The sequence below is a fragment of the Phyllostomus discolor genome, chromosome 8, assembly GCF_004126475.2.
Source record: "Phyllostomus discolor isolate MPI-MPIP mPhyDis1 chromosome 8, mPhyDis1.pri.v3, whole genome shotgun sequence".
NCBI classification, from domain to species: Eukaryota; Metazoa; Chordata; class Mammalia; order Chiroptera; family Phyllostomidae; genus Phyllostomus; species Phyllostomus discolor.
In genome coordinates, this window is record NC_040910.2 from 30,026,691 (window position 1) to 30,098,779 (window position 72,089).

General features: G+C 38.8%; 1 protein-coding gene and 1 long non-coding RNA gene across 5 annotated transcripts in view; both read right to left on the bottom strand.

Annotated features, from left to right (window-relative positions):
• Positions 1 to 6,068: 6,068 nt before the first annotated feature.
• On the bottom strand, positions 6,069 to 29,209 carry AADAT (aminoadipate aminotransferase). 3 transcript variants are annotated; one of them, XM_028521950.2, is made up of 13 exons: positions 28,868 to 29,207; positions 28,109 to 28,277; positions 27,028 to 27,160; positions 23,298 to 23,372; positions 18,615 to 18,824; positions 16,517 to 16,582; positions 15,123 to 15,205; positions 14,557 to 14,653; positions 13,249 to 13,310; positions 12,938 to 13,002; positions 11,470 to 11,576; positions 8,209 to 8,310; positions 6,069 to 7,253 (listed from the first exon to the last, which is right to left on the bottom strand). In XM_028521950.2, the coding sequence occupies exons 1-13, from the start codon at positions 28,932 to 28,934 to the stop codon at positions 7,212 to 7,214; spliced, it is 1,278 nt and encodes a 425-aa protein (XP_028377751.1). In that variant the 5' UTR covers positions 28,935 to 29,207; the 3' UTR covers positions 6,069 to 7,211. The 3 variants fall into 3 exon arrangements, 2 of the variants coding, with proteins under 2 accessions (XP_028377751.1, XP_035887893.1); XR_004904615.1 differs by lacking the exon at positions 6,069 to 7,253 and adding an exon at positions 9,112 to 9,247 and having other exon boundaries at positions 28,868 to 29,209; XM_036032000.1 differs by lacking the exons at positions 14,557 to 14,653; positions 15,123 to 15,205 and having other exon boundaries at positions 28,868 to 29,208.
• Positions 29,210 to 66,759: 37,550 nt separating this feature from the next.
• The window catches only part of LOC118501959, a 7,634-nt gene continuing 2,304 nt past the window's right edge, over positions 66,760 to 72,089 (bottom strand). Inside the window, exons 2-3 of one of the 2 annotated variants that reach the window (XR_004904616.1) lie at positions 69,151 to 69,342; positions 66,760 to 67,532 (exon numbers count right to left, since the gene is read on the bottom strand). This is a non-coding gene — a long non-coding RNA (uncharacterized LOC118501959). Of the gene's footprint in view, positions 67,533 to 68,671; positions 68,709 to 69,150; positions 69,343 to 72,089 lie in introns of those variants that run through there. The other variant, XR_004904617.1, reaches the window with a different exon arrangement.

Genomic DNA, 72,089 nt, shown 5'->3' on the forward strand with positions numbered 1-72,089 from the left:
AACTGACTAAGACAGTGTGGTTCCAGAAACCATTTGCCTAGAACATGGTATCATCCTTGCCCTGACTCATGGCTCCCAGTACAAAGGAATCAATTTACATCAGAACAATTGAGTAACAGTTTTTTTTTATTGTTGACACTATCACAGATGTCCTCCATTACCCACCTCCTGTGCACCTCCGCACAGCTCCTGCCCCTCCCTCTGGCCTTCACTGCATTGTGGTCTGTGTCCATGAGCTATGCATATATGCACACACATTCTTGGGCTAATCTCTTCCAATCTGTGCCCCCTGCCTCTCCACACACATACACAGCAACACAATCACTTTGGTGCAGTGTGCTGCTATGAGGAAGGACTGAGAAGTTTTCCTTTTTGTGAGGATGCAATGTAATGCAGCTTTTAGAATAGTATCCCGTGTTGCTATGGAATAGTTGAACTTGGTATAAATGGAATTGTGATTAGAATGCCCCTGCTGTATATATGTCTTTTGAAGAAATGGTTCTGGTTTTCTGTTTGTTTGTTTGTGCGTGCACACTAGGAGAATTCAGACAATCTTTTACAGAAAAGGCCTATGAGCATTTTTGGTCTCACCGAAATTCTTCGACTCTGATTTTTTCTTTTACATTTTTCTGAAAAATTAATCTATCAAAAATTCAAAAAATATTAAGTCACTCCCTTACCCCTATGTTTTTTTTAAATTATATTTCTCTGTATAAAGCCCTCATAAGGAGTTATAAATGGTTATTTATAGTGCTTAAATGGTTATTTCTCTGGAAAAATTATTTATTCAATTACTTAAATTTCTCCTGTCCTTTTACACTCCTGTTTTCCTGTTATTTTTGTGTCTATTATCTCAATTTTTTCTGTCTCATACTTTTTATAAGTTCCATCATCTTTAGAGTTTGTATAAGAACAAATTAGAAACACACAAAAAAGAAAACATTTTCACAAAGTGAGTTTTCCCATGTAGGGGGAGTCATGTTGCGTCACTGAGCCTGTTGAAAGGAAATGCGGTCAGCATATAAGAATAAGGAATGAGAACGTTTTCTCCCTATTTTTCCCTGCCACTTATATTGAGCAATTTGCCTCTGATTGTCTGCTGTATGTAAAGGATAATGTCATGGCAGGTGAAACCTATTATCTCAAAGTTTGAAAGCACATGTCTTCTAATAGCACAGGCAGGTATGCATGTCCACTAGATAGCTGAGAAGACCTTTCAATTCCAAAAAAGCAGACTTTCTAGAATGTGGAACTACCCTGCCAGCTTTAGACCATATGGTTAATAATGTTCATGTTGGCCAGGGTTTTTTTAAATTAAATTTATTGGGGAGACGTTGGTTAATAGCATCATATTGGTTTCAAGCGTACATTTCTATGATACATGGTCTGTATATTGCATTGGTGTTTTTGTTTTAAGTCATCTCAAGTCCTTTTTGGAAATAGGAGAGTCACTGAAATTAGTCGCCAAATAAACGGAATGTGGACGGTGTTTGCAGATAAGCACAGTACTGTCACCCAGGATGGAGGGTCCTAGAGCAGGATCGGGAACAGTCTGGACCATCTCTCAGGTTAGCAGTCAGAGAGGATAGCCCAGTTCTGCACGCTAGGAGCTGCGTACGCCAGCGGAGGCGCTGTTGACCCAGAACAAGAAGAGTGACTCAGGAAGGCCGTGAATACCGAGAGCCCAGCCGCGGTTCCAAACAGCGGGTGGTTAGAGCAGCGGTGCGACCAGCCCTCTGCAGGATTCGAAGCCGCGAGAGCAGCCCCCTCCGGTCCCCTTGGCTATTTCGCTGGGCTCCGTCAGCAGCCACACTTAATTTTAAATTGGTAAAAGAGGATTTAGCCAGTCTTTGAATTTGTTACAGCCTCTGCACTAAACAATTCCCCCCAATCTGCAATTCTGATGTGCTGTCTACATTTGAATACTTAAGCTGGATTTCACTGTGTATGTTTATGAACATACATATAAAATACTTAGATAAAGACAATGAATTTTGTTTGAGGTGTATTATCAGTTTCCTCAGGTTGTTGTAACTAAGGACCACAAACTGAGTGGCTTAAATGCAAGCTTGTCTCATGGTTCTGGAGGCTAAAAATTCAAGATCAAGGTATCAGCAGGGCCAGCCCCCCTCGGAAGGCACAGGGAAGGATGTGCCCCAGGCCTCTCCCCTGGAATCCAGTAGGTCCTTGACTTGTGGCAACGTCACTCCAGCCTTCACGTGGAGTTCTGTGAGCGTGTCTGTCCAGATTTCCCGTCTGTAAGGTCATCAGTCACGCTGGGTTAGCGGCCCACCCCACTCCAGGTGACTCAACTAATTGCATCTACAACAACCTGATTTCTGAATGAGGTCTCCTGAGGTGCTTGGAGTCAGGACTTCAACTCATGAATTAGTGCGCGGTGGGGGGGTGGGCAGTTCAGTGCTAACAATGTGATTGGCATGAAGATAATCAACCATGGAGGGTTAGCACGAGTAGGATCTTGGAAGATCATTAGATACAACCGTCTTATTTTGCACACGAGATCAGTGGGCAGTAAAGGGCATATTACATATTTTAAAAATTAAATTAGGTGAAGGGTGCTCCAAATGTTCCATAATAATTAAAGTTCTGTGTTTTCTCATGCCTCCCTCCCAATGGAAGTGTGGCTCTTCTCCTTTTCCTTCTCTTTCTCTGACTCTTCCCCACCATCTCCACTCCAGCTCACCTTCCTCACCATGGGGAAACCTTCCTTAGCTATTCCTCCCAGCAGACTGCCCGACGCAGCACTTGTAGTCTGCACCACCAGCCTTTAACAACGTGGCCCAGTCTGTCTGCTGATTTTTGTTAACTGACATTTGAGTTGTGTATATTACCTTATGTTTTTATCATGGCATGCATTTATTAGACTCCTGGCACTGATAGAGTGAGAATTTTCTGGTTCTATTATTAAAAGGAACTCTGATAGCTAGGCACAGGAAACTTTTCTGAGATACAAGTTTTAATGATCTGAGTTTTGAAGACTGGATGTGTGAGCGTTTGGGGGTAGGGCTACGGAGTGCGGCGGGGAGAGTGGCTGTGGTAAGGAGTGCCTAGGGGACCATTCCTTACCCAAAACTCACATGCACTGCCGTTTTCTACTCTGATAATGTAAGCCTTTTACTGGGGATGTATGTGTGATCATATTGAGGAAGTTCCCAGTGACATCAGACTGTCTGTTGGTCTTGTCTCTATAACAAGGGTATATGCTCTGGCGGGCGGGAAAGGGCTCTTCTCCTAAGTGCCCAACACACCGCTAGGGTGAGGCAGGCCTGTGAACTTAGTGTGCTGGTTAGTGAAGCCAGAGGCTGTTTTGATGTAAACAAACTCCATAGACAAAAATGTGTTGTCTATTGTACTAGACAAAGTATTAGCAAATATTTTGAGAGCAAACATAAATTTAACATAATTATCCAATGGGATTTGCAATTTTATTTTGAACCATATTAAAATATACTTTAAAATATTGTAAAAGTTGAAAGCACATATTAACCTTTCTAAAAAGTTAAAAATAAATTTTAATATTTTTCTGGAGTGAATAAAAACTTAAACTTTTTTTAAAGAATTAAATACAACAGGATATGAAATATAAAACTCTACAGGTCTCACATAGGAAGACAAAATATACTACTAAGTATATTAATAGGAAAATCAATATTTAAATATATCACCTTTACCCACTATTATTTAGAAAGGTTTAGATACTATACTACATATCTAGTGGGCAGAAATGTCTTGATGATTTCTCTTAATACACAAATGTATTGTATTCCTGCAGTTCAATGAACAGATTTAGTCAACAATAGTAATGAAACTCTAGGCCATTGTATTATTAAATAATATTGTATTCATAGTTCATGCTAGCTAAGATACACTTGGATTTTTGTAATATCACTCAGAATCAAGAATGTAATCCTTTCTGCAAACTTTTAAAGAAATTGTGGGGTAAGCCTGACACCTGCTGGTTGAGATTTGTTACTTCATTTTGCATTTCAAGTAAACTGCATTTTTCATTACAGCATAGAGATGTAATACACTTTGAAGCAATTCTACCTACTTATGAGATTTCCTAGGTTGTTACAAATTATTGAAGCTTAATGTTCTAATAATTGTTATAACCACAAGCCTTTCACATTTATTTTTGCCTCTTGATAGCCATTGATAACAAATCCATGGCTATGTATTTCTGAGTCTTTTCTACAGGGTCAAAGTTTTATTCAGGTGCTTTCATCTTGAGTAACTGAGTGCCTGTAGGCGAGGGGTTGCTAAGTGCTGCTAAACCTCCTGCAGAATTGCATTCCTCTGCTCTCCTTCTTTGGAGCCCTACCGCACAATGTACTGGTGGTGATGCTGCTGTGTACCCCCGCCCTTAGGGCCCCAGCCTGCACTGCCTCCCACTCTTCTGGCTGACCCAAAGCACAGCCCTGGGGTCACCCATTACTCACACCATCCCAGAGCCTCAGTTTCCTCATTTGTAAAATAGGGCTAATAATTCTGCTTCCGGTTGTTTTGAGCATTAAATTAGGTAATGCATCAAAAGCACTTGGCTTCATTATTGTTATTTGTTGGCCTTAGAAGACATTACTATATGTGTCTGTCATCAGTCATTAGAAAGTTTGCCAAGATAGGACTATGACTTTTCACTTCATCCATACTGCCTAATCCATTTTTTTATCCTTGTTTTCTTCCCTTTTTTACTGTGAAGATCCTCTTTATTGCCAGACAGACCTTGCAGTCCCAGGGACTAGAAATTTAGTGCATCGACGTGATAAAAATCATCTGGAGACTGGAGAGAAATGCCCCCATGGGTCCTCTGAACATTTGAAGCTTCTGTAGCTTCACTTACCTGTTAATTAGTGTGTGCTCATTAACCCTAACTTTGTATTTGCTAGAAAGAGGGATAACCACCGTGACTTCAGTAAAGAAGAGCAAGTAAGGTAATTAGTTCAATATATGTTAATTAGGTGCCAACCATACCGTATGCAGTTACTGGGAGAGGTGCTGGGAATACAAGATGAGGAAAGAACCACCCCTCTCCAGAAGCATCTCGTTAGGGAACCATTGAACTTGAGGGTGGTCTTGGAGACTTGTGACACGCCCTGCTCACTTGGCATTCAGTTCCAGAAAATGAAAACTACTTTAGCTGGTTTAAGCAAAAAAGTGTTTATTATCATCTATTCTCTGGCTTCCAAAATGGTTGGAATGGCTGAAAAAGTAGGCAGAGACTCCTGGAACCATTTCTAGCCCCAGAATCTCATTCTTGCAGACGCAGAAAGCACTGAGAAGCTGCTTGCTGTAAAATCATGCTGTCTTAGCTATGCCAGCAAGTGGATGCCTGGCATCCTGCCTTGATCCTCTGTTAGCTCAGGTCTGAATGAAGAAACTTAAATCACTCCTGGAGCTGGACCTGCAAGGGCATCAGATGCAGCATTTCATGTCTGCAGTGCTCAAAGACGTGAGAAAGAAACTGGAATGGATGCCAATGGAGGCAGTCCTCAATAGCTCATACGTTGTTAAAGAATGTACACATTTTAATGTTTCTCGATACTGCCCAACTGCTTTTTTAAAAGGTTGAACAATTTACAATGGCAATGACAGCAAGTGAGACTCTGGTTTTCTGGTGCTTTAAAGTATCAGGGGATGGTAATCTCAATGGACAAAAAGGGATATTGAGTGATAAGGGTCAGCCTGTGTTTTCTGCCTTTCTCTCACTGCTTTTTTTTTTTTTTTTAATAAACAGATTCCTATAGATCTGTGGTTCAAGGCAACCTCCTGCTTGAAAGCTGAGGAATATAAATTAACTACCCTGTTGATGGCTTACCAACAAGGCACTCATTTATATAATATAGGCTAAATAATTTTGGTTAGTGTTGAAAACTACTGAATAAAGTAAGAGGAAGGCTTATTTTACTATTAATCTCTCTAATTTATACTTTCCCCATTCTTCTCAGGTTCCCTCTCTTATCCCTCCTCTAGTTTCTGTGTCTCCTATCTCTTCTAAATAGCTACCACCGCTTGCCTTAGAGAAAGGGATTTGGGCTTCAAGTCAGTAGACCTGACCTACGAGGTGAGATTTTGCTCAAGTTCGAAGATGCAACATCTCATCCAAGAGTCAGGGAGTACAATCACCACGATGCAGATGTTTATATACACAAAGGATGACATAAAAGACCATGACATACATTTCCTTAAAGGACCTTACAATTACTAGATCTTGGAGCAATGTGAATTTTTTACACAGCATTAGAAAACGAATACAGGTTATTTATGATATGCTACCATAATGAGGTCCTATTATTTTACAGTACATGTGACATGCATATGCACAGAAAAATATCTAAAAGGATGAATGATAATTGCTGACAGCAATTATCATGGGGGGATGAGACAATAAGTGGATGTTTTTACTTTATTCCTTGTATTTCCTGGATTGTTCGAAGATTTAAAAATAAGTGATATTACTTTAGTAATCAAATGGGAAAAATAAACCACTTAAAAGGTGAGAAAAAATCATCAAAATAATATATCATAAATACCACAAAGGGACGTGTAGACTCAAATTACATAGCTGATAAGATTGTGTTTTTGTACATTGTATAGTATTATGAAAAAGCACTGTGGTAAATTTTTCTAAGTCCCAATCTCTCCTTCTTACTTAGAATTAATAGGTCTGGTGCCTTTAGGTATGTTTAATTTCAGAATTTTATTTTACATGGATTTTTGTGGCATAACATAATATCTGTGGTACTGTTACTGAAATCACTTATGATGGTCAAATTCTAACAATTTTTGCAACAAGTTTTCATGAAATTTTCTTAAAAAATAGAGAAAGTTTACATTGTATATCATCTTAGACTTATTTTCTTACATTGTCAAAATAATTTCCTATAATTGTTAGTTTCAAAGAAAATTTATGGGAAATTACAGAACAGCTGTAGGGTTCTTTACAATAAAATTGACAAAAAATATTTTTTTGCAGGTTGAAAGTTTATCAAAAGGTATGTGGATTATAAATATGTTTTGGCAATCTGGTGGATTTAAGGGCACTTTAAAAGTTGTCCAGTTAAATTACTACAGATATGACATGTTTGATGCAACCCAATCTGTAAGTCTAACACTAATGACCATCTTTTGCTGTTAAAACACAGAATAATTTATCCAAAAAATCCGTGAGAACTACAAAGAGTCTGATGTCTTCATAAAGATTCTTTTATAAGTTGTGCTAATCTCTGGAAGGCCTGGAATTGAAAATAGATAAGAATTAATAAAATTAGGATGTTATTTAGGAAAAGTTTGTCAGAACTTTAAAAATTCAAACAAAGACTATCCAGCTAAGGTTGAGATAAGTCAATGAAAACCAAGTTTAACATCAATTTTATCGTGGTAGGAAGCTCTCAATGTCACAGTGTATGTAGAGACAAGCATTTTAGATGCCTAGGATTTTTCTCTTATTGTTCTTGTAGCCCTCAAGATCATAATTTTCTTTTTTTTCCACATCACATTTTATTTTTTCATGTAATCTCTCACCTGCATATATACATCCTATAGAGTTTCTGTTGTCCAACTCTATTATATAAAAAACAAAAAAACCTTATGCAAAGCATATTTAATGACAGAAGAAAGCAAGTAAATAAAGAACACACAAAGAACCAATCCATCTGCAAATATAAGTATAAACTCATCTTAAAGTTAATGGCACCATTCAATTTCTGGGTCTTCTTTTTGGATTCCCAGACACACAGTTCTTAGGAACTCATATCTTTGCTTCTTGTTATTTTGGTTAAAGCTAGACTTTGATTAATTTGAGAATATTATTCTCTTTGACTTGCTGATTTTTTTCCTTAATGAAAGAGACTGCTGGCTTCAATTTTGTGCCTTTGGCTTATGTTAATTCTACAAAGGAAAGAGAATTTCTTCATACCTTATTGGTAATCAATAAACACTGTTCAGTTGGTCTGAAAACTATTCATGAAAACAATAAAATTAAATTCCAACTCATTCTTTTCATTTGTTTATAGAAGTCTAGCAACAAAGTAAAGTGTCTTTTAATAGTAGTTCATGACTTCTCAACTAATACCTGTTTTTGAGAAACCCAAGAAGACATTAAAGCATATTGGAATTCATAAAATAAACTTATGTACCAAGAAATAGAATTGATAGCTAATGTTACTCTGAAGAAAATACTGTACTTACTGTATCCATTTGTTCTGGAGAAGCCAAAGAGAAGGATGCTCTGAAGTAAGGGCTAGGAGCTGAGTTATCAATGTAGAAAGCATTTCCAGGAACCATTAGTATCTAAGAGAGTTTATGGAAAATAAGTAACATCCCATTAAAGAAAAACTGAAAGAAAATATAGGTAAATCAAAGCTCAGAATAGGGAAGGACTTTTAAAAATTAAAAGCAATTGATCAAATCACAAGAAAAAAATTATATAAAAATTCAGTATATCATACAATAAATAAAACTAAAAGCAGAGAAACTGGAAAAATGGTTACAATGAATATGGCAAATGCAACATCTTCTCCACATTAAAAAACATCCTGAGAAGAAAAACACTAGACTTCTAGTCTTAATGAGCAAAGTGAAGCTTACAAAGGAAATAAAAATAGTAAATGTGTAACCTAACTAGAAAACTAATGTAAGTTCTAACAATGAGATACTATTTTTAAGTTATCAAATTTGGAAATGACTTTTAGGCTGGGATCTGAAAGACAGGTAGGTGTTGGCCAAGCAAAAAGTAGAAGTAGGGGAAGAGTGTTTTAGGGAGAATAAGGAGTGTGAAAGCCCTGAGATGGGAAGAAAATTATCCCCCTTAACTGAAAGAAGGTAAAAAATTTAATACATGAAGTGAAGGATTAACAACGTTAAGTAAGCATGTCCAGATGCAGTGGTGAGAACCACTGTTATTATACATACATATACATATGTATGTATATGACCGCATATGCACTGCATACATGCATTGCACATACATGTCCTCTGCTCCCTGGGCATACACATATATTCCATCCCCAGGCTCTTTCTAACGATATGTGTACACATGACTGTATCCCAGCCAATGGATGTGAAGTCACACGTGCTACTTCAAGGCCTGACCTGTGAAATTCTTCCCCTGTGGGATCCACCATCCTCTTTCCATTCTGTAGCCATGTGGGACCTATATGTTGAAGACTGAAGAACAAGGAGAGGGAAGGAACCAGGGTCTCTGAATCATTGCTTGGAGCAGAGCTGCCTGCAGATCACATATTTGAAAATTTTGTGTCAGTTGGAATATACTTTGATTGTGTTAAGTTTTCGAGATTGTTATGTAGTACAATAAAAAGCATTCATGACATTCAAAAGCATTGAGTAACTGCTTGCCATTACATGGTGTAAATCTGGGCACTGTCTGCTAGTGTAAGATGAGTAGGGAGTGAAAGAATTTGAGGCACTCTGGGGAAAATATTTCAAGGAGGAAGTTAGGTTTTTTTGGTGTCCTTAATAACAATAAAATGAAAACATCATTTTCCCCAACATAGCAGAAAAGTTGTGGCATGTGCTAGAAGCAAGTTTCTGAAAGAGAAGGAGGGAATGGTAAGGAAATGCTTTACAAGATGCCCAAAGTCTGGGCTCAGGCAGTGGTGATAAAGTTGGAGATTATTTAGAAAAAGTAAAGGTACGTGCAACAGGATATGTGGCATCAATGAAGAGGACTGAAAAAAAAACTACAATAAAATATGAAATCTATACCCTTGGCACATAGCTCAGAGATACATACAAATAGCCACTTACCAAATGTTCAAAGAAGGTGGCATTGATAGAAAAGCAAAGAAAATAAAGGATTGATTTGTTATACTATAATGTATTTCTTTGAAACAAATCAGTTAAGTATTTATTAAGTACCTACTGTGCGTTGTTACTAGGATTAGAAAAATTCATAAATCATGCGTCTTGCCCTCCAGTGAGATGGTCAGACAGGAAGAACGAGCTTCCTGACCCAGTGGAACCAGCCCCGGAGCCCAGCCAGTCACCAGGTCTAAGCCTCAGACGACTTCATCTCTTACGCACTAGCGAGCAGGGCACTCCCCCAACACCAACACAGCCTGTCCTCTTGTGGAGTCTATTCCGTTGCTTCGAGACAAAATTAATACTAGAAATAGATTTTAGTTTTTACAAGAGTGACAAACATCATAAAGAAATTAATCAATGGAGAAAGGATGATTTATTTGGTAAGTTGGAAAGCTACACAGAAAAATATTTGGATTTCTAAGCTTAATCAATGCCCCTGAATGAAATCTAAATAGATTTATTATTTAAGTACAAAAGGAGAATTAAAAAAACACAGAATAAATCCTTATGGGCTAATCTGAAGTGAAAAAAGCAGGACAGAAACCCTTCTGTGTAATTTTAACCATGTAAAATAATTGCACAAAATACCAGCTATACACAAGCTCTCCAGGGAAATACACCACTAATAGCCATAAAATCTGGGTGGTGAAATTATGGGCTATGTAAAAATTTTTCATTATCTTTTTGTTCATCTTCTAAGTTTTTTACCATGAGTATACTTTATTTTCATAACAGGGCGGGGAATCCTCTAATTTTAAACACTAAATGGCTAATACCTATTGAGCATGTACTAGTCTAAGTGTTTTGTACATATTAATACAATTATCAGCAACTTCATGAGGGAGGAAGTGTCATTATTACTATTGTACAGGTAAAACTCAGGGAGGGTAACTTACACATCCAGTGAAGGGTGGAGCCGGAATTCAAACCCAAGGGATGTGGCTCCAGAGACTCTGCTCTTAGCCACTAAACCAACCTAGTAGCTGAGATGAATGACTATATTCCCATTAATTTAGACCAGAAGAATAATTATGTAACCCCAAAAATCTATTATGATTTTGATAATGAGATAACATATCTGATATTAAAACATGAATTGGGGTGGTGGACACTGAAACATTTTTCTCCATTTCTTTTTTAATCCTCACTGGAGGACATTTTTTCATTGTTTTTTAGAGAGAAAGGAATGAGGAAGGGAGAGAGAAAATCAGTGTGAGAGAGAGGCATTGATTGGTCGCCTCCCAATCCCCTCGCCGGGGGGGGGGGACCAGGGATCGCCTGCATCTGGACAGAGGATTGCAGGCCCCCGACAGACCAATCTGCAGCCTAGGCATGTGCCTAAATCAGGAATTGAACCTGTAACATTTCAGTTACTGGTTGACGCTCCAATTAACTGAGCCACACTGGCCAGGGCTCCATTTTGTTTCTTAAAGGTTTTTAAAATTTATTTTCTAGAGGGAGGGGAAAGGAAGGAGAAAGGGAGGGAGAGAAACATCAATGTGTGGTTGCCCCTCATGCGCCTCCAATTGGGGATCTGGCCCGCGACCCAGGCACGTGCCGACTGGCACGGGGCTCCATTTTTAAGTAAGAAACTATGTTAAAGAAAAAAAAAAACACCCTTTTTACCTGTTTCTTAATGGCTTTTTCTTCAATCAGTTTTTTGGCATCCTTAATGCCCTTAATTTTAATCCATAGAAACATGCCAGCAGTAGGAGCATGCCACTCTGCCAAACCTGCAAATAAAAGAAGGGAACGAATATCTCCTGAGGCTGTTTGTGCTGTCACACATATCATTTAATGGAGTAACTGCAGGAACTGTAAACTAGTACTTTCCATAAAAGTTCCTTCAGTGATAGCATTTTTAAAAAATATAATTTTATGAGTCCTGAAAATTGGTGTTTGAGTTTTATTTTTAAAAGCGAGTGAGAGAGGGGGTGAAGGGAGGGAGGGAGACTCGTGTGGGTATTTACAATTTTGGTCAGTCTCAGGTTAGTGTGAGAAATCTCGTGCTTGCGTCTACTTCCCGTCGTCAGAACCATGCCTGAGCCAAATATAACTTTCAGTTTTAGAAGAGCATTCTTCAACTCTTTCTGAATTCCTCCTGTGTTTTAATAAATCCTATCACTTATGTAATGGTGTAGAAGTCCAATGAATGAAAGTTTCTATCAGAATGTGATCAATTATGAAAAGAAGTACTTAAGATCAGGAATTCCAGCTACGTTCCGTAGGCTTTATGCTTTGTTGATTATTAGGAGAGAAGAACCAAGAAGGAAGGATAATTATTATTTCGATTTTGATTGTTATCTTCTTTTAAAAATAAAGTTGCTATTAATTAAAACCTTCTCTCAACTTCACTGTACAAAATGGTAGAGTAGAGCAGTATGTACTCTATGGTGGTAGAGTAGTACTCTTTATGAAAAACATAATTCTGTTTTTACCAAGACTTCATGGGAAACAAGGTATGACAGAATTAAGGAACTGATATTTTTTGCTTACTACTTTTAATACCAAAAGCATTTTAATGATATAATTAAAGCCATGTAATTCATTTTACTTTCTTATTTCTAATAGAAAATTAAATGTAAACCATCCCTCAATCAAATCAGCAATAGATAGTATTAGACAGATAAATGAGATTAGTGATTAAAAGGCAAATGATTTGTAATGAAAAATCTCCCATAGATTTGTACTATTTTATCTTTATGTAATCCACTTAGAAGAGGAGCATGTTGTTTTTTCACAATTCCTCTTCTATTTAGAGGAAAAGTTTGGAATAACTCTAAAAGCTTTTGAGTTTAGAGGTTATTTAGCTTGAGATAACTTATTGCTGGTTGATTATTAGACTAATTGATCTTTTTTTTTTTAAACCACAAATTCTTTGCAGCGGACAGGTAAAACAGAGATAGGTAGAAATGTGCCAGAGTTTGCAAACTGTTACTTCTGACATTAGTTATAGGTTAATATTTTCTTACAGAAATACTCCTGGACTCTTGTTTCCTGCCCCCCAGGATTATGGACAATACTATGCAGTGTTTATCACTCATTCATATCAGTGCTACTGTTTAGCATGGGATGGGATGTATGTTCCACTCACCACTTAACCACTTATCTGCAGCGGCCAGGATTGCATCCTTCTGCTTCCTGTAGTAGTTGGTAACCCTAGAAGAAGAAAACAATGAAAAGGCTGTGTGTAGTACATTGACTGCAGAAGCTAAGAGGCTCTATAAGAATGATTTCTATCATGATTAAAATGAATGTTTGATAAGGGAATAGAGTATATTTATTTGACCTGGTGGTAAACTTTTTACCATTATGTTTTTTCCCTTTATTATGGAATAATGAAAAATTGAGAATTACAAAGTGACGTCCATTTCTATGTAAAAAATGGGACGTAAAATATAATACCTGTCTACATGAGCCAGGAAGCCCTCTTGTCCCCATTGGTGAAGAAGCTGAAATATCATAAGCTAAAAGAGATAAGACAATAACAAATGTCAAGGTTCATCCTCTAGAATGTGTTTTTTGCCAATCACTCTTGATTACATATAAACTACCATAAGAAACTATAACAAGCTGAACCAAGCTTTATACAGTCAGTGATTTAGAATAAATGTTAATTAATAGCAGCGACAATAAAAATGGCAAATATTTATATAGTACTTGCTATGTGCCAGGAACTATTGTACTATGTTAATATATTTTAGCTAATTTAATCTCGTAATAACCTTATGAGGCAGGTTATTGTTTCCATTTTACTGAAGAGAAAACTGAGAAATAAGGGTCAAGGTAACTTTCCTGAGGTCACCCAGGTGGTCACAGAGCCTGGGTTCAAGTCAGACTGTCCAGCGCCAGGTCTGTGCCACTGACAGCCATACTGCACTTCCTCTCTAACACAAGAAATATGTAGTACTTATGATATATACAACCATGTAACATATGTGGGTATGTTTCTATTTAAAATGGAAATTCTAAGTGTCATAAATGGATAGTGAATTTTTGTTGATAACAGATACAAAAAATAAAAAAAAGGAAAGGAAAACATCCCCAACTTGATAAGGAACTTTATAGAATGTAAAATATCAAACAAATATCCTATTCCACATAAACTTTAGTAGTTCTCAGCATTTTGAGTTCTTAGGTAGCAATTCTATTCTTAAGATCTAATTCTCAAGATTGCATTAGGGATGGATTCAGTATTTCTCAAAGCTTGCGAGGAAATCTATACATTCTCCAAAATTAACTTCATTGTAATACAAATACACACCAACCAGTGTTTTTAGGAAGGTTAGCATGTGTTCAGTGAAGGTGACGAGTCACTAGGCAGCTCTGCAATTCTTGTTCCCATTATAGGTTTTACGACAAAGAAGCTCAAGTTCCAGTGCTTCATCAGGCTCAGTTCCACTGTGTGCAGTTCAACAATTTGATGGAGTTCTGGGGCTCGATGCTAGGGATGCCAGATGAGTAAGATTGCCTGACTCTCACGGAGTTTAGTCTATGCTACAAAATACCACCAGGTTATAATTCCAGCTCTCAGTTGTCTGATAGAGTAAACATGCGCAGTGCCAGGTTTTTTAATTCTAGTTCCGTATTGGAACTAGAGATTCAATACCAGTGATTTCCCTCTCTGCCACCGTAAATCAGTCTTACTTGCCAACACCTATTTTCTATTCTTATCAAATTAATTTTTTTTTCTATTTCTTAAATTGTCCTTACCTGTGTAAAAGTGCTGGTGTGCAATGTTGAGACTTGTGTGTGTAAAACAACTCTCTCTATCAAGGGTTTTGGACCAGATATAAACCCTATTCTCAACCTACACAAAAAAGAGAAAAGGCACAATAGCACTCCTGTATTAACAATGAGTCCCTGTCATTCTCCCAATCTCTTTTTAGAAGAGAGATGTGACCTGGGGCTAATGGACCTAGATAATTAAAACATTCTAATAAAGCTAACTACTTCTTATTTACCATTCAAATTTAAATTTAAGTGTATGTTTAAAATATAATGCAAGTTCAGCCAAGAATTCTTAAATGTGCTCTTTAATACGTGAAACCAAACATCTGATTTACTCCTCTACAACTTTAATGTCCAGGTTCCTCTGATAACTGGAGACGAACAGAGAGAAAAGGCCTGCCTATATTCAAATTACTAGTTTAACTGGTGTGTTAAGGCAAGTAGAATACAAGCATCTTAAATGAGGAGAATGTCTTGGACTGAAAGATGCTGAAGCGCATTTCTCTCTCTTTTAGATCTAGCCTTGAGTTGGAGACACAGGGCCTTACCCAGCAGACAGGACTTTTGAAAAAGAGTCAGATCTGATGACTCGCCCATCAACGTCCATGGAAAGAAATGACGGTGTCCAGGGCTTGAAATGGAAAAAGTAAACACTATTGGTTTGAGAACTTGGTTAGTGACTGTGTAAGTACTTTCTGTGGAGACTGGAAAGGGCATGGATTTGGATTAACAGCAGCACAACCACCTTTCCCATTACCTTTACCTCAACCCTCTAAAATGGAATACAAACAGAGATGTGTGTTCTTTTATTAGCGTATGCCTGTCTTCATGACTTTTCTGCCAAAAGTACAAACAAGGGTTTACTCATTTTCTTAAGATGCCATTATTATGAATTTAGGTCCTTCGTGCCCCACGGGCTGAAATTCAAGATGAACAGATGTAGAGAAAGGATTCAAGAAAATGGAAGTTGGATAAGATATACTAAGCACAGAGGACCAGCAGCATTCAGGATTGTTTACAGAGAGAATGCTGCCTCTTAGAACTGGAAAGATAAACAAGGTAAGACTAAAGGTTGGAAATTCTGTCAACATGAAATACTGACTTAAGTATTTACTCAAGAAATAGATGCATACAAGGAAGGGGGTTGTGGTCATGATGAGAGTGAGGTGTCATTCATTCAGGCAATGCATCCAGAAAAATCAAGAATTTTTCTTTTCTGTAGATTTAAAGAAGGAATCAAATCCACATATTTGTTCTCTGCAGACCTGACAGCAAATAAAGTGTTTAATTTTGAAAAATCAGGCATAGGGAACATGCATCGCTCCTAGTGCCCACTAGGAAAAAGTGGTTGTGAGAAGCGGTGCGCTACAGAGGGAGCCTAAAACCCAGTGTTCTGCAGCTATGATCCAGGACCTTCGCCACAGGGAGGGCAAATAGTGTCCTGCTGCCAGGAATGAATGCCTCATCGGATGTCCGTGAGGGACATCACTAATTGAGCACAGCCCCTCTTTTCTTTCAGCTTGAATGCAGCTTCCAAATCCTTTTCAGACACCATTCCCGTCAGCTGCTACCAAGAGACTGTAGGTGACACGCAGGAGGAAACCCCTTCAGACCCCTGGTACCATGGTTGAGGAGCTATGCCCTAGGAAATGGAGTTCACCACCATTAGCCCTGACTTTCTCTTTTGTTCAATGTACGGTACAGAGAGCCAGCTGCACGTTTTAAGGTAACTAATTCCTAGAAAGAGCTGTAATATCAGCAGTGAAAAGTACTAATTCATAATAAAACTAAAAGACTGAAAATTGAAGTGGAAGCAAATAAACAATCATTTATTTAATTCCAATGTAAAAGTGGATTAGCAGCCAGGCTAAAATCAAATGCAGGGCAAGAACTTACAACAATTTATCTTCTAATTGTGAAATAAGTTCACATCGTCACTTACCTTGTTGAACTGGAGAAAATAGTACGGATCATCTTCTATTATGAGGAAATCGTATTTTCTTGCGAGCTAAAAAAGGTTAAAGTAGTGTGTTTATTTCTTTAAAAAAAGATTTTATTTATTTACTTTTAGAGAGGGAAGGGAGGGAGATAGAGAGAGAGAGAGAAACATCAATGTGTGGTTGCTGGGGGTCATGGCCTGCAACCCAGGCATGTGCCCTGACTGGGAATCGAACCTGCGACACTTTGGTTCGCAGCCTGTGCTCAATCCAGTGTTTATTTCTTAGGAGCTATCTAAAGTTAAAAGCATTTGGAATCACAATTCTTTGTGCTCATTCATTGGAAAAGCTATTGAGGGCCTACTGTCTAGACAACGAAGATAAAGAAATGAGGCTGTGAAGACTCTTGCTCTCATGGAACTTCCATTCTAGTGGGAAAGGCAGAATACACATAAGCCAGTGGATAATGAGCAGAAGAAATGTTAGATAGGGGACTTAAGGGCTGGGCAAAACATTAAACAGGGTGAAGTATGAGAAAAAGAAACTGAGTAGCTATTTTGGGTTGAATTGCTGGGAAGCCTTTCCCGACAAGATAACACAGGTCTCAGAATGACAGGAAAGAGACCGTTGTGCAAATATCAGGGAAGAAGCTTCTAGACTAAGGGATGAGCAAAGAGCAGAAGCCCTTGGGTGAGACAGAAGCATGGCACATGTAAGGGTTAGAGAGATGGCCAGTGCCAGTGCTGCAAGGGGGCTGCAATGACAGTAAGAGCCTCTGCAAGGCAGATACAAAATTCTGGGATTTTAACTGCAAGCAGAGGCCACCGGAGGGCTGGAAACGGGAGCACCTGAGGCCAGCTTTACATTTCTGTTTCAGCAGGGGAAGGACATGGGTGGCCGTGTGAAGAGTGGTTAGACATCCAGAGTGGAGAGCAACGGAACATCCCTGCAGACCGGGGAGGGAAGGCGGTAGTGTCCGAGAAGATGGTGATAGCAGTGGCTGGAGGGAAATGGATGGGTTTGGATGAATTTGCTGGTAGAGCCCACAGAATGGATTGGATATAGCAGCGGGGGTGGTTGGGGAGGAGAGGGGAAGAGGAATAAAAGGCAATAGATCATGCTGGCACAGTGTATGGAGATGAAAAATGTTAATTGTTTCTGGATGAGATGTCTGGGGTGTGACTGGACAAAATCAATGGTTCTGTGTGGCCATGTGAGGTGTGAAATGCCTATTAGGTGTTTATGTTGGAAGTTGGAAACAGAAGTTGGGTAGAGAAGTGTGGAGTTCAGGCATTTCCGTTACAGACTGCAATTTACAACCACAGAGCTGGGTGAGGGTGTCTACGGAGAGTATGTAAATAAGAGAAACTGAGGACAGGGCCAGGAGTGTGTGAAAAATGAGAATCAGACAGTATTTTGATTACATACATATTGAATATAAGGAACCGTTTGAAATTTTTCTTATGATTCCACTGCAATGATTAAACTCCATATTATTTTAATAAGGGTTTGGTACTTATTTTGAAAAACTATTGGTAGTGAAAGGCTAGAGATCACAGTCAGGTACATAAAAAAGACTTCACAAAAGGCACATTTTTCTTACTTTTCAAAGATTTCTGAATAGCTCCATATTTATTTGATACTTGTAACAAATGTCTATGGTGAAAAGCTTAAGGATCGTTGTCAGGTAGCTAAAATAGACTTTACAAAAGGAACATGACTCTTATTTTCAAAGAGTTTCTTTGTAAATTGAAATGACAGAAGGAAAAGAGACAAATTGAAAATATAAATATAAAATAGAGAAAATCAAACTTGGGGTTCAAATGTTAAATAACATCATACAATTTAACATCAGGCCAAGAATTCTGTTTCTTTCTATGAAAATATCAATTAAAGGGAAAGAAAAATCTCATAGTTAACAAAGGATGTAGTAATTTCTTGTGTTTAAAATTATTAGGACCCTTGACATAGATGACTTCCTCTTATTAAAACTTACCTACCTTGAAAGCAAGAAGCAAATAAAGGGCACTTGCATAGTACTCCTCTAAAAAGTCAGCAACAACCAAAAACCAAGAACTAGCCTCATAACACCCTTTAAAGTACCTCATAGATTTCCTTTTTGCGGTTACTTGTTAGTGAATTTCCAGTAGGGTTGTTGCCATTTGGGACAGTATAAAGAAATTTGGGGGTGTTTTTCTTGGGGTTCTTTGAATCATCTGGTCTCCATCTGGAAAGTATTTCTTTGAGGGACTCTGGAATAATCCCATATTCATCACTGGGAACATTAATAAGGTTGCAGCCGAGTGGTTGTAGCTGTGGAGCACGAAGGAAAAAAAAAGCCCAAGATTCAGAACTGATGACAAAATGATTCTTATACTGAGAATGTTACCCTTGACACCCTTAAACATACACCCTGAACTCCGCTCTACCTCCAGAGGGTTTAGGTAGTATATTCTAATCCTGTTGTTGCCCTGGGGCAGATCCCATTATCATGCAAAGACATCCCATCAATTTCCAGTGGAAGGATCACACTTCCCTGCTCCTGTAAACCAGGGTTGGCTGTGTGTCTTGCTCTGGCCAGTATATCGTTAGCAGAAGTGGTATGTATTCCTTCCAAGCAGAAGCTTTAAAATCTGGCTTTGCACTGCTCTGTTCCTCTTTCCCCTCTCTGCTCTAAGACTCGCAGTGTTCCAGAGAGAGACTGCTTCTGTCACCTTAGGGCTTGGGATGAAGATGACAGGAAACTCAGCTACAGTCGCCTTGCGGTAGACATGTAGTGTGGGAGAGAAAGAAGTCTTTGTAGCTGTAAGCCACGGAGACACTGGGGGCATTTTTTGTACAGCACAACCCAGCCTCTTCTGACTGAATTATCATCATAAGTACAGTTAGAACTGGGTCGTAAAGCAGGTGTTTATTAATACATATTTTGACAGAGTAATTCTATAAAGCATCTGTTATGCTAATATATAAAATAGTTACAAGCAGAGGTGACATTCAAAATATTTAGCAGGTCCTGTAGCAATGGATCCATTAGATACACCTGCAGGCTGGAAGGGGTTCCTGGAGGCTCCCTGTCTGCATCGACTCCGTATCATGGGCTGTTCAGGGTGGTCTAGGGAGAGTGGCCAGGAAAGCCAGGGTGTGATGGGGCACTGGGCAGCAGCTTACTGAGGGGTGTGGAAGCATTTCAATGTTTTACCACCTGCTAAGGCTGAGTTGGCAAGTAGTGGTCTTGCTTACAGACATAATTTTATAAAGGCACTGTGGAATCTTATTCTTGGATGAAAACAGACATTTAAAAAATCAGATATTAAGAAATAGCAATAATTGAATGAGGTTCTCAAAAATTTTTTTCAAAGGATAAGCAAACACTCTTTTTAACAGTCCAACGTAGAATTATGCGCTACCCTGCTTATGACAACTTTAAATGGCCCTTGATGGAGGGAGACGAGAGTTCGGGTGGTGAGCACGCAGTGCAATATGCTAATGGTGTATTGTAGAGTTGTACACCCGAAACTTGTATAATGTTATTAACCAATGCCACCCAAATAAATTTAATAAAAAACAAAAGGTCTTACCATGAATAAAAGAAATTTATATTGGGCCATGAAATGAACAATATTGCTCATTAGCATACTTCCTCATGGCTCAGCACACGGTTTCTGTTTGGGTATGTGAAAATGTTCTGTGTGTTTGCACGCATGCTGTTTATGTAGACACAAGTTTTATATTTATAGGCATATGTAATCATAAATCTTAGGAATTTAGGAAAATAATAATTGGTGTTAAATTACTAGAAAAATCAATTATATAATGTTTTTTAACTGAGGTAGGATCTATATAAAGATTTGGCCATTTGAAAGTGTATAATTTAATGGCATTAATTACATTCACAGTATGTGCACCTGTCATCACCATCAATTTCCAAATTCTTTTCATCACCCCAGGCAGAAACTCTGTACTCCCATTCCTCCCTCCCTCTAGACCTTGGAGATGTCTATCCTACCTCCGTCTCTGTGAATTTACCTGTTCTAGATATTTCACACGATATGTGTCCCTTGTGCCTGGCTCCTTTCCATTGGCATAATGTTTCCAAGGTTTATCCCCGTTGCAGCATGTGTCGGAACTTTGCTCCTTTGGTAGCTGAGTAATATCCCATTGTATGTATACACTACATTTTGTTTATGTATTCACCCCCTCATGCCTGGGTTGCTCCCACCTTTTGGCTATTGTGAATAATGTTGCAGTGAACGTGTGTGTTTCTGTTTGAGTCCCAGTGTTCACTTCTTTCTGGGTATACACTAGGAGTGGAATTGGTGAATCAGACACTAATTCTATGTTTAAAATTTTGAGGAACTGAAAAAATAGTTTCCACAGTAGCTGTACCATTTTACATTTCCACTAACAATGTACAAAGGTTCTGATTTCTCCACATATCCACCAGTATTTGCTATGTGCCATTAAAAAAAAAATAGCCATCCCAGTATGAGTGAAGTCGTCTCTCCCTCTGGTTTTGATTTGCATTTCCCTAATGACTAATGACGTTGAGTATCTTTTCATGTGCTTATTGACCATTTGTATATCTTCTTTGGAGAAATGTCTGTTCAAGTCTTTGTCTATTTTTAAATTTGTTTGTCTATTGTTGTTGAGTTACAGATCTTTATATATTCTGGATATTAATGCCTTATCAGATATATGATTTGCAAATATTTTCTCCCATTCTTTAGGCTGTCTTTTCACATTATTCATAATGTGTTTGAAGCTTAACAATTAATTTTTTAATGAAGCCCAATTATCTATTTATATTTGTGGTTGTTGCTTGTGTTTTTAGTGTCATATCCAAGAATTCAGTGAGAAACACAAGATCAGGATTTGCCCTTATGTTTTCTTTTAAGAATTTATAGTTTTACTTCTTACATTTAGGTCTTTGATTAATTTTGAGTTAAAATTTTATATGGTGTGTAGTAAGGGTCCATTTTCTTTCTTTTTTCATGTGGAAATCCAGTTTTCCCATCACAATTTATTGAAGAGACTGTTCTTTTCCTACTGAATGGTTTTAGTATCCTTGTCAAAATCAGTTGGCCATGACTGTATGTATTTATTTCCCGACTCTCAATCCTGTTCCATTGGAATTATGTCCTATCCCTTATGCCAGTACTACACCGTTTTGATTACTGTAGCTTTGTAGATGGTTTTAAAGTGGGGAAGTGTGAGGACTCCAATTACGTTCTGCTTTTTCAGGGTTCTTCTGGTTATTAGGACCCTTTCCAATCCCATGCGAGTTGGAGGATTGGCTTTTCTATATCTGCAAAAAGGCTATTAACATTTCACAGATTGCATTGAGTCTGTAGCTTGCTTTGGCAGTACTGACATCTTAACAATGTTAAGTCTTTCAATCTATGAATAGGTGATGTCTTGGATGTTATAAATGAACAATGTTTTTTAATTTTCTTTTCAGATTGTTCTTTGGAAAAATTTTTTTTATAATATTCATTTTATCTCTACTTAGGAATGTTGAATAATGTAACTTTCATCAAGACAAGCTAATTGCTCTATATATTGTTTTTAAGAAGGTTTTCTAAATTTTATTTATTTTTTAGAAACATGGGAAGGGAAGGAGAAAGAGAGGGAGAAAAACATTGATGTGAGAAATATCGATCAATTGCCTGCCATGTGCACCCTGCCTGGGGATCAAAACTGCAATCCAGGCATATAAATTGAACCAGGCACCTTGTGCTTTGTAGTGCAACTCCCAACCGACTGAGCCACACCAGTCAGGGCTATATATTGATTTTTACAAAGATCATTTAAAATTTGAATGAAAAAGAAAATCGATGAAATTAGAATCAATAGAGCATGAAGGTCATCTCATTCAACTCCCCTACTTTAGGCTAGAATTAATTCTGCAATATTTGTGTTAGGTGGCAATCAAGTGTAACTGAGCACCTGCAGTGATGGGCAGTGCTTTACCTGCATAAGAAGTCAGGCAAGATGGATAGTTGGAAAGTTGTTATACTGAGTTGGAATTGCTTCCCTGTAGTTTCTAGCCTTTGGTTCCAGTCCTCTCACCTGAGGACACGCACAGACAATTCTAATTCCCTGGTCTCATGCTGACTTCTATGTATTTGAGGACAGTTCTCATATGTATTGAGTCTTCCTTTTTTTTTTTTTTTGCAGAAAACAGCCACAGTTTCTAAAATCATTCATCATATAGTATGGTTTCCAGTTTCCTATTCACTCTGATTATTCTTCTTTGTTCCAATTTGAATACTTATCTATCCTAAAGTATTGTGCCTCAAACAAACCTAATTCTCAGCAGTGTGTTCTGACCAGTGCGCAGCAGAGCCAGATGGTCAGTTTCCTTCTTCTGGTTATTATAGTCCCATTAATTTAACACGGGAGTGGAAAGCCCTAATTATACCATATTAGTTTATAGTTATATTAACTTGACATATAATGTGATTATAATTAGGCATATGATAATTACGGATGGCACTGAAAAAATATATTTTTGTAAATTGTCAGACTTCAAGTGAAATCTTAAGAAAACTGGACATGATTTTGTACAACCTAATTTTAGCACCTATTCATTTAAATTTAGTAACAAGAAATGTATAAAGTAAAGGGTGTATTTAACATAGTTGGCATATATTATTTAAGATTCTCCTATTTACAGATGAAAGATACTATTTTAGCTTTCAGTGGACAGATAATGCTAAAGGCGCAATGGTTTCTTCTTATTTATTATAAGAGAGAGAATTACCTTTTACAGAAATGTATACTCACAGCTTCAAGTGTTCCTGAATAAACAGGTTCATTTACGAGGATATTATCTCCACTATTAATGAGCATTTCAAACACCTAACAAAAGAAGCATAGGTTAGCTTGGATAGTACTGTTTCCATTCTTAGGACAACCCTCACCCTTTCGGTTTTAGCTCACCAGGGCTATAGATTAGGAGTTGGCAAATATTCTGTAATGTCAGGTAGCACATATTTTGTGGGTGATGGTGTCTCCATTGCAACTACTTATCTCTGCCTCTGTAGTGATGGCCACTGACAATACAGGAGTAGGCAAAAGTAGGTTTACAGTTGTGAGTATGTGAAACACAATTTATTCCTTTATTACTATTATTATAATCATAACCTGCATGTCTTCTTCCATACAACTATAAACCCAATTTTGCCCATCCCTGTATGTAAACCAATGAGTGTGGCTGAGTTCCAATAAAACTCTATTTACAATATCAGATAAAGGCTGGGTTTGCCTCTCAAGCCACAGTCAGCTAACCTCTGTTCTAGGGTTACATGGAAAATAACATAAACATAACTGGTTTGGCTTCCAAAATTCATTTTATCCTTCCATTTCTTCTTTGAATGTGTATTAAATATTAACTATAAGCCAGTCCTATAGAAGACAAAATGATGAAGTGAATAACATAATGACCAGTCTTTACCCTTGTGGAGATACTAGTCCACTAGGAAAGCTAGACATTAATCAAATAACTCAAATAAATGTCTATTTGCACCAGTGATGAACGCTATTAAGTGTAGATGCACAATGCTATAAGAGCTCGTCATAAGAGGACTGGGGCATTCAGGAAGTGTAGGGCATTCAGAGGTTTCCCTGAGGGGGTGATGAGGCGGGGTGGGGTTGACAATAGGTACACTCTGAGAAGCTGAAAGAATTCTGTGGCTTGAATCAGAGTATAATGAGGAGGGTGGGGTGAGATCAGACAAAAGCGAGCTGAAACCATACCATGCAGACACTGGGCCAACTGAGGCCAGTGGGAATTTTAAGTAGAGTATGGGAAGGGGAAACCACTATATCAGATATGCATTTTGACAAGATCATTCTGGCTATAATTTGAAAGAATTAAAGATGAATGGGAATACATGTGGAAAGTTTGGGAGGTTTTACAATTATTCAGGGCAGACATATACAGGTAGTCTGAAGTAGGCAATGATGGTGGAGAGGAGAGGAGAGCTGAGAGGTACTTAAGAACTCAAAACCAATGAACATGATAATCATGGTCTATGAGGCATGAGGAAGAGGAGGTGTCAAGTAGGACTCCTGGATTTTTGGCTGTGGAACTAGAAGGATGGTGGGAGTGGGGCCATTCACTGAAAGGTAGACCCAAAAGGTTGTCCAGGTATGAGGGAGAAGATGATGAGTGTTTTGGTTTGAAATGCTTTCAAAGCATTTTGTGATGATGTCAGGTGGGCAGATGGACGAATGGACTTGGAAGGAACTTGGAAGTTACCAGCATGATTGATCACATGGGTGTGAGTGGAAGTACCCAGGTAGCGTGTACAGATTCAGGGGAGCAGAGGTTTGAGGCCTCAGCCTGAGGAGCTCCAGTAAATGATGGCTGAGTAAAGGGACACTGCCGTGGAGGCAGGGCAGGTGGGCTGAAGGAGAGCCACTTAGTGTGGTGCTGAGAGTGCCAGGGCAGGAGAATGTTTCAGAATGGATGGGGGAAGTCAACAGTGTTAAAGGATATTTAGAGGTCAAGTAAGAGAAGACTTGACAAATCTTAGGAGATTTTGCAGACAGCATAATGTCTACTGAGATCAATGGAGCTAGACAGTAGATCTTTCCAGCCTAATCAAATGGGTCTATTATGACTAAACATTACACAAGTCACAATAATCCTTTCTTTTCTTTTTAAAGATTTTATTTATTTATTTTGAGAGAGATGGGAAGGGAAGGAGGAGAGGGAGCAAAACATCTATGTGAGAGAGAAACATTGACTGGATTGATTAGTTGCCTCTTGCACACGCCCTGACTGGGAACTGAACCCTCAACCGAGGCCTGAGCTCAGACCCAGAATCTAACCAGTGACCTTTTGCTTTGTGAGATGACACCCAACCAACTGAGCCACATGGATGATGGCAAGTAATCCATTCTTGCCTTGTGGTTTTTTTTTTTCACAATCCCCAGTTCAAACCTTTCCTTCCCATCTTTTTACCAACCTACATCTCTTGACAAATGGTATGGCTACTGTTGATTGAGACAGGAGATTTAACTTTTTTTTTACTGATTTGGCCTAGGATAGTCCCTTGACCTTTTCCTTATGAGCTTTGGCATCTTAGGACAAACAGTATCCTCCTCTGAAAAGTTTCTAATTGATTCAGGCTTTACGTGATATCCAGGACCAAGCAAATTATGTGGGTGGTCTGTGCATTGTCAATAGATCAAATGAAAACTTAGTTATATACATTTTACATGTCAACTAGGGGACGTGAGGATGTCAAATATCCTAATTGAGGAGGCGGGCTGTTTGTTGTCTGGCAGCACTTTTTAATAGCTGTAGCTAGAAACGCAAGCACCTACAATAACATCTATCCTGGAGAACAAAGGGGAAGAGATATTAAACCAGATTCCCACTAAGGACTCTGTAATAAGCATATCTATAAGTAAGTGAGTTATTGATGCATTTGGCTACCTATGCTATCTTTCTTCTTTGATATGACTGATGCTGTAACAGATAAACTATCTGGAATATTTTTCTGTAAAAAAATTCACAGTATACCTTCGTAAGAAAAGAATTTCATGGATTAGAACTCTTTTGTATTAGTCTATGGAATCACAAGTGCTTCTCTTCAAGCAAAAACCTTAACAGTAGCTAATCCTTTTATTTTTCCTAATTAAAAAAGATAGACTAAGGCCATACCACCCTGAACATGCCTGATCTCATCTAATTAAAAAAGATGGAGGAAAAATTATAAAGATTCTTATTCCTTCAATTATTCTGTAATATTAATAAATAACTAAAATTCATTAGTTAACCAGATTATAGCTTTCACATTTACATAAAAAATAAGAAAAAGGAAGCTTACTCTAGTTTAAGATAAGTAAGAGTCATATTTTAATCTGGATGTAAAGACCGAAGATAGAGAAACTTTACCCAGGACTAATTATTTGTGAAAGAGAAGAGAAGAAAACAGATGAAACAGAGTCATAGGTACAATCTCTTTTGGTGGTTACATATGCGAAGCTCCTGGAACCCAGGAGAGAGGGAGTGTGGGAGGGAGGGGAAGAGAGAGAGAACCCAGAGAAAAGACAAGACAAGCAGTGGCAAGCACAGGTGATTACATAAGTGGGCATGCAAAGGACTCATGTCATCTGAAGAGTATCAGGATATGCCCTCTAAACACTGAAAACTTATATTGAAATTTCTTAACTGAAACCACATAGAACAAAATGTAACCTGAATTTTCAAGCCAGATGACATTGAACAGTGCTCACTACAGCTTCTGGTAGGAGTTGAGTACTCCTTCAGTGGGAACCCTGTTTGCATGCCTCATAGCTCTGGGTCACTGACTACATGATCTATGTGTATGGAAAATCAGGTTAGTGAATGTCTTTAAGTTCCCTGTTTATTACTCTAGGTAAAGACAGGAAAGACTATCAGTAATTCACAAAACGTGATCTTCTGGTTTGTCAGTGAGACATGAATGTATTTATGAATACTTGATTTTTAATGTGGGGTAGCTTTTCTTTTCAGCCTTACCTTACAAAGACCATCTTGGCTGCCAGTTGTGACACATATGTCCATTTCTTCTTGGCTGGATGGACGATGGAGGGTGGGGGGATTGTGCAGTCTTAACTGTAACTGTGTTAGCCAGGACAACAGCTCTGGGATTCTAAAGCATAAAATATATTTTCAAATTTATAGTTGTAAAAATCATAATAATAGACAGGAATTAAATTGTAGCTATATACTAGGTACTTTATACATTCAATTTCTAAATCCTCAAAATTTTTTGCCAATATTAATATCCCTTTTTACAAGAAAAGGCAACAGACTTAGAGATTAAGAAAGTCACATAAAGTTAATCAGCAGTGATTAAGTGAGCTGATATGTGAATCTACATCTTTCTTAGTCTAAACACCTATAATCTTTATTTTACTATAGAGCACTCACTTAATAATCAATTCTTTGTTCTCTTTAGGGAAATTCCCATAAATTACCTAGAAGTTTAAACCCCCAAAGTCCTTTATATCATAGAAGAAAAAGCCTATGGATATGTAGCATATCATTCATGTGTATATAACCTGTACTATTTCAATATAGTTTCCCATCACAGAACAAAGCAGGCTTTAACAAAGTATAATTTATAGACAATAAATTATCCTTTATCATTAGAAGATCAGCCAAGGAAAATCTTAAAGGCAAGCTAGGTATTCTAGTTTGCCTTTGAGAACTAAGACGTCTGAACTGAAGGCAACATGTTTGCACAGCTGGGAAGAGAGGCTAATTCTCAGAATATTGCCCTAGGACTTAAAACTGCTGCTTCCTGGATCACCCTTTTGCTCCCTTCTCCTAACCCACTTCTCTTCCTAGCTGTCTTCTCATTTCTTTCAATCTCAGCTCAGTAGAGCACTTTCTTCCAGAAGCCTTCAGACTCCCCCAGTCACGTGAGGGTGAGAAGTCCCTGAGGAATGTGAACATTAAGTGTTCAATATTCTGTTGCTCTTAATTCTTTGAAAATTCTTCCCCAAACCTTCCTAACTGTTGACTGCCCATGAAAAAAAAAAGACAAGTCACTTTGTCAGCAGCCTTTACAATATTGCTCATGAAAATGAATTACCCAGCAGTTTGAGAATACTGAAGTGCTTTCTTCATTATCTCTTCATCAAATTGGATGACCTTTCCATCGTCTGTGGTGATAACAGCAGTCTTAAAGGGAAACATGTTCGGATTTGGTGATCCAGCAGCCAAGGAGATGACCGATTTTGGTGACCTCAGCATTAACTCGCCTACAACAAATACGGAAGACAAGACTTGACACTTTTGCTGAAAACTTTCCTGAACAGCATAGTTCAGTATGTTGTGTTACACTCAATACAACTGTCAAGGGATAGGATGCTAATCTAAGATAAACTTAAAATAACGTTGCCTGGACCTACCTCACTGGTGGAGGAACTAAGCAATGGAGATGTCCAACTGAGAAGGCAGAGAGTGATCAGGAAGATAAGCAAAGGGCCTCAGTAACAGAAAAACCCGGCTCCATTTAACTCCTGCCTGCTTGACAAGCCACACGGCTTACCCTGCACAGGCCTGCACACTCTACCTAATCCCCATTTAGTTCTGGGAAGCCCCGGTCTCTTCTAGCGCCGAGTCCTGCATCAGCTTGTTCTTCTCTATTGTAGCTCCCTCCCCGCCTTCAGTTCCAGCCCGAGTGTGTGTTTGCATACAAGGCCTGGGTCACATAGAGCTTTCACAGTTGAATGAATGATTACAACCAAGGGTGACCGCAGGCGCCACCCAGAGGCTCTACGAAGACCGCCCCCACTGCCCCCCGCCCCCGCCCCCATCCCAGGAAAAGGGACTCTGCCCCAGCACTCACTCAAGATTCGGATAGGAGAAGGCCTTCTTGCTGCGCTTTTAGCGGTGAGGAACCGTGCGTAATTCATGCCTCTGATACCCAAGCACCAAGCTCCTTTGGTAAAGATTAGCACAACAAAACACTAGGGCTGCCCCTTCGTTCTCTCTCCCAACGTCAACTAAGGTGACTCCCGCCCTCCTCCCCCGCGAGGAGTCTGGTTTCCTGAGTGCAGTGCCAGAAAAGTGTAGACAAAACTCCCGGGCTGGAAGCAACCCTGCGAGCCTGGGTCCTGAATCGGCCTAGGACGGGTGGCAAAACAGGCAAAGTCTAGCTGCAAAAGCACAGTTCGCCCCCTGTCTGGCGCCCTATATGCTCCGGTTGCGCGTGGGGAGGAGGTGGGTTGGTCTGCCCACACCCCCTCCCGCCAAGCGCGCAGCCTATAGCTGGCCGGCTGTGCGCACCGCCCAGTCCGGCGTGCAGTCACTGGCCCGCTAGCAGGCAGTGGGGCGTGTGGGGGAGGGTTAGGGCGACTAGCGAGGCATTTGAAAACCTGGGCCAGTGCCTGAATCCGTTGGATGCCAGGACGACTCCTTGCAGCTGGCAGTTGTCTCAGGGAAGTGTCCCTCTAGGCATTCACACAGGGTCGGAGATCTTCCGGGGGGGCGGCTAGTAGGAGCTGGGGCCGGATATTCACCCGGAACCCAACCGGGTGAAGGTATTTTATGAAAAAGACCTTCTGTCAGCTTGTTTTTATTTGCAGCAAGCTCCCAAGAGGGCATTCAGCCAGGTGTTTGCTGTGCCGATCTTTCCTGAGCTGGTGGTTACCTGCCTGGCTGGTGGCGACACAGAAAGAGTTGTAACCTGTCGGACCACTGTTGTGTAAAATGTACCCCCCCCCCCCTTTTTTTAAGGCACAAGTATAGGCACTATTCTGGGAAAGTCAACAATGCGACCCAGGTGATCTCCGATGTCACTTTCTCCAAAATTGGAGCATTTTAGAGTGAGGGTAGAATGCTGATAATTTTTTAAAAATAATCACCCTGAGGGTCTCAACTTTTAGAGTGTCTCTCCCTTGGATTTTTTTGACCATTCATTATGAACTTAGGTTGGAAGTGTATATCCAAAGAGATTCATCTATTTGAGTCAAGCACCTTGCCCTTTTTTTCTTACAGAATAATCCTCCCCATCTTCCACTTCTCACCTCTCCGTCCCGTGTTCTGTGGGATTTCTCCTTCCTGATCACCAGCATGGAATGAATGCACAGGGTTTCCATGTGAGCACTTGTGAGATGATTTTGAGACAATCTGTAATAGGTAGTTAATTCTTTAATGGGTAGTTAAAAAGTCATTTATTGTTAACAAATTAAAAACTGGATTCATCCATTCAGCAAACATTTATCGAGTCCTTCCTGGGTGAGTATTGACGCAGAGCCAAAGAGTTCCCTTCTAGACATAAACAGATTGGTCCAGGTAAGATCTCATAACTGCTCTTATCCGGGTCCTTGCAACAGAAGGATGAGGTAACCAGTGAAATCTCTATGCCACCAGCTAAGTAACAAGGGAATATCATTGGTAAAGCTGCCAGAAACCCAAGAGGCAGTACAGTTTTGGAGTCAGACATTTGCAGTGGTTTAAAATCCTCCTTGATGATTTACCAGCTGGTTTTCTTTGGACAAGTTACTTAATTTTTCTCTGCATTAGTTTTCTCGCAGGGCTGTTGTTGGCAGGATTAAATGAGATTATCAATATTAGGCTCATTAACACAGTGGCCTGCACACCGTGAAAGCACTCGCCTCTTTTCCCTGATATATATAAATTAATACTGGGAGAAGAATGTTGCTATAACAAAAATCTAAGATACATGACATCGGTTTAATGGTGGGCGATGATAGATTATTTCTGAAAAAGTGGAGACAGCTGACTCCAGTCATACTGTGACAAATCATTTGGTGAGTTCTTTCTGGCATGCACAACAGATCAAAGAAAAGAATATACTCCAGGTCAAGCATAGGATTTCATTATTATTAAAGTATAATTTTCAAAAAGTTAAAAAATCATGAGCCCCATACACTTGTTAAATGAGCACATGTGAAGCATTTTATTTAATTCATTATGAGGAAACCTATACACCATTAAAATGGGTTGAGTTGATAATTTATCTTGCAGAGATTTGTATTTTATACAGGGACAAACTTTATTTGCATTGCCACAAACAGGTGGTAAAAGGTTTGTGAGGTGATGGATATAACTCATTGTGGAAATCATTTTGCAATATATACATATGTCAAATCACATTTTGTATCTTAACTTCACATAAAGTTATATGTAATTTTATCCCAACGAAGCTGGAAAAATAGAATTATATGTGCAAAAGATATTTTTAAGGCATACATTGTTTTATTTAGCAGAAGAAAATGCTACTCAATTATTAGGAGATTGTTGCTGACATCCACGCTAACAGTTTAAGGTGCTGTTGTTTTACAAGTTATCACACTTCGTCATGCAGATTCATTGGGTTTGACTGACGTTTCAGACTTGACTCTGAAAACAGCTTGCTTAGCTAACGTGGGGGGAAAATGCTAAAACCTGGAATAAGATGTTTAAATATGGGATGCGTTAACAATAACTTGGAGAAGTACAGAAATACGCATTGTGACTTTTATTGTTGAAAAATTCTAAAACTGCAGGATGATCCATTTGTATTTTTTCATCTCCTTAGAGAGTTTGCATGTAGGCAATACTGGAAATTAAAACTGGCAATGTGAGCATGGTATTAATCCATGTGAACACCTTGCCTGCAGACAGACAACAATGGGATTTACTGAACAATAGGAAAATGTTCTTACTTGCCAGGTTCCAGGGTTTGCTGTGGCTGTTTTTGTTGGATGTGTGGGTGCTGGCAGGAGTAGCTTAATCAATATGTTACTTTGATTTCCAGATTTGACTTGATGGATTGGGTGGCAAGGCATGTGAGTTTCTCTTCCTTTTTAGCTGCTCCACACTGGATGTTATGGCAGCTGTCTCTTGTGAAGAGAGTCTAGTGTCTGCTTGTTATTATTCATAAAAGCATACAGAGCCTATAAGGGAGGCTGGATCGTATCTGTGATGTGCCAGTAGTGCATGGAGATGTTGTCGTCAGCAGTGTGCCCGCCTTGCAGGGAGACTCTGTTTGGGACTTGTCCTGAGATCGACGAAGGTTTCAGTGAGGGCTTTATTGGGGTCTGTAGTCTATTTTTTATTCTTATTTGTTAATCCTCACTTGAGGATATTGTTTTTAGATTGATTTTAGAGAGAAGGGGTGGAGGGTGGGGTGGGGAGAGAGAGAGAATGAAATGGAGAGAGAGAAACATCGATGTGAGAACATTGATGGTTCTCACATCGTGTGTGCCCCATATGTGCCCCAACTGGGGATTGAACCCACAACCTTTTGGTGTATGGGACAGTGCTCTAACCAACTGAGCCATCTAGCCAGGGCAAGATGCATACAAGAGTTTTGGTGGATAGCAGTCATTAAGTGAATTAAAGCTTCATTCTTCACAAGTGTGCACATTTGTATTATAATGTACACCACTGGACGGTAGTTCCCTCAGGAGGATAAAAATAAATAGAAATTGCCTTTGAAAAGCAGAATTCGAGGGACTTCCGGCAAGATGGAGGAATAGGTGGTCGCACCGTACCTCCTTGTACAACCAAGATTAGAAAACCAATAATTTACAACAATAATTTACTATCAGAATAACACCCAGATCCGGCAGAGGATTTATCTGAATGGGAGTCGGGCAGCCAAGAAGCTGAAGTAGACGCGTTCACCCGGACTGGTAGGAGAAGATGAGCCGGCGGGCGCGGGGCTGGCTTGGGTCGGCGGCGCGCGGAGGTCGGGGGAAGGTTTGGTGCAAAATCGGCGCAAAAGCCATCGGGCGCAAGAAGGCAGCGGTGATCCCTGAGTACGCAAGCTGCGGCTGGCAGACCCAGAGGGGCAGCGATTGTGGACCAGGGCAGAACTCGCGGCCCAGAAGCCCAGACAAGGGTCTGAGTCCAGGGGAACGGAACTACCGCCATTGTTTTCTCCCGTCCCGCTCCCGCTCCCGCCCCGCCCCCACATATAACGTCACAATCTAGCGACGGGGTGCCCAGCCCCGGTGAGCACCTAAGGCTCTGCCCCCCCACCGTAACCAGAGCAACCAGACGGGAAAAAAAAAAAAAAGGAGAGAAAGGGGGAAAAAAACCCCATATTTTCAACAGAGCAAATCAGTCCCCCAGGACTCATCCTTTTGAGCGACCAAGAATTAGCCAATCTATCAGATGCGCAGTTCAAAACACTGGTGATCAGAAAGCTCACGGAACTGGTGGATTTTGGATGAAATTTAGATGAAAGAATGCAGAGTACCATAAAACAGATGCAGGAAGACACGCGGAGGAGAGCCAATAGTGAAAGGAAGGAATATGAGTCTCAAAACAATACAGTGGACCAGAAGGAAGGTAGAATCAACCAAGCAGGAAAGCATGATGAAATAAGAATTCAAAAAACTGAGGAAAAGATTAAGAGCATCCAAGACACCTTTAAACATTCCAATATCCGAATTACAGGGGTACCAGAATCGGAAGGGGAAAAGCAACAGATTGAGCACGTATTTGAACAAATAATAAAGGAGAACTTCCCCAATCTGGCAAAGGGAACAGTCTTCCAAGAAATCCAAGAAGCTCAGAGAGCCCCAAAGAAGTTGGACCCAAGAAGAAACACACCAAGGCACATCATAATTACATTAGCCAAGGTAAAAACGAAGGAGAGAATCCTAGAAGCAGCAAGAGGTAAGGGGACAGTCACCTACAAAGGAGTTCCCATCAGACTGTCAGCTGATTTCTCCAAAGAGACCTTACAGGCAAGAAGGGGCTGGAAAGAAATATTCCAAGTCATGAAAGACAAGGACCTACATCCCAGATTGCTCTATCCAGCAAAGCTCTCAATTAGAATGGAAGGGCAGATAAAGTGCTTCTCAGATAAGGTCAAGTTAAAGGAGTTCATCATCACCAAGCCCTTATTTTATGAAATGCTAAAGGGACTTATCTAAGAAAAGAAGATAAAGAAAAGACATGTATAGTAAAAGGACAGCAAACTCACAAATATCAACAACCACACCTAAAGCAAAACCAAAAGAAACTAAGTAAACAATTAGAACAGGAACAGAACCACAGAAATGGAGGGCACATGGAGGGTTAGCAGCAGGAGGGTGGGAGGAGGAGAGAGGGGGAAAAGGTATAGAGAATAAGTAGCATAAAATGTAGGTTTAAATTAGATAGGGGGAGGGCAAGAATAGTACGGGAAATGTAGAAACTAAAGAACTCATAAATATGACACATGGACATGAACTATAGGGGGAAATGTGGGTGGGAGGGGGTACAGGGTGGAGGGGAGAGAAGGGGGGAAATGGGACAACTGTAATAGCATAATCAATAAAATATATATAAAAAAAGAAAAGCAGAATTCATTTAATAAAACTTTTTGTAGAGCAGTTGAGAAAAAAATGCATATGGATATTATATAGATTTTTTACTAATTCCTAGGCCAAAAAACCAAGATTGTAAGTTGAGGAATCAACAAAGATAAGAATGATTTTTAGACACATTTCTAGTGATTCTAAATGTTTTGGGATGTAACTTGAGCATATTCTAATAAATGCTGTACTATAAGGAGGAGCTGTTTCAGCTTGGTAAAGTTTTTTTGTTTTTTTGTTTTTTTGTTTTTGTAACATGTAGCAAGAGAAGTCAGTATTCTTACTGAAGCTACTCTTTTGAGATTAGACTTTTAAAACAATCTGGCTGAGTTCACATGTTCAAAGTCCAGAGGATCACTTGGAAGAAGGACTTTTTCATCCACTTTAAATCCAGGAATGAGTCCAGCATTTAGAAAATACTCAGGTTCTCTGAAAGTTAATGCTCAAGCAAGCATGCGTACGGGACATCTCTTGCATAATGTTCTGTCTGGTAACGTGATAATCAGTGTGCTCCATCACCCAGATCTTGGCAAGGAGCTTCCACTTGAGATTGTTAGGAATACAAATGAAGAAGGAGGACAAAGATTTTGGAGTGAGAAATTTTAAACTAGTGCAAAATTGACATTATTCTCTTGTCAATTATAAAGTCTTCAACCTAAGCTGTCTCCCCCCCCATTAGAGACTTACCTATTTAGTTTCCAGCTTTACTGAGATATAATTGACATGTTTGTTACATTGTATAAGTTTAAGGTGGACAGTGTGATGGTTTGGTACATTTATGTACTGAGAAATGATTACCGTGGGAGGGCTGACACCTCCATCACCTTGCATGATTCTTTCTTTCTGTGGTGAGCCTTTTTTTTAGTTTAAATTATTTTATTGTTGTTCAATTACAGTTGTCCGTATTTTCTCCCCACCCCTCCTCCCCAACCCCTCCAAACACACTTCCCTCCCTTGCTTCCACCCTCCCCCTTGGTTTTGTCCACGTGTCCTTTATAGTTAAAACCCTTCTCCCCACTGTCCCCTCCTCCCTCCCCTCTGGTTATTGTTAGATTGTTCTTAATTTCAATGACTCTGGTTATATTTTGCTTGCTTTTTTTCTTTTGTTGATTATGTTCCAGTTAAAGGTGACCATGTGATCTCACCTTTAAATGTGATGAGAGTTTTTAAGGTTTACTCTTTTAATAACTTTCAAGTGTATAATACAGTATTGTTAACTACAGTGACCAGGATGAACATCAGATTCCCATAACTTAATCATTTCATAACTAGAAGTTTGTACTCTCTGACTCTCTGGCAACCACCAATATATTCTCTGTTTCTATGAATTCTGTTTCTGAAGATTCCACAGGTAACTGAGGTCACATGGTATTTGTCCTTCTCCACCTGACTTTTCATTTTGCATAATGCCTTCATGATCACATACGACAGGATTTCTTTCTTTCTTTATCCATTCATCCATTGACACTTAGGTTTGTTTTCTTACCTTGGCTATTATATATAATGCTGAAACGAACATGAGGATACATATGTCTCTGTTAGATCCTGGTTTTATTTCCTTTAAACCTATACCCAGAAGTGGTATTGCTGGATTATATGGTAGTTCCATTTTTGATTTACTGAAGAACCTCCATACTGTTTTCCATAGTGGCTGAACCAACTTACATTCCCACTAACAGAGTACAAAGGTTCTCTTTTCTCTGTATCCCAGCCAGTAGTTTTTATCTTGTCTTTTCCGATAACAACCTTCTCACTGGTGTGTGGTGATATCTCATTATGGTTTTGATTTGCATTGTGCCTGTTGGCCATTTGTATGTCTTCTTTGGAAGAATGTTTATTCAGTTCTTCTGCCCATTTTAATCCAATTATTTTTAGTTTTTGTTTTTGAGTTATATGAGTTTCAAAAATATATATTGGATATTAACTCCTTATCAGATATATGGTTTGCAAATATTTTCTCCCATTCTGTAGATTGTCTTCATTTTGTTGATTTTCTTTTTTTTTTGCTTTGAGGGAGATTTTTAGTTGGTATAGTTCTACTTGTTGATTTTTGTTGCTTGTGCTTTTGTTGTCACACCCCAAAATTTGTTGCCAAGACCAATGTCAAGGAATTTTTTTCCTGTGTTTTCTTCTAGGAGTTTCATGGTTTCAAGGCTCATGTATAATCCTTAATCCACTTCAAGTTAGTTTTCATGAGTGATATAATTAGGCGTCCCATTTCATTCTTCTGCATAGGTTTATTCAGTTTTCCCAACAACATTTATTAAAGAGAATATTCTTTCTCTATTAAGTATTCTTGACCTTTTTGTAAATATCAGCTGACCATATTTATGAGTGTTTATTTCTGAGTTCTCTATTCTATTCCATCGGTCTATGTGTCTATATTTATGCTAGTACCATACTGTTTCAATTACTATAGCTTTGTAAAATAATTTGAAATCACAGTGTGCAATGTCTCCAGCTTTGTTCTTCTTTCTCAAGATTGCTTTGGCTATTTGCAGTCTTTAGTGGTTCCATACAAATTTTAGAATTTTTTCTATTTCTGAGAAAAATGCTATTGTAATTTTGATAGGGATTTTATTGACTCTGTTGATGGCTTTGGGTAGTGTGGACATTTTAACAATATTTATTTTGTCAATGCATGAACACAGGATATATTTCCATTTACTTGAGACTTCTTCAATTTCATTTGTTTCAAGAATTTCTAAACTAACGAAACTCACAGTGTTTCTTTGACAACTACTGTCTTCTACCTCAAGTTTTTTTGTGTGTGTGCATTTCAAATTAATTGTCCATTTTACTTAGAGACACCTAGAAACAATACTATTTATCTTTGTAAATAAAGCATATTATATTTCCACTTTTTATGACTTTAGTCAGTTATTTGCTTTTTTTTTTGTAGTTCTTATTTTCCTAATTACTCCAATATCCACATCTTTGCATATATTCAAAGTATGTGGAGTGAGGACATTTGATTAGACTTGTGTAGAGAGAAGAGATCAAATGATGAAAACTCTCAGTGCTGAATTGTGCTTTGAGTGATATCAATTAACTCTAAGGATGATGAGTCAATTTGTAAGCTACGAGAAAATAATGTGATTTATGGTAGGAGACTATGACATCCAACAGTGGTAGAAAGAATTCATTCCACTCAGAATCTAGGGCCTGCAATGCATTATATAGGAGGGGGACCTGAGCATAGAGAAAGCAACATCTGGAAAGGCACAGGAGAGTGGTGTGTCGGATTTCCAGATTGTCACTTGCATGGCTCCAGATCAGATTTTCAGTGTCTCTCATCTGGGCCCTTATGGTAGCCTCCAGTGCTTTTCATCTCTCCACATGCAATTCATTGTTTTCTAAGCTGCTTTCAGAGTGCTATTTCTAAAACACAAATATATACATTGGCAAATGTGTCTGCCTACTTAGAGTTGTAGAATCTTGGGGACTACATCTGATGACATTTGTGAGCCAACCAATGCTTCTGGAATCTATGTAGAAACCTGGGCGCAGATGGATGGTCAGCTGTACATCATCTTCTCCCTCGAATTCACAGCTCACGTGAGATCTCAGGGTCCAGACCACCTGGTTATTACTTGGAATGGCAGTTGATTGTTTCAACAGATATTTTTACAACTATTTTGTGCTGTAAATCTTTGGTAAGAATGGTTCCATCTGTTTCACTACCTGACCATGGTTAGGAAATTCCAGAGTGTAAAAAGGTAGTATTTGTCAAAAATTTTAGTGCCCCATTTTTAACCATCTAAGTAGTCACTGGGAATACATTCTGTGTTTAGTACAATGTTATGAGCCTGGAGGATTTTGGGGAAACTAGATATAATATTGACTTTATTCTCATTGGAAATACAAAGGATACATGTAACAAAATTAATAAAACATCTTAGTTTGATAATAGCATAAAATAATGTAATAAGGAGAAATATCCAAAATCATCATAATAATAGCAACACAGAAATCTTACTATATGCCACAAACTGTCCTAAACAACTTACATTAATGACTTTAGCTATTAATTTCATTTTACAACTACCCTATGAAGTAGATAATTAAAGGTAAAATGTGGACTATCAATTTGGATGTCCTTAAACTCCATAGGTGGGAGAAATAATTTCCAGAATTTTTATAGGAGACTTTAAGATGAGATAGAATTTGAAACTCTATTTTGAGGGATGGGTAGGGATTGGCTACCCAGATGCAAGTAGGAAGCAGTATAGATGTGCGATGCCATGAGCAAATTCCCAGAAGTAAGGATCTAAATGAATGTCAGTGGGACAGTGTTGCAGATCTTAGGGAATTTGCACCAGATGGTAAAAGAAAAGAAATGAAACTAAGTAGTCTGGGAAGAAAATATATACATGTACAACTATGACTCCCAGGCAGTGAATGCTCACTTTTCCCCATGAATTTGGTAACACAAAGAATAAGCCTCCTGAGCTTTTCCATTCTACTCTAGCCTTTTAATGAGCACTGCCTTAAGGAACCACTCCTCAGCAGCAGGTTCTGGCCGGCAAATTGCTTTGCTGTGCAGTCTCTATGGACGTCAGAGTAGATATGTTCCATCTTGAGGCAGTGCTCAGGCATTCTTGAGGACTGTTACTTGAAAGCCCTCTAGAGTTTGGAATCAGGATTTATAATTTTTAATATCTTTCTCAAGCTGTGGCAGTTCTTCATGGGCTCATCTGCTTTGCGTCCCCAGAGCCAGATGAGCACTCTGTGGCACACTGTGCACGGGGTATATAGGCTGTGGGAACTTCTCCGAAAAGGGCACACTGTACAGATTCCTGACATTATTCTTTGAACTTTTTTTTTGAACTGTGGGTCTTCTGAAACAGCCCTTATGGTCTTACTTCATTACTTAGTAGGCCTCGTATTTCTATACAGCTTCGTGTGTTAGTTAGGAGTGCAGACCCTGGAGCTAAATTGTCAGAGGACAAATCCTAGCAGCTTTTCTGATCCAGGCTTTGTTTCTCCTTCTTCGTATTAAAATCTACTTTGGATTCTTTCATTCGATTATTGAGTATCTGGACAAAATACTGTTTCTGTTTTTGTAAGATGTACCTGGTCTTTTATCGGGAATTGTTGTAATATACGCAGAAAAGCTTTCTGTCCTTCAGATAAATTACAACCCATGTTATCTAAAGGGCAGAAAGCTTTTCTGCGTATATTATAACAGGGAATATGTTGTTGTTCTATAGACCAAAGCTCAGGAGCCAAACTCGTTTCTTCTGCTATTCTGCACGTGGACCATTATTTCTTCCTGCCATGTTTTTCTCTCCTTTAGTCACAGTTGTGCCCTGACAGAACCGATAAGACCGGTAGTGATGCTTGTGAGCCCTTCTGTCAGACTCTGAGCTTCAAAGTACCTCGAGTTGCTTGATGGTTTTCTGGATTTTCTCCTCCATCTTCTACATCAGTAGGTGCAGGTAAGCAGTAACTGATGAGTCTGATGAGCTGTGGGCAGGTAGTGCCTGCTTGGGACTGGAGACCATCTTCGGGGAGCGCACAGTGTGGGGACCTTGGTTGCCATGGGCTTCTCACTTACATCCTCTCTCTGGAGAGACAGCATGCCTTCTGATTTTCTCTAGTAGCTTCTCCAGAGCAGCCTTGTGCTTATTGGTGGGAGGTAACCCACTAACATGAAGTCCTCTACTCTCTGAATAGTCTTAAAGGTCTGTGGAGCATGAGATGGTTTCTCTTAGGGGATCTGAAACCCTATGACAGAGTTTCTCCTTTATTTACAATATCATATGTTTTTTACTTGTCTACCAGATCGACAATGATTTCTGTTTCCCCTGCAGATTATTCTTTTCCAGCACCTTCCTATATCTTAGTTTCTAATTTTTATAGAATGTCAACCAGCTTGGGCTGCTGTAGCAAAATACCATGGACTGGATGCTTAAACAATAAAAATTTATTTCCTCTCAGTTCCAATGTCTAAAAGTGCAATCCAAGGTGCCAGCATCTTTGGTTTCTAGTGAGAGCTCTCTTTCTGGCTTGTAGACAGTAGCCTTCCCGTGGTATCCTCACGTGGGGGAGAGCGAGTGGGCTAGCTCTCTGGTTTCTTGTGAAAGGGCTCTCATCTCATCATGAGGATCCCACTCTCATGACCTCATCTAACTCTGATTAGCTCCCGAAGGTCCTATCTCCAAATACCATCACAATGGAGGTTAGGGCTTCAGCACATGAATTTTAGGGAGGCACAATTTAGTCCATAGGCTCACCTGTCTCGAAAGAGGAAGTGTGGAGAAACAGTCCTCCCCAGCTGGGAGAACAATTGAACCTGACCTCCTTGGCCACACCCGAATGTGCTTCTCTACTGGACTACAGCTCTCTGCTCATCATATTTGGTTTGCTCCTCTGTCTCCTTCCTGGACTGAATTTCTGTCCGTCTTGGCTTTCTCATCTTAATTTCCATGTCTTGTCCCAACTAGTCTTTATGTGGCAAGTAACATAAGGAATCAGGCCTTTTAAACAGCTTAGCATAGTTCTTTCCCTAGCTGTTCTGGAAGACTACAAGTCTTGGGTTATTAGCACTTTATTTTTTCTGTATTTGTTTTTATTGTGTTTTATTGTGTACACATGAGTCACATAAAGGAATGGAGGGAGAAAGGATCAAGCTTATTCCTGTCATGTGTACTCACCAAAGTTCCATTTTGTTACCTCTTTCCAAATATAAGGATAACAAGTTTCTTCCATTTCAGAAATAGCAGGATCTCTGATGTTAAACTAAGGGGTTTAAAATGTTTTTCTAAGCATAATTTTATAATTTCCTAGAAATTGTTTTACTCAAAATCCCCACAAATTTCAAAATTCTCAAAACAGCACCCACCAAAATTCAAATTTGAATCAAGCCAAAACATAATATGCACACACACACTCATCCAATAAATGAAGTTGTCATTAATTGTGCACTCAGATATAAATGGAATTATCAAAATTGGTAAATTTTTGAGGTTCAAAAGATAGAAATTCTGGCATCTGAGTCAAGACCAGGGAAAATAAAATGGAAAGCAAAGTAATGAATTACATTAAAAATGAAAGGATTGTGAATTTAGACATCAGATATGATCGGGTACAAGCTATTTTATTTCCTTGAGCGTAGCAGATACATGAAGCATCTCTGATGTCTCAATATTCAATATGAAAAGTCAGTCAAGTAGCTGGAGTTCTATTTCTTTGCTGGGAAATTAGGCGAGGCTGGAGAGCGCAGCGGGGTGGATTTTGCATATTTTTGAGGTAACAACTGAAAGGGCATGTCTCTCATTAGTATTAGTCACAGACGGCTCAGTAAGCCCGGAATAGGACAGAAAACATGATGTGCTGGAGCAGACTCGAGGCGTGCGAGCATTGCAGCACCTTGGCTGTGAAGAAACAAAGGGGACTTTGGAGGCACATCCCTTTCCACAGCGCAGCTCGGAAGCCCTCTGCCTACACTGGCTTTCCTTTTCTCCTTTTGTCAAGCAACGTGGCTGCTGAATTTCATGTTTTTGCTGCCACAGTGATCTCAACCAGGCATCAAATAATAGCACATGTTTCTTGTCCAAATTCCATTGATTTTTCCACTGTTCAACTTGGCTATAATTGAGAGAGCAAATCCTTTCCTTTACGTTTTCGTTTTATCAGATTACATAATGCTTAATAAAAGATTAGTTATTACAAGGCCTAGGGAGACAAATAATTTTGTGATAAAGCAAAATTGTGGATGAAACGGAAAGGATAGAAAACAAGTGAGAAATATGCATGTCGGGGCAGTCAGAATGTTTTACAGAAGAACATGAGGCTCCAGCTGTTTAAGAAAGTAAAGTGGACGGCAGTTAGATCGCATTTTGTATATGGAATGAAAACAGTATTTAATCATTTATCTTTAAGGTATATCATATCTATGTATAAATGCTCAAATACAGATTAGTTTATGCTGAAATTATTTTACAGCAATTTTTTGAAAAGTTTGGTTTTATTTTGTATCAGAGCTTTTGTCTGCCCTTAAGTAAGCAGTCATGTCTTCTTGCACTTAATGTGCTGCTGAATTTAACATTTCTGCACTGATGTCTCAGCCACTTTCCAACCCTTGGTTATTATTTTTTTTATTTTTTATCTTTTTGGTCTAGGGCATGATTCAAAACCATCCATCAAAGACAGCTCTGGCCAAGTTCATTTTTATGATCTTGTTTTGTGAAACACACTTGATTCTTTTCATACTTCAACAGATTTAAAACATGCCAGAGAATTCTGAGGGCAGTGCTAATCTATGGGACTGATGCAGAGCTGTCAAGGTATTGAGAGGAAGCAATTGCTTCTTTGATGAGAATGATGTCGTTGACTGTGCCCTCAAGTCTATGAGCAGCATTCTAATGGCAACTTGACATTTATCAAAAGATTTCAGCTTTGTACCTGGCTTTGCCTGTGCTCAGCCATCTTAAAAGTTAGGCATTTTCAAAATAGCAGTACGTCTAATGAATGGTGATAGTAACTATTTAACCTGGCAGGCTCATGGGTTCTGGCTGGATGACACCACAGACAACACTTTGACCTTTGTATTGTACTACAGTGACCCCTCACCTATCGTGGGAGTTACATTCCAGAGACCCCTGCAGTAGGTGAAAATCCATGAAGTAGTGGTGTTATATTTTTATTTGATTATTTATATATATATTTAAGGCTTTATATACCCTTCCCACACTCCTATAAACCTTTTCCACTCTCTTATTAACCTTTCCCACACTCTTATAAACACTTCATATGCTCTTAAACTCTTTCCACACTCCTAAACCTATGTAATTTTAACAATATACAAAATTCTATATGGGTACTCACCAGTGAGGTATACAGTTGTCCCTTGCCCTATCATGGTTCACTTATTGTGGCTCCACTGTATTGAGGGTTTAAACCTGCAATAGCTGAGGCTAACTATAATAACAGTTAGTTCTCTTGAATGCAGAACAGACAACTCTTGGATTCTTGCAGGAATAAACATGAGAAACCCAGGTGTTACAATTTCAGAATAGCCAGCTGTGTCTATACTATGTCAAAATGGCCAGATGAAAAGGGAAGTTTGTTCATCAGTGCATAGCATCAGATGCTTCTTCATGTTCCCTAATTTTATTTCTGGTTTTAGAAAAGAGTTTCCAAAGAAAAGCCAATAACTTATGGTTTCTGCTGACTTCAACATATTGCTGCATGCTTATAAAACATAAAAATGTACATTAGAGAGTGGTTGGGGAATTATCTCAGGCAATAGGCTAGATATTTGGGGATTCAAAATAAATGAGATGAGAATACAGTCTGGGAGGAACTCACATGCTACAGAGGCAAACACACCAAACATACATGGAACATATATATGGGGGATAAAGGAACAACCACCTGGTTGCAGAAGGGAAGGAGGCTTTCACAGAAGAGGTAACCTTTTAACTTCAAAGGTAAGAGGAGAATTGTCAGGCAGACATTGGTGCCAAGATGGTGGAGCACACAGCCCAAATGCCCAGCCTCCTGGGGCAGTACAATAAGGACCATCTTCCATAAAGTGGAAATAGCTTAAAATGTTGAAATCACTTTTTCATCAGTACCGCTGATAGTATAAGGCAAATAACGTACACAGAAAACCTTTTTTGTTAACCAATCAGCCTATGAGGAGCATTTTTGTAAGAGAGGTTAGTAAGATAAACTTGCCATGAAGGCAAAGCGGATCTGATGAGAGCTCCAGAGGGGCTCTAGGCAATGGAGGGACGTCACATATTCCACTGCAGGACCCCGTGCGTGGGTGTGTTTTGGAGAGACTCCTAGTCCCGATGTGAAGGATACATTTGGATAGGGATTGTAAGGGTGTGGGATCTCAAGTAATGTAGATGAGGAGGGTAAGTGCATAATTACAGTACTGCCAAAGGAAAGAGAAAATAAAACATTAGTTATCCTTGTTCTTTGAGGAATATAAAGATGATTGCTTCTGAGGGGCTTATAGTTCAGCAGGGAAATCAGACATCATGCGGGAATAGTCAGAGTTCCCCAGAGAAACAGAAACCACAGGAAATATCACACACACACACACACACACGCGCTCTCTCTCTCTCTCTCTCTTACTCATGTGTATATATAAATCTCTTCATCTATCTATCATCGATCTATCTTGGCTGTCTATCTATGTTTATAGCCCATTTCTATCTGTGCATTTACTGAGGGAGAGAGAGTCATTTATTTTAAGGAATTGCCTCCTATGATTGTGAGGGCTGGCAAGTCTGAAACCTGTTGGGCATGCCAGGGAAAGCTTGATGCTGCACTCTCGCATCAGACTTTTCTTTTGGGGCCTTCAACTGATTTGATGAGGCTGGCCCGTATCATGGAGAGTAATCTGCTTTGCTCAGTCTACTGATGTAAATGCTAATTTCATCTAAAAAAATACCTTTATAGCAACATTTAGGCTGGTGTTTGACTCCAACCAGGAACTGCAGCCTGGCCAAGTTGACATATAAAGTTAATCATAACACATACAAATAGCCAGGAAAATGTGTACATGTGTAAGAAATTATATCTGAGCTGAACTTTGAAGAAAGAATGGAGGAAGAATATTTGAAATGAAGACACAGCATGAAAATAAGGATGGAAATGGGAAAAAACAGGGCATGTCCAAAAAATTATAGAGTTGTTTTTTTTTTTTTTTTTTTTTGCTGTTAAGGAAACGAGGAAGGGAATGGTGGGAATTAAATTTGAAGGAGGAATCATTTTATTCCACGGGATAGACAGTTTAACTTCATTCTGCAGGTAGAGGGAATCCAGTGAAGGTTTTTGCTCAAAGGATTGATACTTCATGAGCTACCTACCTGTCAAGTTCAATCTGGCAGCAAGCCCAAATCAGGGACATGGTGGTGTTGTTTGGTGTCTGTGCCACAGTTGTTTCTCCTCCTTGTTACGCAATTATGAAGAATGATTCACTTAGATATTTGTGAACAAGACCAAGACCTTAATTTAGAATTTCAAGATTATTCAAGATGATTATTGTTGGACAATTGCTTGCATCAAAAGGTATTTTATAAAAAGATATTACATGAAAATATCTTGTTTTCATAAATGAAAAAAAGAATCTAGAGGTAAGATGTAGCTCTTTGAAAAATGATTAAGTAGGGAAAGAAATTCCACTATCCTGCCTGAGTTCTTTCTTTCAATGCTTGGTGAAGGTGCTGGTAAAAATGTATGCAACACTGGTTAAATGCCTGACTGAAAAAGGCAGATAAATTATTACTCATTATTTACTCTTTGATATCAATTATTCTTTTTTAAATTTGTAGTTTTCTTTTTTAAAAGATTTTATTTATTTATTTTTAGAGAGGTAAGGGAGGGAGAAAGAGAGAGAGAAACATCAATGTGCGGTTGCTGGGGGCCGTGGCCTGCAACCCCAGCATGTACCCTGACTGGGAATCAAACCTGTGATGCTTTGGTTCGCAGCCTGTGCTCAATCCACTGAGCTATGCCCACTAGGGCTCAATTATTCTTTATTTTTGAAAAAATTTACAGTTGCTGATTAACCAGTTTGAGTTAAGGTCTTTGGTTAATTGTAACCCTTAGTCCAAGCATTTCCTGTGTTTCTTAAGCAGTAAGTAATGTATTTTTTTGTGATTTAATTTCTTTTGTTTTAAGGACACTGAGTTGTGGGACATTTTCTGTTATGCTGAATCGTGGATTAACTTAATGGAATGCAGAAGTTTGACCATGCTTCTGTAGAGTATTTCTCCCAAATACTCACAGGCTTTGGGAGAAATTTGTATATGTGTGTTATTAAGATTTTAAATGTAAAGCTTTTTCCTCCACTCATGTTCTTTCTTTATAGAACCATGTTAGAAGAATGCTCCATCTAGCTAACCTGCTTTTCTTTAGAGTTCTCTCTTTTTTTTTAACTTACAGTAATGAGTAGGCTAGACTGAAGTGGTTTCTAAAAGTCTAAAATGTTAGATACCCCTAGCAGTCTGCCTGGGAGATTAGTGTTAAGAGTGTGACCTCTGGAGCCAGATTGCCTGGATCAGGACCCACTGTGTACCTTTGGGAAGCTACTTGACCATTCAGCCTCAGGCTGTACATCTGCAAAAGGAGGATAGCAATAATAACTTATTTACTTACTGAGGTTCCTGTGAAGATTGGATAATATCATAATGTAAAATATGTTTAAAACAGTGCCTGACACATAGCACATACTCCATAACCATTAGCCCTGATTGTTTTAGATGAAAACAAATTGGGACATACCAGTTATTCTGAAGAATCTGGTAACATTAATAAATACTGAATGACTTCCTTCTGCTGCATGTATTTGACTTCTCTGGAAAAACCACTACTCCTAGGCAAAGTTGTCAGTGGATGAGGCTCTGATTTTCTCTTTCCTAAATCCTCTCTCCTTTTAGATATGTAGTTACGTTCATTCTGGGAGGAAGACATTAAACAAGCAAAGCATAGTTTTTAAATGATGAGAGGTTAGAGAGAGGTTAGGATTTCAGAGTTGTTCAGCTGTAACCTGTGTAATGACTTGTAACTAGGTAGGGCATGAATGAACAGTTAGGGTTTTTGCCAGGCTAGAATGGAGATTTTTTCTGTGTACCTATATACCCCTAAAAACATATTGACTTGTTCAGCCAGACCGATAACTTGTCAGGGATGTTGTATAGTAGGGACTATACAAGTTTTGGAGGCCTGTTAATATAATTAGAACATATGTGACATTTTATGTTTCATGCTGGTATTCTGGAAAATCATATATACAATGATAGCCAGGGGAGGCAGTAGTTATATTTCATGAGAAAGATTCAAGTTTAAAAAGTGGCTTGTAAGAATTTAATTCTTAGCATAACTAATTTCACCTATGTCTTCTAGACTAGAAATGCAAAGAGAAGGAAACAAATTTGTAACCCATATCCCCCAGAGGCGAATGGGTACAGGAAAACAAAGGAGAGATTTCTGTTGAATTGGTTTCTTTTAATATACTTTTTGGTATTTCAAAAATCCCATTTATTTTTATTGGCATCTTAGTTACTCTGTTCATGGGCCCCCTAGCTAGTGATTTCCCTTCACATTCTCAATAACTCTGGCTCTGTTTCTTTTCTTCATGATAAAGCCCTGAAATAACTCCTGGGTCCTAGTCCCTTTCCATTTTTTATCCCCCCAGTTGATTCTTTAGTTTAATTTTGTCTTCTGATCAAAAATCCTTTGCCGGATGACTCCAAATTAGTCACATCTAATCTTGGCGATTCCCTGATTGACACAAACTTTTCAGCCTGTAATAATCTGTATGATTGAAACAAGAAATTAAAATGTGAAGCTAGTTTAGACAGGGAGCATAAACAAAAATATTTTTCCTTGGACAATGCTAAGCAGTGTATAAGTTTGACCAACAGACCGTGCTGTGAATTACAGAAGTTAACAATAAGTAATAAAACCTCATGATAAAGCACCTTGTTATTCCACAGTTTTGATAGTATTGTGGGTCATATATCTCCCTCAAGAGCAGAGTGAAATATCATGACTTGTATCTTTTTACTGCAGTTACACACTTATAGATCATCTTTTCAGCAAATATTTGAGTGCCTACTTTGTGTATAGCATACCAATGTTATGAGTATGTTCTTTTGTTTTTCTTAACCTATGAATCATGTTTTCTTTACATGACTTGGAAAATACCTTTGGGCTCATCTTCATAGCAGTTTAAAATGGTAAGATCTTCAATAACAATGAAAATATGAGAATGCACAGGCTATTCAAGAGATGTTCATGAAGCACCTAATCTGTGTCTAACCTGGTCGCAGGCACTGGAGGGAGGGAGGATATGAATAAGTCAGTTCCCAGCTTCAGCAGTCTGTGTCTTAGGAGTCTGGGGAGAGAGAAGAGGTGAACTAACATTCAGTGAGCAATATGCAGGATTTCTCACAAAATGCTGTCACTTAGTCTTAACAAGATATTGGGCAATATTTAGTATTATCTTTATTTCATATAGAGAAAACCAAGTCTCAGAGCAGTTAGGCAGCACTGTCACAGTTACAGGGATGGTATGGGTAGGAGCAGGGATATCAGCTCAGGTCTGTCTTCTTTATAGCCTGTGCTCTGTCTGTACACTTCATTGGCTACTAACAAGAGAAAAGAAAAGAGTATCCTGGATATAAATGATCATAGGAATTCATAGTAGGGAAAGGAGGGAACAATTTTGAAAAGAGTAAAAAAAAATAAAGATGAAACTGAAAATCTATCAAACTGCCAATTAAACTTTCCCTTGTTGTCTTTGAGATGGTAAAACATTGAAAAAAAGGAAAAAAACATTGCTTTTAGCTAGCGCAGAACGTCTCAGTTGGCTTGTTTTCAGTTTCTTCATAGCCTGCCTCTGTCTGCTCCATCTAAAAGCCACAGCTCTGTTTTGTTGATTAGGTTCCTGTTAAAGGTGAGATCATATGGTATTTGTCTTTCACCGCTTGGCTTATTTCAGTCAGCATAATGCTTTCCAGTTCCATCCATGCTGTCACAAAGGGTAGGAGCTCCTTCTTTCATTCTGCTGTGTAGAATTCCTTTGTGTAAATGTACCATCGTTTTCTGATCCATTCATTTACTGATGGGCACCTAGGTTGCTTCCAGCACTTGGCTATTGTAAATTGTGCTGCTGTGAACATTGGGGTGCATAGGTTCTTTTGGATTGGTGTTTCAGGGTTCTTAGGATATAATCCTAGCAATGGAATTGCTGGGTCAAAAGGCAGATCCATTTTTAATTTTTTGAGGAAATTCCATACTGTTTTCCATAGTGGTTGTACCAGCCTGCAGTCCCACCAACAGTGTACTAGGGTCCCTTTTTCTCCACATCCTCTCCAACACTTGTTGTTTGTTGATTTGTTTATGATGGCCATTCTGACTGGTGTGAAGTGGTATCTCCTTGTGGTTCACCTTTAACAGGAACCTAATGAACAAAACAAAGAAACAAGCAAAATATAACCAAAGACACTGAAATAGAGAACAAACTGACAGTGTTCAGAGGGGAGAGGGGAGGGAATTTCAGGGGAAAAGGGGAAGGGTTTACAGGAACAAGTATAAAGGACACATGGACAAAAATAGGGGTGGGTGGAAATGGGAGGGCGGTGGAGAGGGCTGGGTGGGTGGGCTGGGATGGGAGTAAAACATAGAAAATTGTACTTGAACAATAATTAAAATAATATTTTTTAAAAGCTATAGCTCTTCGGTTTCAAGGGCAGTAAGAAGCTGTAAAGAACTTCCCAGTGTGTCCCAGTTACTCCAGTATTGTTGCAGGCTGCTCTGCCTGGTCTCAGGAAGCTGTAATCCCCCGTGACTTAGGCTGAGTGAGAGACCTCCGGACCAGGAGCCACGAAGGAGACAAAACTTATTTCCCTGGCATGAATGCTGCCTGTTCATATGCCTCATTCCTTTTCATGCTTAAACGGCAGTCAGTGATGGGTAACAATTCTCTTGGATAGAGAATGAATGTAAGACAGACAAGTTCATGAAGGAATGACAGGGATAAGACTCACGGGGCTGTGGAAGTAATGGGGTGATTGACATCAACCCCTGCCCCTTTTGGCTTTGTCAAAGCCTGAGTCTTTGTTCTTGGATGTGAGAAATCCAACTCTCCTGGCTGCCTCTGTCTCCTGCCTGCAGGGGTGAAACAGCCCAGACCAGAAATGGTGAACCCCCAGGGTAATCAGGCCTGGGACATAGAATATGGAAGATCCTGTGAGATCTGTTTGCTGGAGGATGTTATTATCTTGGAATTTAAAAGCACAGGTAGGAGACTTTTGGAACCTGTACCTCTTTCATATGTTAAAGACCACAAACCTTGCCCGGATTCTCAGCAGGAGTCCTGTCCCCACCTTTATAAGTTGTTTACATCTTTTGATCTTTTCTGCCAGACTGTGAATCCACAAACTAAGTCTGTTTTCTCAATAAAAATCTGCTTGGGTATGGACACAAGACACTCCCCACGTGAGGAGTGGCCATGGCACCCTCCAGGTGAGAGGGTGGCAAAGGCACTCCCCACGTGAGGAGTGGCCCTTCTGTCCTTATTCCCCCAAAGGACCTGGTTGTCTCTGTGTATGTTTTTAGCATGTTTTGATGAGCATCCACAGTTGAGGTGGATATTGCTGGATGGTATCCTCCACACAGTATTTAGATTTTTAGGGGAATGATTCTTTCTTGAGATCCTTTTTATAGTCCTGACTTACAGGAGCAGACTAATAGTGAGATATAAGCTAAGTTTTAAAGTGAAAATGCATCTCATAGCTTTTACAGAATTTACCCATAGGATACTAGTACTAGGATACATCCAGTTTTAATTACATAGGATACTAAAACAGGTTTGGAGATACACATCAATAGATAAATATTTGTCTACTCCAAATTTACCTTTCGTCTTCTGCTGCATTGCTAATCTGAGAAGAGTACTGAATTTGTAGTGTGTCTGAGTTTATGTTTCAGTTTTTACTACTTGGGAAAAAGTTTTATTTTTCCTGAGACTGTTTTAAGTTTGATATTGTTAGAAGATATACCAGATGCATGAAAAAACAAATGGAACTAGTTCTAGTATGTTGGCACCAGTGTAAGCTGCACTGAAATCTCCTAAATTAAGACCTGACTCCTTGAGTACACAGAATGTTTAGGCTTCACGATCTGACTTGCATTACATTGGGCAGTTAAAGACTTGCTCTCTCACGGTGGTAGGCAAACTAGTTAGCCTGTTTTTGTTAAGTAGAGTTGGATTGCATCCCCGCCACCCCTGTTTGTTCACACATTGCCTGTGCTCCTTCCATGTTACTGTGGCAATTGGTTAATTGTGACCATGTCATGTGGAAAGTAAAAAATTTTAACCACCTGAACCTTCAAGAAAAAGTTTGCTGACCCCTGTTGGGAGCACATTTGTCTCAGTTTACCTGGACTCAGTTGTAAAATAAATGACCTTGGCCTAGAGCTTTCCAATGCCTATGTTGCATTACTGACACTTGGCTTTAATCATATTTAAAAATAAATCAATATCCTTTGCATATAGAAGATGAAGAATGGAATATTTACAATTTTTGGATTTTCTCTTGCCCCAAATTTGCATCTGTAGGCTTTCAAATATGCATTCTTTTTCACATAGGCTCATGTGGCCTCTTTGAAGAGGATTTGATACACAAAAGACATGACAACTGGCAACACAGGATGGGATCCAAATTCAGTCCTTGGTTGTTTAGTTAATACTCTGTGGACTCTTCATGTCCTTTCATGCTCTCTAATTTCAGTGTACAGCCTTAATCTGTGCCTCATTCATTGTAATTCATCCTAATGTCTTTCAGTTTTCCAGTTTCCTGAATTTAACCCTCTCATTACCATTATTTACAAATTGTGACAAAAATCCCATTGTGGCAATGGTCGAGAATTTCCATAAGGTCAAGTTGTGACTTCTTGGCATTTGAGTAGCAAATAATTCCTAGTGTAATATAAGGGACAATGCACACCACCAATTCTTTTATGTTTCTAGGTAGTAGAGGCCAGAAGAAAAACAAAATCCACCTTTGTTGTATATAAATAGAAGAAACTTTGGGGTGATTTAATGAGAGAAATCATTTTTAAATTTCCTAGGTCTCGAAGTTTTATTGAAGCTACTTCATGATAAAATTGCTAAACAGATATTTTACAAAGCTGAAGCAATTTCTTGTCCGGTAACATCAACATTAATATAACAAGAGCAGCAAAGACAGGTTATGAAATCTGTTTTAAGATAAAAACTCTTATGGCAGGAGGAAATAAACCTTAAACAATCCAGGGAATTCAATGAGAACAACCATCCAGTTTTAATTACAGCATTACAAATGTGCAGATGTAATAACTACATTACCTTGGTGTGTATTTCCATAAAGAATCCATAAAATAAATTTGAAGGCAAGCAGATTGCCATCGCTAATAGTGTCATATTTCCTTAGGAACAATACAATTGCTGCATATTATTTTGTAAACCAGAAAATTAATGACACCACCCAAAGCCACAATACAACATTGGAATGTTTTCTACATTTCTCATTTAAGCTGCTTTTCCTCATGGTTTTCCACCACAGGGTTAGAGAAAAGGAAACCAACCCATCAGGAGCCTGGGTTCTCTTGGCTGATGTTAATATCTCTAGTCATCTCTAGATGGCAGTCAAGTCACAGAGTTTTAAAAACTGGTTTTGTTGGAAGATCACATTAAATATGCTCTAGAGCTTCCACAGCAGGGTTTCTAGTTTGTCTCAGTCCTCAAATAATGGGGAAGGAGTGATAAACTCAGGAAATGGACATAACTGAGATATAATAGGCTGCATACAGAGAATGTTGCACATCTGAAGGCTGTGGTAGGGACAGGGAGGAAAGGAACACGACACACCTATAGAGAATCAAGGGAAGTCAGACCCTGGAATAAAATGTGACCCCATTCCACGTTACCAGGTGTCACATTTTCTGTGCATTGCACCCCCTTTAAAGATTTCAGATTTAAAAACGGAGGCCAGTTAACAAGAGTTTGTACAAAGAAGTGGCATTTCCATGCTTGAAAGAAAACTCTTATTTCAGAACATGACAAAAGCCATTTTGTTCACACTTTTAGCAGTTCAAAATTACTGTTTTTTTTAAGCATTGTCTTATTTTCACAATTATTTCTTCCTATTTCAGACTTCTCTTCCAATTTCAGACTATAGCAGTAATTTTTCTCTTCCTATTTCAGACTATAGCAGTAATTATGATTTGTAGATTATTATTTCAAAGACTAAACACATAATAATTCTACAACTGAAATAGCTAGAAACAGCTGAACACTATTAATTAAATATATTAATATATTATATGGGACTTAGATGACTTGATCAGAAATGCTATTGTGTACATTGTTTCCAAAATAATAAAATTTATATGTTTAAGATATCAGGAGATTTTGATTTACATTTGAGTATTAATTTATTTAAAAAAAAAACTGAGGCCAGTTGAACTTATGTGAAGACAACTGAGTATTTGGAAACCTATGGATGCAAAGTTGGGTCCTAAAGAGGTAATCCAAAAGGTATGAATAATCCATTCCTGGTCTTCTATATACAAAGGACTAACTTATGTAAAAACATGATTCAAGCAAAATATCATGGATACGACATTAGCTTTGGGAAGCTGTAGTGCAGCGCAGCTTCTTTTACGACTGAGTCCAGGAGACTTGGATGAAGTTTGTACTTGGTGCTCCTTATTAGCAAAAGTACAGTATTCAGTGTTTTTAGGACAAGAGTCTTTTACTTGCCCATTTTAAGTGACTGTTCAGTTTTGAATCCGGGGGGAAAATTGATTATGAAGCATGTATTCAACATGCAACAAATATTTTTTGACTGCTTACTATGTACAAATGCCAAGGGCCAGGGATTTAAACAGTCATCGGTCCCTGTCTATGGCCTCATGAATATGCAGTCTAGTAGGACAGATACACCTGTCCAATAGGGGCCCTTGTTTTTCTGTGTCATGCTTCCAATATGGGAGAGAAGACAATCGAGAAGACATAATTAGATTTGCCCCCAAGATCTTTGTCCTGCGATTTTAAAAAATAGTAATGAAAATACCAACAAAATCACATTAATGAATTTATTAATATATACCTAATGTTATTAATATATATCTATGCAGACCAACATGTTTTAAATAGCTTATCTAGACTCATCACATGAACCCAGGAAGGCAGGTATTAATATCTTTATTGATAGGTAATGAAACTCTGAGAAGTAAAATGCCTTTCCCGGGGTCACAGAGCAGAACGTGATCCCAGCTGGAGTTTCCGTAACCCCAAGGCTCATGTTCTTCCCACCACACCACGCTGCCCCTTATTTGGAGTTGCCTTGTTGTGTACATTTATTTTATCAGGGGACTCACACGCACTGAGGTATTAGGGAAAGCGGGTACAGCCTCTCCTAGGTTGACTTGTATTTGAGGAGACCCGGTAGAGCTCAATGGTTAACCTATGGGGCTGTCTGTCAGATGGCGCACTATCACAGAAGAGTAACGGAGATGTTTCAGCCTCAAGGATATTTTCCTTATCCTCTAAATCAAGTGCGCTAGTGATTCCTACTCCTCTGGGCCTGATGTGACTTAAAATGTAGCACAAAGGAAAAGAAAAAATTGCCTGTTGACTTCTGCACTTGTAGGCATGTGAGATTTGGTGCCTGAAAGTGAATGTGCCGATACGGACACAATGACTGGGCTGTGGAGTCATATTTCTGCAATTTCTGTTATCCTAAAGACAAGACTATTCCACTCAATAGCAGCTGCTTAGTAAGGCTGTTGATCGCCCGCAGGACTCAGCATGAGGGTGTGTACATTAGTTTCCCAGGGCTGCTCTAACAAAGTACCACAGATTGGGTGGCTTAAAACAACAAAAACTTATTGTCTCATAGTTCTGCAGCCTAGAAGTCCGAAATCAAAGTGCTGGCTGGACCATGCTCCCTCTGAAACCTGTAGGAGAGTCCTTCCTTGCCTCTTTCCAGCTTCTGGAAAAACTTCCTAGCATTTGCCAGCACTCTTTGGCATTCCTTTGCTTGCCTTAGTTAGCTTGAATAACTCCAGTATCTGCCTCCATTTTCATGTGGCATTCTCCCTTTGTGTTTCTGTGTGTTCAGATGGCCGTCTTCTCACAAGGACACCATTGTATTGGATCAGGGCCCCTCCCCATTCCAGTATCACCTTAACTAATGACATCTGTAATCACACTATTTCCAAATGCGGTCATATTTTGAGATACCAGAGGTCGGGGTGGAACATCAATATATTTCTTGGATAGACACAATTCAACCCGTAACTATGTGTTTGTTCAGCAAAAAGCAGAATCTAGTATTAACTCTGTCACTAACTAGCTATGTAACTAGCATTTACATCTCCATGGACTATAAAATGTAGGAGTTGGAAAAGTTGAACTCTAAGTCCTATTCTCTTAGCCTGAGAATAGGGCCATGGCCTCTGGTCCCACACCTCTGGCCCATGGACATTTCTGTTAGGATAGGCTGTGGCTCAGCAGGCTTGAAATAATGAAACTTCCTTTCTGCTCCTGAACCTGGCCTCCTCTTCAGTTAGTTGTTCGACTTAGGGGATTTTAATTCTGAGGTTTTATTTATCTTTTGTGCTGACCTGGCTGGCTCTCTGGCATGCCAAGATGCAACAAGGAAAAAAGATATAAGGATAGAAGGTCAGATACATAAAGAAGACACCACAGAAATAAAGAGAAAAACAAAGAAAATGACCAAAGCTCTAATAGGTTAACAATGATGGACTGCAATTCTGCTACTGGCTGAAGGGATCGAGCAAAATTATTGTCTAGGTACTAAATGCAAACTTTCTCGTGTGACCATGTTTCTCCAGTGGATGGCTTCATTACATCGGGAATAGTTGTGTTTGTGATCATTCATCTAAACAGCATGTTCAGATCTAATTAAGTTCATGTATCAAGTTGCCAGTAGCCTTAATTTTATGCAGATCATTTCCTTTAGAAATGCTGTCATTCTTTTCTGATATTCCCTGAGTAGATCAATCCACTCCACCTGTCCAGAGTGACGATCCAGTCACTTCTGTCATCTCATCCATTCTTCCCACCCATGAGAACTCACTCAGACATGACAAGAGGGGCTCTTTCCCCTCTCTAGATAATTACTGGGTTATGCATGTGAGCTTAAGAGTAATAACATGTGAGGTCTTACAAATCTATCAATACTGACTTGAGAGAGGGACCCAGTCTGTGACCAATTTCTGATGCCCAGAGCTTCCCTGCTTTGCTGGGTCTCATGCTCTGTGGTGAACCAAGCCCTTGGACTCCCTGGCCACCTGACTGTTAATATAATGACCAGATGCAAAGGAACAGACAACAGTTAGTTGCTTTCCCATATGCCAGCAGCAATGGGTTAGAAGCCTTCCTCTGGAAGGAATATTGCAGACACAGGTGTGAGACAAGAGAATGGTGACATGCACTCCACACATTTGCCAACTTGCTAGTCCAGATCAGAAGGGGTAATAGGCACTGTATTCTGTTCTGCTTGAACCATATCTGGACTTGTATTGTCTGATGTCATTGATGAAACCGAGATGGCAAATCAGAATATTGAATAGTCAGAAAATTATTGTCTAAGAGAATGATTACGGGGGCGGGGAGATTTAAGCTGAAGGTGGTAAGACTGAAGAGAAACAGAACAATGCTCAGACAGTGGTGGGATTCACAAAGATAGAAGCAGATTTATTCTGTGTCCTTCTAGGAATGTGATGCTCCAGTGCAGCCACTTTGATGCCGTTACAGTTTTCCTACTACCGCTTTTCCTGGGCTTGTTCTGTTTTGCGTGGATCAAAAGGTCTTACCAAGGAGAATTTCCATAGTGACCAATTTTCTGAATTCATATTTTTATTGTGCTCATTTTTTTCCTGTAACTTGGCACATGTATTTGCAAGCCCTGGTTTAGGCTTCTCTTACATTTTTGTTTTCATGAATTTTTAAATTACTAGGAAATTTCCTCAGCATTAGTATGCAATTAGAAAATCAATAGGATTCTGGCATGTTAGTGACCAGTGTGCTTTTATTTTCACAAAAATTAATGTATTAAAACATGATTTCACTAGCAAAGTTTAAAGAACATTTCAAAAAAAGCAACTATCCATCATCTTTTTAAAAATCTGCTCTTTGAGATATGTCTCAAATACCATAAATTTCATACCATATACCATAAATATACTATTCCATACCTTATACCATGAATATACTATTTAAAGTATATAATTCAATGGTTTTTCATATTTTCACACTATAACATGTTAGTATTCACAGTATATACTATACTACATGAGGCAACTATCATTACAGTCTAATATTAGAGCATTTTATTAACTTCTAAAGAAACCCTGCAGCCACTAGCAGTCACCCCTGACCTCTCCCAATGCCCTGGCCCTTGACAACTGTTAATGTACTTCTATCTCTTTGGATCATTATATTCTGCATAGTATATGTAAATGGAATTATACAGTACGTGGTCTTTTGTGACTGGCTTCTTTCATTTAATAGAGTGATTTAAAGGTTCATCATGTCCTAGCGTTTATCAGTTCATTCCTTTTTTATTGTTGAATAATACTTGATTGTCTGGATGCATTGCCTTTTATTTACCTGTACACCATGTCCACCAGTTGATGGACATTTGGGTTGTCTTCACTTTTTAGCTACTATGAACAATTCTGTTTTGGACAGGCAGGTGCCATATTTTGTGTGGACATGTGTTTTCATTTCTCTTAACTATTTATGTGGAATTGCAGGGTCTATGTATAACACATAGAAGAACTGTCAAACTGTTTTCCAAAGTGGCTACACCATTTTAAAAGCTCTGTATGGCGGTCTCAATTTTTCCTAATCCTTGTGTAAATTTGTTGCTGTTGTTGTTTAAATCATAGCCATTCTAGTGGGCATGAAGTAGTACTTCATTATGGGTTTCATTGGCATCTTCCTAATGGCATTTTTTTCCATGGGCTTATTGGCCATTTGGAAAATTATTTTTCAGATCTTTTGCCTATTTTTAAATTGGGTTATTTGTCTGTTCTTGAGTTGTAAGAGTTCTTTATACTTTGTGGACATAAGGCCCTTATCAGATAAATGTTTTGCAAACATTTTCTCCCATTCTGGTTTTCTTTTTGCTTTCTTGATAATATTGTTTACAGCACAAACATTTTTTATTTTCATTAAGTTCAATTTATTTATTTTTTCTTTTGTTACTTGTGCCTTGTCTTAAAAACAAACAAACAAACAAACAAACAAATAAAAAAACATGGTCTCAGTCAAGGTCACAAAGATTTACTTTAATTTTCTAAGAATTTTATGGATTTGGCTATAACCATTTATACCTATGGTCCATAACGAATGGTAGGAATCCATTTTCATTCATGTACATGTGGGTGTCCAGTAGTCAGGGTACAATTTGTTGAAAAGACTACTGTTTCCCTGTTGAATTGTCTTGTCAAAAACTGACACAAATTTTAAAGTTTGTGTATTACCTGAAAATTCTTTTCCATATTTAAACTACTTAAATATGCAATACTATTTTGTACTCTGTTTTTTATTTAAACTAACTTAAACATTTTCTAGGTTTCTACAGAGAATTTATATGTGTGTACTCCATCATGTTGATGTTTTTTACCAAGTCATTTAAATATATTTATATATTTCCATTGCCACATTATATTGAAAAGAAAGTAAGTTGAATGTGATTGGTTGAGTTTGAAAGAAGGCTTTTGAAGATCAGCACTTTTTTGACTTGAACATTTGAGGAATGATATTTTCTTTCACCAAGAGAGAGAAGTTACTATATTTTCAGAACTTAAGGTAGTGGTGTAAAAGTATCAACTCAGATTAAGGAGTAAGAAATGAAAAGCCTCAAATGCTGAGCATTTTGACAAAGACAGTTATTTCACATTGAGGAGGTGTTTTAGAAGCTTCTTTATGAACAAGAGAGTAATACAGAGTTTGAAGAATAAATTACATAATGTGAGTGTTTTTCCTGGGGAATGTTACAGGTTGGGATAGAAGTTTTGTGAAAAATGAAAAAGGAAAACAAGAAATTTCCAACTGCTAATTCAGGTGTTGTGTTTCAGGTGATGAAAATAAATTGCCATCTTTGATACTGAGAAAAACCTCTACAAAATGACTGCAAATGAACATAATAGTTATTTTTATTTCTATAATTTTAAAAAAGCACTGGTTCAAGGAAGATAGAACTTAATTTCTTATGCTGGGTCCCTTAGGTGCTATTGTCAGGGAATGAAAAGACAGAGGGTATTTTCCCGGAACTTTCCCTGCAGAGCTGGTAGTTGGATCTCTGTGTAGGGCAGTGTTTCCGGGAAAGGTGAGATTAGCAGGTATCTTTCATTGTACCTTCATATCATTGGAAGTATGCATTAAATTTAAAGATTTGAAAATACCATACCCAAACCATGTTTGAATGGCCATTTATAGTCCACTTAAAAGAGTGGGTTTGAATTGATATTACTTCTGAGACGCACAACACCACTTAATATAAAATGTTATCGGAAGAAAATATTTTGGGATTTTTTCTCTTCAGTGAGAAAGAAAAAAAAACGTGTGGGTAATTGGGTTATATCAGCACAGTTTGGCATGCTTTGGAATGGAATTGCACTGTATTATTGTTATAATCATTATAGTCAGCTAAAAGAAGAAATTCAGCTCTGGGGAGAAAAGTTAGAAATACAGGCTTAGAAAAAAATTCTATCTCTTTCTCTATCTCATGCTCCACTGAGGGGTAGCTTGGAGTTGTCCTAGGTCTTATCTCAGTGAGATGTCTGGTGGGAAGTGGGAACCCAGCAGGATTAGCTGGACGTGGACTCTTGGATTTTCAGAGGCTACAGAAACTCGAACCAAAGGAGAGTGCATGGTTCACATCAAGGGTACTGCAGAAGTAAGGAATTCCCAAAGAACCCCATGAAAGAAAGAGTGGGTTGTAAAAACCTGCCTGGTCCAGAAAGCCTGGAGCAAACTCGTAACAACATAGGTCAAGTAACAACTCTCCCTCACTATCTCTTCCTCTTCCTCCGCTGCCCTCTCCCAAAGTCACCGGACGATGCAGACTCCAAAGTTAGCAGGCTAAGGTAAGAACTGATGGGAAATGAAAACATCGGAAAGGTGTTTGTAGGTTTTTCACTTGAGACAGGCTCTAACTAAGTAAATGGGAAATTAATGTAAAGATAAATATGGAGATTTTAGTGTTATATGGAATTAGATAATCCAATCTTAAAGTTGAAATCGTGATTGGAGTTTTAAATTGGCTGTATGACTTGTAATCATTTAGGCTTTACCTAGTCTGTGCAAGTTTTCACCCAAGGTAAGTGGAAGGATAGGAAATTATATGAAAACATGCTCACTTTAATCAGGTTGAGATTTACATAGTTAACATTTCCTTTTGTCACAAAAGACTAGAAAGAAAAATGTTTTGTGAAAGCATAGAGAAAAAATAGGATCTAAACTTAAACAAGTAAAAATATCAGGATTTTCTGTCTTTTGGTGTTGAGCAAGTTATCTGGACTAATCTTCGGCAAAGATATAATCAGAACTCTCTACTAGGCAGTAAAGCACCTACAGGTTATTCAAGAAAGAACCTCATCTGTAAGTACTCTGAGCACAAAAATATTTCATAGCAGCTATCAACTAATTAGTGTAATAAAGCATCACAAGGCAAGGTCAACAAAGAACAACCCTGGCGGAACATACAAAGAAGTTAGACTGAGGACTAGGAAGAAACTAGGCATAATGTAGAGTTAAGAAAATGAACAGAAACTAAATACCATTGTTTTTGGAAGATAAGTAGTTTGAAAATGATGAGTTCTAATTTTTCACATGTTTTTCTTCAGGCAACTGTTTTTTTTAATATCATAAAGAGTTGTTAAGTAAATCATGGTAAGCAACATGAAAGGCAGAAATTGTATATGAACATTTCACGAAAAGTTTGGGCTTAGAATCATGTTTTAGTTAATTTCACAGGCTGTCCAAAAGTTTTGAGTTTTATGCCACATTCTTATGTCTCTTAAAAAATGTGTTATGGTGATTTCTTGTTCTAAAACAACTTATCCCTGATTTCCATGGTTCAAAACTACCATTTCCTTTAGTTCATGGTTTTGTAGGTCAGGATTCTGGAAGGGCCAGGCTGGGTGACTCATCTCTTATTGATTTGGCAGCTCACGGATGGCTTCTTCTTTCACATCTCTGGTGTCTTGGTGCTCTTGGCCTCTCTTTCTTTCCATGCAGCATTTCATCCTCTGGGGCCTTCTGTATGTGGCTGGAGCTTCTCAGTGGTCTCAGGACAGTAGTAGGTCAGGGCTTCAGAACACCAAGGCTTGTCCAGTCTGAGCCTGGAACTAGGGTTTCATCATCCCTGAAGCTCCCTATTGGCAGAAGCAGCCACAGTCCAGTTTAGATTCGAGTGGTGGGAAAATGGAACCTAATTTTCCATGAAAGGAGGATCAAAGGTCTTGTAGCTTTCTTTAATCCTTCCTACAATTGTTCCTAACTTTTTATTTTCTAGACCCTTCTGAAAAACTGGTGAATGTTAAGGGAAAATGCACTCTCATCACATTTTGTGTGCAGCTTTGGTGGAAGACTTGAATGTCTAAGATAAAGCTGCTTGATGAATGGAATTATAGAAGTAGCACTATAATTATTACCTTGGTGTTAGATCCATTGATCTGTTCAGTAAATCCCCATCTCCTTGGTCCTTTCCTCCCCTCTTTCAGCACTTTGGATTTTCCTCTGCCCCCCTTAACCTTCTCTCCCATTCCCCTTGGGGTCCGTCTTTGAGAGGATCTTGGTTGTAGTTCAGCAGTTATAATTTCACAAGGTTCATTTCTCTCAGGGTAGTAATAAACCTATGAAGTATGACTGGGTCAATATTTCTCCAAATGAGTTCTTTTGTCTGTAATTTATACCTAGCAGCAGACATTCTGTGACTAGAAAGACAGAAAGGAAATAATCTCCTGGGACAATATTTTAATAGCCAGATGTCATTGCCACTAACTAACTTTTAGACTGTGTACAAGGACAACCTTCACAACTGATTTCCTACTCCTACCCAAACTGTCTGCCTGGGTTTTGCTTTTTATCAGCCACAGTAAATATAAAGGTTGCCTCTCAATTTCGTTCTGTAAACAGATGATTGCTGCTTCCTGTAGGAATTGAAATTAGGCATCCCTGGCTTGGGAATTTTTTTCAGAAAGAATAAAAGGCCTCCTTGGCTTTGTCTTTTTATGAGGATGCTTTGCATCCTGCTCACATGCCTTGTAATGTAATCTCAAGACACAGCTGTTGTTTTAGAGAGTTCATTCATGTCAGCAGCAATTAAAAGATCTTTTGTTTTCCAAACATGCTTTCCCAGCTTGCCTTGAAGAGCTTTGCAAACAATGATTCGTGCAGCTTGAGGAAAGAGATATGACCTCTTGTAGCAATGAGTTAGAGCACGCTTACTAGATTGGATGAAAATCAAACCATGCTCTTGGAATCACTGTGCTACCCTGTTTTTTTTGTTTTGTTTTATTCTCAGTATAGATATTAAAATGGATGCATCATTGGGTCTTGAGTCTTAATAGCTCAATTTTTGCCTCTTTCAGGTGAGGTGTGCCCTACGGGGAGAATATCTCTAGGGCTTCCTGTGAATGCTTTTGGTATCAGGTTATGGGCACCTGGAGAATGGAAAATTGGAGAGACATGTATGATTTCAGAGCACTGAAAGGCAGGTTCTTTTCCTGACAGTCCTATTATCCTCTCTCCAGAATGAATGAGTTTGTTCCTTTGGGATCAGAGAAAGTATGCATAGCATTGCCTTATCTGACTCTTCCACCTGTGGAGTGGGGTCTCACATGCATTAAGATAAGTGCCTTTGTGAACATTTACAAATATTACTGCCGTTAATACATTTGTATATCTTTCAGATTGCCATTCGTACACTATTTCTCATTTTAATTATTTGTGTGTGTGCATGTTGTGCGGGTGGTTAGAGAGATAATCAAATAACAAACCCTTCCTGTTTTTGGTAATTTCTAGATTTCTTTGGACTTGGTGGAAGGAGATAGAAGTGGAGATGGGGTGGATGAAAGGGAACTAGCTAAAAGCACTAATTTATAACAAGTTAAAAAATCGTTGTTGTACATCCAGGGGGAATGTTTTTCCCTCACTTTTAAAATAATCAGAACCAGCTACTGAAATAGGAAAACATATAAATAGTCTGAGAAACATATAAAGGTAAAAAAGGAAAAAAATATTTCAAATTCAAGTTCCATAACTCTACAGATTATATAAAGTCTGTTGACACTATGAGAAAGTATCAGGCATACACTGTGATAGATTTTTAAAAAGTGGAGTTTTGGTGCACGCACATCTTGGCTCTGTTACAGCCATACGATTAACGTGACTCAAAACTTCCCTGACCTGTAGTGCTGTCCCGGTGACCACAAACCCTTCTCACAGTGTCCGAGACCCTAGGGAAGGGCAGCCAGAACAGCACAGGCTGTGCCATCCTGGCCTGTCTGTATCACAAGACGTTTTTCTTATTCTGCCTTTATGAAAGTAAAGATCAACCTAATCCTAACTTTGTAGAGTTAGACTGGGTCTTAAATCACTAGTGAAAACTGACAGACTTTGCACAAGGGGAGGAAGCAACAGTAGAGAGATTAAGTGATTGCCCGGGTCATACTCTTCTTGTAAGAAAGCCAAGACCTAAACCCATGTATTCTGACTAAGTTGATCTTGAGTATCAGATTAGAAAACTTGCCACGACTGCACTAGATTCTGTCGACTGAGTGTTTGTGACCCCCTCCAATTTTCATATGTTTTTCAAAACCTAGTTTGCGTGCAATGTGATGGCATTTGGAGGTGGGGATCTCTGAGAGGTCATTGGGTCATGAGGGTGGAGTCCTCAGAAAGGGGATTAGTGTCCTTATGAAAGAGACCCCAAAGAACCCCTCACACCTTCCACCCACTATGTGAGAAGATGGTGACTATGGAAGCGGGTTCTCACTAGACACCGAGTCTATTGGCTCCTTGATCTTGGACTTTCAGTCCTAGAACTGTGAGAAATGAGTTTCTGCTGTTTAAGCCACCCGGTCTAGATAGTTTGTTGTAGCAGCCTGAACTATGACAGTTTTTTTTTCTACAGTTTTATGAAGACATATTTTATTTACCATAAATTCACTGATTTAAACTGTATAGTTCTGTGGTTTTTAACATGCACAGAGTACAGTCATGACTGTGTGTTAGAGCACTTCAGTACTACTGAAAGGAAACCTATCCCCATTAACCGTTGCTCCCCCAGCCCTAGGAACCACTAATCTCCTCTCTGTCTTTATATATTTGCCTCTTCTGGACACGTGGAATCAATACAATATATGGTCCTTTGTGACCAACTTCTCTCACTTGACATGAAGGTTCAAGGCTCATGCATGTAGTGGCATGTATCACTACTTCATGATTTTTTTATTGCCACATAATATTCCATGGTACAGACATACCACATTTATTTATCCATTCATTAGTTGATGACTGTTTAGGTTGTTCTCATTTTTCAGCTGTTGTCAATAACGCTTCTGTGAACATTGTGGGAAATTTTTTGCTTACTTTTTCTTATTTCTCAGGTATGTATATCTGGGAGCAGAATTGCTGGATCATGAGGCAACTCCATGTTTACTGTTTTGAGGAATCGCCAAACTTCAAAACACTTAAGAATACATCTCTAAGATAATAGGCACAAAAGTATAAAATTGGGAAGAACTAGCAAATTTCCTTAGACATCACATCAAACTTGAAAAAGATTTTCTTGGCATATATGAGAAAAAGCATAGAACACAGAAATCACAGAGACTAGAATTGATATTTTGTATAATTTCAGATAAAAGATTGCTCAGTTCTTTCTTTCTTCCTTTCCCACACACACGTGAAGTCCATCGTATTCCTGATGCTGCCTCTTTGGGGCTGTTCTTGTGTGTTGGCCTGCAAGGGCGGAGGTGAAGGCACCCAGGATAGGTCAGTTCTGTGGCTGGTACATGAGTTCTGTGTAACACATCTCCTCTGTTCACCTCTGTGTCACCAAGGCCAAAGTAAACTGTTTTCTTAAAACAGCTTTTACAAGTGCTGTTTAATAAAAAGGGAATATGACAGGAAGAGCTACCACTGAACAACATCAGTGAGCAAGTTCAAAGCTGTGCTGGGAATATGGCCCCACAGTGTCGCTTCTTTTTCCCTTCTACTCACTTATCAATATTAAGTCTATTTTCAGTACCATTCGGGATTCAACTCATTCTAAAAGTAAACATTTGCCCCAAAACATGATCTAAAAACACAGAATGGTGGCTATCTAATTTTCCTTGATGGAAGATTACAGACAGAAAATAAAGCACATAATAGGACATTTCAGTAAGATGGTATCAACAGAAAAAAAAATTAGCATCTTGTGGAGAAGATTCAGTTTTGCCACTGCCTACTTTTTTGAATAGCAGCTGCTCTCACACTTCATACCCAAGCATCAATATCTTCAAACAACAAAGAACTTTTTTTTCTTGTCACTTTTTTTCTCACTAAAGAAAAAAAAGGGAATCCAGCAGGTTATATTTGTGGAGAAAAATGACTTGTGTTGTGAACATCTTCAATTATTTGCCTCTTTCCTCTCTCAAAGTTCTCATTATTCAAAAATCACTTACCACTAAATTATAGAAAAATAGTTTCTCCTAAAGCAGAAGTGAAGGGAAGCTGGGCTCAAGTCAATAAACAATTACAAGGCTCTCAAACCATCAACGAGATGCCACCAATGACACATCACCTGTTCTGGTCCCGAGGCACACGGCACCAGTTTATGGAGAGTCTGGAAGGGTCATATTTTCTCTTCTCTGGGACTGATGGTCCCTGTCACCTCAACTTTAGAGAGAGTTTTTCTTTGCAGGAACAAAAACATATGAATGTTTGGAGGACCCCGTTTGTTTTCTTCGTGGTGTGGTTATATCTGCGACTGCCGGCTCTAACAGGGGCCGCCGGCCAGCAAGGCCTCAGTGCAGACTTGCCTGTTGTGAGCGGTAGCATCATTGGATTTCTTGAAGCCTCAGTTTCTTCATTTGTGAGTTATAAGTATACGTACTATTTTTTAAGTTTAAAAAATATGTGTATAGTACTTAGCACATGTTATATATGGCAGGCACTTGGGTGTTCTTACTCTTTCCTTTGCAAAAGAATAAGAGGCTGCTTGAGTGACAGTGTGGCCAGGCCCAGGGGGTTAGTCGAGACTGTTTTAATGGCATCATGGCCATCTCATTTTTCATTGCTATGGTAGGTTTGGAGGTGTGAAATCCAGTTCCAGCGAGTGTTATGAAAGGCGAAGAGTTCTGGAGCTTCTAGGAGAGATTGTTTGTCCTGACTGACAGAGGGCTGAGAGGAAATGTTCTCTCTGAGGCTGGGATTTCTGTGCAGCAGCAGCCAACTGGCTGTGGCTGATCTGAGTGTGTAAAGTCAGGACTGAGGATGCAGCCTTGGTGGTGGGTCTGGTCCTCATGTCGTCGTGGCACAGCTGGGGGACCACCTCGTCCAGCATTTTGATAGCAAACAATTAATATGATTAAACCACTTTGAGCCAGATTTTCTATTATGTGTAGCCAGAAGTATCCAACTCAAAAAGTAGACTGTTGTAACATGTATTAATGATCAATATATTTTGAAAGGTAAATAACCATTTTCATTGAATTGATGGAAAAATAACCCAACTTAATTCTAACTATAATTTTTTTTTTAGAAATCAAGAAATTTTAGGAGTTTAGAAATTTCCTTTTTCAGAAAAGCTCTAATAAATTTTAGCTGTGATAATCAGTTATATTTTATTTTAAAACAAAGCAGAAAGCCATATAATTTACACATTGGAAGGGAATTTAATAATTATTTTAGAGTCTAATATTAAGATCATTTCCCTGCCTCTAATTAAAGGGCATATTAAAACCATCTCAAGATATAGGACTGGGGTTTCAGAATCTTTAAAAAGCACAGCCTACAAAATTGCAAAATTTCTAGATAATTCTGTATTAGGGTCATGGAGTAAGCTAAGTGGAAGGGTTAATAATTATGGGTGTAGAAGGATAGATTCATTCTGAATCCCCCATGGAAAAATAACTGATCTTTCATCTTCATAATTTACATGAAAGAAGTTCTTATTCCCCGTTTTAATTACACAGATAACATTCACCATAGAGAAGAAATAATTTCTGTTGTATTTTCATTCCTCCACCGGAAATCTTTCTTTTTACTTTGTTCTGTTTTTATCTGACAGAACACAAAACTGAGAAATATAAAATTTCTGAACATACCAATCCTAGAAGTCTGAAATCTTTTTGGATTTTATTACACCCTATGGCATCAAACAGGAATGTGAATCTTCTCATGTCTTTGCCTTGAAAGCTGCAGATGTATGCTTTCTGTCATTTTCTTAAAAAAAATAGTAAGAGATGGACATAACTCAGGCAATTTTATATATAGGAGTTAGGGCTTAGTACTGGGGCTTAGCTTTCTCCTGTGTGTGGGGTGGGGGTGCAGCTGATAGGAGACTGGCCGAAGTCTGCAGGCAAGGCCTTCACCCATCTTCCTGAGGGAGGGAGTGGACACTGTACCACGTGATTCTGAGTGCAGCCCTGTTGGAGCTGTAGGATTTAATCATGGCTAAAAATGGCCATATTTCTCAAAAAGGAAGCAAATCCTAGTGCTTGTCAAGTAGAAGCTGGCCAGAAGTCTCGATTACTTTTCTCTGACTGCATTTCACTTTTATTGCTTAGTGAAAACACAGGGTAGAGCAAAAGTAGGTTCACAGTTGTGAATATGTGAAACACAGTTTATTGTTATATTATTATTTATTAATTACTGTATTGCTTTCCATATGAACAACTGTATACCTACTTTTCCCCCACCCTCTATACCCCAAACGTTGGTAATATCAAAGTATTTTTATTAAATGCTTATTTGCAAAATGAGACTATTTTTTCACATCAAACTTGTGATACATTTTCTCACTTTTAAGTTTGCGAATTGGAAAAAACAGGCCCAGAGACTAGTATGTCCTAGGTGGATGGACTTACATAGCCAAAAATTAGCTCCAATCTCCTGCTTCCAAGTTTCTCCTGCCCCCTTTTCTTTCTCTGCCCAGAATTAATGGATGATCCACTCGGGATCAGACTCTCGGTCATGCTTCCAGGGCTGTCTTAATCATTGTCCAGGGCACTTGGAAATTTATAGACTGTTCATAATGACAGGCAGCTTTTCTCCAAATGAGAAAATTGCAAATAACGAAAATGTACTCAAAAGTTATTTAAAATCAAAATAAAGTGTTAGTTATACTTAATGAAAACACTTGTGACATGTTCTTATTGGCACTTCAGGCACTGGTGAAAAACTGTTGAGCCTTACCTCTCAGCAGGCTAAAAATGGAGAAAGCTTGCCTTTCTTTCATGTTTTGGGATGAGAATGGAGAGGAAAACAGGCTGACTGTGGCTGGAAGATTCTTGGGCAGTCTAATGTTCACTTGTGTATTTTCAGTTCTTTCTCTGGAGTTTAAAGGTTGGGTAAAAAGTCTCAGGTTTAGAAATCTGAATTGATTTCCATTGTTGCAGCTGCTCGGTCTGAAAACCTTAGAATCTTCCCCGAATGTTCTCTTCCTGTTGCACCCTACCTCTGATTTGTCACCAAACCCTGACCTTTTACCTTCAAAATACACCCACACGCCGTCATTTCTCACCACCTCCTCTGCGAACATCCGTCCTGCCACCATCTCTCTCACCTGGGGGATTCTAGCAGCCTTCAAGGTGGTCTGTCTGTTCCTCCCCTCATTCCCTAGAGACTATTTTAAACACGTTGGACAGAAGTCCAGTGAAATGTTAGTGAGGTCACGTTACTCCCCCATTTAAAACTCTCCAGTGGCTTCCTCCCTCACTCAGCGGCTCCCATCTCACCAGCCAAGTCCTTTCAGGGGCCGATAGGGCCCTACAATCTGCCCCTGTTAACTCTCCAGCTCCATTGCCTGCTATGGTCCATCACTCACGGCACCCGAGCCATTCTGATCACTTGCTATATATCTTCTCTCCGCAGCCTAGAGAATAGTGGCTGGCACATAATAGGTGCTCAATAAATTTTGGATAAATAAATGGTAACTGAGATATACTCTGGGCTTATACTGTCTTCTGAGAGCCACAGAAATTTTGGTTTAAATCTTCCCTTTTGTGATTAGCTCCTATCTCTTGTGAATTCTGGGAAACTTACAGTCTTTTTAGTTTCTACCACCTCTGAAGTCTTTATTTCCACTCTGCATTCTGCTCGTCCACATGAGGAGGTCCCTTCTTCTGCATCCTATTGTGCTGGTGGGAGGGCGGGCACTATTCAGGTTCTTCACTCTCCAGAATTCTCTGTATAGTCTTTGTTAAAAAGTTGAAATAATTGAGGAGATGATGACACCTAAAATTAGATTACAGGGCAACACCTAAATTTAAATTTTAGGTATCTATTTTCCTAGAAGTCATTAATTTCTGCAGTGGAAACTTACATGTGTTTCAACTACCCAAGCTTCAACCTCCCTACATTTCCTTGATCCTACTTTTTCTCTTTGCCAAGGTACTGCATTCTATTTTAGGATACCTGACTATCGGGTCAGTTTTTCATTATTAAGCCAAAATCCATATCATATAATTTTTACCCATTTGTAGATGAAATTAGTTTTTATAATCTTTGAGGTCCATTTTGAGCAGATAGTATTTCCTTTCCACTGTGACTCTGTCTTCTAGGGTTCTATGAAAGTACAAAAGCCTGGATTCGCTTGACTGACATAGTTCTTTATTAAAAATAAAAACATTCTTCTGTATAGGAAGTAGTATTTATTTTGGAAAACATATACTTTATATTGATTAGACTTAAAATATGAGCTCATTGACCACATGACAGCCGCAGTTTTGATACACATCAACTTTTTCAAAACACTTTCATAACTGATCTTTTCATATAGTGAAAACTTTAACTGGTTTTCAAATGTATGTATGTTATGTAATATAAAATATTATATATGATATTTGGATTTATGCTTTATTGGTAAAACTTGGAAAAGTTACAAATAAACTACATAAAATACCACATTTTGTTGGCAGGCACTTTTTGTGAAGCTTTATGTGTAGTTAATTCAGAGCCCACATAAGACTGGCCTTCCCTTGTGGGGCCAGGTATTCATTTGTGTGCATGTTGTAGAGAAACAGGTAAAACAGTCTAGGCAGATTCACTCCAGTTCTTGGCATTCAGCAGCCATGATGATTAATGGCCTGCAATGGTAATTGGCTCTCGGTCACAGATGCCTCAGACGTTCAAGAAATAAGACTATAATGAATGGAAATACCTCAAAGTTCAACTAGTCCTTACTCACTGAGGGATTAAGGTGATCTGACATGCTAGGATAAGCCTGGTTATATAAAATTGCGTGTGCTGTTTTTAGTTCTCCCTTGCATGTCAGTAATGCTTTTCATTAACAAAGTCTTAAAGTAAGGAAGTATTCCAAAGAGAGAACATTACGAAAAAATGCTACCCCAAACATTTGAACCCAACCTATTAGTCGATCTAAGAGAAATAGTTTCTTATTTTCTAAGCAAGTGACATTTGCTAACACGCATCTGCTATGAACAGGATGTAATGTTACAGATTGTTGGATTCTAGCCTTATAAAGTCTGTGCTTGTGGAAAAACCCATGAAAGTTGAGTCTTGAATTCTTCAAAGAAGCACCAAGCCAAGAATCACTGTCCAGCACCATTTTGTAGACAGATTAAATACCTGGTATAGGAAGCATGATTTTTTCCTTATTAAATTTTTCAGCTTTGCATTTGCATTTGCCCCATTTAAATTTTAAGGCCCTTGCACTTTCAGCTTTTTCATATCTTAAACTTTGCTCATATTTGACCAAATCATGTCTTCCCACCTACTTTTGCTTCAAGGGCTAGTTTTTCACAAGCCCCTACTCTTCTGGTTTCCAGCCAGAGATTTCAGACTTGTGTAGTCCGGGCATATAGTGTGAGCAAGAGAGCATTCTCTGCACAAGGACCAGTGAGAGAAAGGTTTGGAAGTATGAACATCTTGATTGCTTTGAAAGGATGAGGTCAATGTAGCAGAAGGTGTGTGATTGCATACACTGAAGTAGACTCTAAATGTTAAACTGTGCCAGATTATAAGGGCCTTGAATGCTGTTCAAAAGAGCTTGGCAGTATTTCTCAGCTGAGATTTTTAAGAAGGTTATTGAGACACAACCATGTCTTCATGTGTTTTAGGAGATAGCTCTTGTGTTAGTGCAAAGGACTTATGGGGGAGGGAGAAAAGAGACTGGAAGAGGCATTGAATGTTTTCATCAGTTCACCACCAAGATCATGGGGAGTTAAATTAGGGAAAGGGCAGTGAGATGGATGAGAAGGTGGATTTAAGGCAGGGCTTGACATAACAGAGGTAAGAGAGAAAATGTGAAGATTTAAAACTAACCCTTAGTCTTCTAGCTTGTGGGACTGGACATGTGGATCTGTTAGGTGAGGTGTTTGGTATGTGAGGAGTTTGCCTTTGTTAGGGAAAATGGTTAAGGTTTATATATATTGAGTTCGAAGGACTGTTGAGTCATTTTTATGTTAATTAATATCCAGGTTAGCAGGTAGAATTTGGGGGTGTGACCAAAGGTCAAAGACAGAGAAGATAGTCCTCTTTCCAGGAAATGTTTTCACCATCATGAGCAAACGGTGCCTCCTCGGAAAACAGGTCCAGGGACAAACATTACCATGAATAAATTTTGAGTGAAATGCTGTGTCTTTTTTTTTTGTAAACCATTTTCCTCTTACTTCTTCTTCACAGTTCTCTCCCAACTACTTCAAAGAAAAGAAACATAGTTCTTAAATATTTTATCATTATTTTTTCCCTCTAATTTGGAAGATAAATTTGCATACTGGAGAAGAGATGGGACAATAGTCCCAATGTGATGGTTAAGTAGTCTGGATGTCTAACTTTCAATCTTTCTAAAGCTAGCTTTCTTTTCTTCTTCGTATTATGGTCAACCACTTTTGCAAAGGCTCAGAATTTATCACAGGTCCTTGAACTAAAATTTTATTGTTTTATTGAAAGCCATAGCAACACATTAAAAATAAGTATTTAATTATATAATATTAGGAAAAAGTTTGGTTCCCAACAAAACA

What these genes read in the sequence shown, in the direction of transcription:
- AADAT (XM_028521950.2), bottom strand. Translation starts at nt 28,934, where the DNA reads ATGAATTACGCACGGTTCCTCACCGCTAAAAGCGCAGCAAGAAGGCCT. An exon ending in CAGTATTCTCAAACTGCTGG is followed by an intron (nt 27,161 to 28,108) that starts GTAATTCATTTT and finishes TTTATGCTTTAG; the next exon opens with AATCCCAGAGCTGTTGTCCT. An exon ending in TCAAAAGTCCTGTCTGCTGG is followed by an intron (nt 14,654 to 15,122) that starts GTAAGGCCCTGT and finishes TTTTTTGTGTAG; the next exon opens with GTTGAGAATAGGGTTTATAT.